Here is a 72089-nt window from a genome sequence, read left to right as displayed (position 1 = left end):
CATGTTTATACACTGTGTCAAAAAAATAAAATGACACCATTGAACACACTTGTCCCCCTGCTAATCTACAACCCATTCATCAACCTTTGTTTTTCCTTTTGTTGGACAGATGTCTGGCTACAGGGCCATGAGTGCGCTAGTTGACATTAAATATGCCGTTACAAAGCCAATGTACCTACCCAGCAGAAACATTCAGCAACTGCTGTTACAGAACAAAATGCTAAATTAACTGAGTTCCTTTATGAATTAATTGTTTTACTTCCAGTTCCACATAATTTGAAGAAGCCATCCTGGAGCTGTTATTAGGTTCACGTGTTCAAGAGTTTATTGAAACTCACTTAGTCTCTTTTGTTAAGATGACTCAATATTTCCCATTTGTGCCCAAAATATCTGGATATTGTTGGAAGGAAATTCTGGAAGGCACATACCCAGTAAAGGGTCAGCAGAGCATTAATGTCCAAAGAGCACTGAGGCCATCCATAAATGATGAGAAAAGGTGGGGGATGTGACGAGGGCGGAGGTTGACAGATTCAAAACATCACAAAGCTGTAAGATACCTGGTACTGATTATGGTCAGAGCCAGCTGTGCCTTCAAGTCTTGAGTTTGTACAGAAATACTAACTCTACTATCATGCATAGCACGTAACCCAGCATCACCAGTGGTGCCGCAGAATACTCTGAACTCAGTCATCAGTCAATGTACCACCAATGTATGGCGTGTGACTAGCATCCATATGCAGGCCTAGCTGGAATATAAGCAATGTGCAGAAGCAATTAAAAATGTTGGTTAATATTGTAAAAATTGTTGAGGGACATTATGCCTGGACTAATAATGCACTAGTGAGACTGCTTCTGGAGTTCTGTGTGCACTTCTATGAAAAAAAGACATAGCAGCACTTGAAGCTGTGCAGAGGAGAGCAAACCAGGTGAATCCCAAGACTTGTCCTAACCTGACTGACTCAAAACCTGTTTAGTCACAAGCCGTGGAGACGGCGTGGGGACCTAATTCTGGTCTTCAAACTCCTTAAAGGCATTGATTAAAAGTTTGACGACTGAGGTTTGGGAGGGCTGGATCTCCCCTTAGGTTTCATAAATGGTGCCCCAGAATATAGCACCTTAGACAGCCTAATTTATTAAGCGGTGGCAGACACTGAGGCAGCAAAAAAAAAAAAAAAAAAACCTGGACATACTTCAGAACTGGGAGAACACTTGGAATATTCAGTTTAATGCATAAAAATGCAAAGTACTATTCATGGGCGAAAGTAACTACAATTCTAAATACAAGATGGGAGACACTGCCCCTCAGGAAGCCACCACTGAGAAGGATTTAAGAGTTTAGGTTGTGTAACTGAAGACCAGCAGCTCAACTTGGCCGGGATCCCCCTGAGATGGAAGGATGGGGGAAGGCAGCTACCTGTAGACACTGCCTCTCCCAAAACGCTAGATGGCAGCTCCACTGGAGTGTAGTGGTGCCCTGGATTCCCACAGGACATACTGGGACTTGGAGTTTGGTTTCTCAGCCCTGCTGGGTACCGTGGGTGCCGCCAGGGGGTGCTGTGAAAGGACCTGGGGAGTCATACTTCACTTATAGGCCGGAAGTAATAGGAAGTCATGAGGATGGAAACCCCAAAGTACTTCCGGGCTGATTAAAGACCTTTAATTCTCTGTCTGACCCAGAAGTGCTGTCAAGTTACGTGGACGGAAGAGCAGAAGTACTATTTAAAAGACTGTCGGGAACCCAGCAAGGGAGCCAGAGTCGGGTGGAGGTGGACAAAGCTTTCTGGGAGGTGTGGAGGAGATACTGTATATATAGAGAGAATCGTGTATAATATTATTATTACTTGCTTGTTATTTGTGGCTGTGGTGCTTAGGGGCACTGAACAAAGCAAACAAAGCATTAAAATATTTCTTAGTGCTTTTTTATGGTGTCCTGAGTGTCTGTCTGTTAGGTTTAAAGGGGCAACAGTGACCTCTAGCATCCACAGTTGGCACAAAATTTTCATTAGCAATGTGCAGAAGCAATGAAAAAGGCAAATAAAATGTTAGATTATAAATTAAAAACTGTCTAATATAAATTGAGAGACATTATTCTCAGACTGTACAAGGCATGTGAGATCGCATCTGTAGTTTTGTGTGCAATTCTGGTCACCACGCTATAAAAATCACATAGCAGCACTTGAAGCTGCACCGTGGAGACCAACCAAGTGCATCCCAAGATTTAAGAACATGTCCTACTCTGATAGACTCAGAGAACTGAATCTGTTTGTCTTGAGCAGAGAAGACTGTGTGGGGACCTAATCCACATTTTCAAACTGCTCAAAGGCATTGATTAAGTAGATCCAGCAGAATTCATTCAGCACAGCACAGCAGTAAATCACGTAGTTGAGGTCACCAGTGGAAATTAAGGGGAAGTGGATTTAGGACTGAAGCCAGAAAGCATTTCTTTATGCAAAGAGTGGGAGTGTGGAAAAAACTGATGAGCCATGGAGTTGAAGCAGAAACCTTTCCAACCTTTAAGGAGGATCTGGACGAGATAATGGGACAGCTTAGATATCAGCTAAACAAACAAGCCTGATGGACTGAATGGTCTCCTCTTGTTTATTATGTTTCTTATGTTCTTACGTAATGACATACCAGGCAAACAGCATGGCATTCAGTCAGATGATACAGATGTAGCTGACCGCTGGTAACTGCAGACTTCTTCCCTCTCCAGTAGCTCAACACAACCCCACAACTCCATGTGACTATTTGCTGGCAGACTGGCTGTGTAATTGCGGTGTTTAGCCTGCAACTTAGGCATTGCTGCATAGTCACTTAATTTCATCTGTTTTGTCTGCGCTTTACTCATGGCTGATAAAAATTAATTGTTCCAGCCGTTATATTAATTGTGGAGTGGCAAAATGAAGACGATCCAGACCTAGGTGGACCTCTCTGTTCCCAGAAAAAAATTTAATGTCAGCAGTGTCCCTGCTGGCACAAGGGCAGCTCACTTTGTGTCAGAAATATTAGAATAAAACAGAATTATGCCACAGTAAAACGCTTGCAAACTGGCTGCATGCACAGTCAATGCTTAAACCGTGCACATTGCTAATGATGATTTGCTTTTATAAAACGCAGACTGATGAGGGTCTTGTTGCTGTTATTTTGAGAGCGTTAAGTTCACATGTTGGCAGTTTATATGGGGATGGAGTCCCAAGTTTATGACCTCAATAATGGAAGGGCGCTACGAAACTTGTGACAAAATGAGATGCGGAGGGGTTTCAGTTTTGTTCCTTAACAGTGTGACGTTAATTATGGACGCCCCCCTTACACAAGGCCCTTGTCTCACTATACCATGTGAATGCAATGTGGTGGAATGCTTCTACATCGTTTGCAACTGCTGGAGAGTTGTGTGACATTCTTCTTTCTGTCTTGGATGAAGAGCAGCTCCTTTCTCTCATAATTCACCCAGTTTAGAGGCATTTTCCAAATAGTTGACTTTTCTAAAGAAACACACAAATTCTGAGCTTGTTTGTGAAAACTGAAAAGCTAGTTTCGTACCTCTATCAACAAAGCCTGTCGGGGATTGGTTAGCAGGCAATGACGTCTTTGATGACAACTCTCCTTTTTCTTAAGGATTTTGTAACATTTTGTGGGCTTCTGCTTGGTTATTTTATAGCTGTGTACAGATCTTCACTGTGAATTATTCAAACTAATGGCCCAGGAAAGAAATGAGGTGAGAGGAATCAACAAGCTTTGTTGGGCCACATTTGGTCCCCCACTTCACTTCTTTAATTCTGTCACAGAGGCTTAGATCACATTTACAGTCTCATTGCAAAGCCAAAGCTACTGAACTGACCTGAACGTTTTTCAGATTTTCCATAAAAAGCTGGCAAACGGCTGCTCTCAAGATGGTTTCAATAACCCGTCTGCAATTCTCTTTCACACAGAATTTTTCTCTCACTAGTGAGACACGTTGGCGTCCTCTCCGATCATTTTCTCTTTCAAAAATGAACTGTTTAGTGTTGAATTAAACTGGGTGTGTTGGTTTGCAAATGCATTGTGCAGAAATGTTAATTACATTCTTTTTTTTTAAACAGTTAAGAAAAGCTTGAGAAAATCGACAAAAATAACCCACACTAAAACAGCCTGACCACATTTTTTTTTCTTTTGGATGGGGTTGCAAAATATCCCAGCTATGATAGCTATAGCAGTCCTGCACTGAATTTAACAAACTCATCAAACATCAGCCAGCTATTGCGCTGAATTACTGGGTGCAAAAAAGTCGACTCTCAACATTTTCATTACTTTATTTACTGTACAATTACAAAGATGGACAAGTTTGTTGGTACCCCTCCACAAAAGAAGAACCCACAATTGTATCTGAAATGACTTGAAACTGTTCAAAGTAATTGGCACACATTATTATCTGCTGAATATTCAATAAAAATCTGACTTTGTTTTAGAGTTTTGATTCAACAGAATATTTCAAATAATAATACAAATTAAAATGGCATGGACAAAAATGAGGGGACACTCCATCTAATATCTTGTTGCACATCCTCACTGCAAACAAGTGATTCCTGAAGCTCGCCATGAGACTTCTGCTTCTGTCCACAGGTCATCTGGCCCACTCGTCCTCGGAAAACTGATCTAGCTGTATCAGGTTTGAAGGGGGTCTTCATCTGACTACAGGTTTCCTTCCATAAATGTTCAGTACTATTCAAAGCAGGGCTCATATAAGACCACTTCAGAAGTTCAGTGTTTCATTCTTAGCCATTCTTGGCTGCTTTTAGCTGTGTCTTTTGTGTCACTACCCTGCTAGAGACAGTGGCATAGCTCTTGTTCGCGCCACTCGGAGCGGGGCGGGGCGAGGTTTCAATTTGCCGCCCTCCAACGTATCTGAATATGTTAACCTATTTAAATAGAAAATTAAAATGACGTATAGAGAAAAATTAAGACACATTTTGAATAGATTTATTTATATATAGAGAAACAGCAATATTTTTTCACATATAATTATTTATAAGCATCAACTAGACAAGAATATAGAACAGACGCACTGATAAGCCGTGTTCTGATTATTAGTTTAATATAATTACGCTGCGAAAACCAGAACCGGTGTGGTGTACAAATGATAGGTGGGGATGAGCAAGAACGCATTCGGATTGATAACGAAACGAAATTATACATTGTGAATTAGTTGTTTAAGTTCCTAGAAATTATTATCGGTGTAATGAATTTGTGAATTTCTCCTTGGGATTAATAAAGTATCTATCTATCTATCTATCTATATAATGTTTCTGTTTATTTTTGTTATTGCCTCATAAATTTCAACTGCCATGTCTGATGCCGTCACAGAAGGACCGTCTGAAAATGATTTTTGAAGCATTTGTGGATGAAAATCAGAGAATTCATTCATGAGCGATATTTTTCCGAACCCTGCTGCTTACACGTGAAGTGTTCTGAGCCTTTTGGCCAATAATGCCGCCCCCAAAAATGTGCCGCCCGGGGCAGACCGCCCCCTCCGTCCGCCCCTGGCTACGCCACTGGCTAGAGAATCCATGACTTGTGACTGAGACAGAGCTTTCTGACACTGGGCAGGACGTTTCACTCCAGTATGTCTTGATAGTCTTGAGATTTCATTGTTCCCTGCACAGACACAAGGCTCTCACACAGCAAAACAGGCATAACTGAGCCTCCTCCATGTTTAACAGTTGGTGTGGGCTTTCTTTTCTACTAAAGCGTCATGTGGTTTGCCAAAAAGTTCTGGTTTTCTCTTATCTGTCCAAAGGACATTCTCCCAGAACCACTGTGGCTTGTCAATATGCATTTTAGAAAATTCCAGTTTGGCTTTTGTGTGTTTTTCATTCAACAGTGAGACCCTCCTGGGTTTTCTTCCATTGAGCCCACTGTCACTCAAAAAATGATGAATGGTGTGATCAAACATTAATGAACCCCTTGGAGTTCAGCTTGTATCTCTTTGGAAGTTACCCTTGGCTACCATCCTCATTATCCTTCTACCCATTCTAGGGATGATTTTCCTCTTGCGGCCGCATCCATGGATGTTGGCTACAGTCCCACAGACCTTAAACTTCTTATTAGTAATTGCAACTGTTGTCACAAGAACATCAAGCTGCTTGGAGATGGTGCGATAGCCTTTGCCTTTAGCGTGCTTGTCTATAATTTTCTTTCTGATCTCTTCAGACAACTTTCTTCTTTGCTTTCTTTTGTCTATGTTCAGTGTTCGACACACAATGACAACCAAGAGTAAAGTGATGATTTTTCCCCTTTTAAACTGGCTGAATGACTGATTGCACAATCTGAGATGTAATATGAATTCAAGAAAACAGCAAGTTTGAAAAATCACTCAAATCAAATTATTTAGGATTCTTTTCTAGGGGTATCAACAAATGTGTCCAGGCCATTTTAGATTATTTTTGATGAATAAGCAATACTTGATCTCTTGTCACACTTTCTTTGCTTTACTCAATAACTTATCAAACACATACAGGTACACAGGGAGCAGTTGCTCTTTTCATGAGGAATGCAGCACTTCTTCAACAAGCTGTAAGGGGACCAACAAATTTAATCTCAATTGTTTTAAAACCAGAAGAAAGAGTAATATCCATTGGCTGCTCAGAAGGTCATAAACATGGAGAGTAAAAAGCTCTGGATATTTCACAATGTGTGATTGACATGTTGGCTAAATGTGCCTCTCATATTATTACAAACACTGCACAGTTAAGTTAATTTAATTTAAACAGAACAACTTATTTTTTATTGCTTCTAACAAACAATGGAACATTTATGTCACATAATCCACATTTGAATTCATCCAGTTGTATGCTCTCAACATCTCAAACACATGTATTTTCATGACAATTGTGTTAAATAAACACTTCCGGAATACGCTTTCATGAACAAAAATGAAACATGTCTTCATTGGTACTTGAATTGAAGACCCACCTCCCTGTCTTTTTCATTGGTCAGTCATCCAGCCCAGTAGCATCTTATTCACTGGCTTACATCACTCTTCAGGTGACACCAGTAAAAGAGATACGTAAATAAAGTGAGTGGCACCATTAACAAGAAGAGAATCCGCCTCAGACTTGTGTGTTTCCAAAGTGCTTCAACAAGCAGAAGGTCACTTCACCTGTGCAGAGTCACACGCAACAACAACAACATTTATTTCTATAGCACGTTTTCATACAAATAATGTAACTTTTTGAGCCCCATAGGGGACAAACCCTAAAGAACAAACCAACAAAAAACTTAATTTTTTTAACAAACAAAGAAATTAAAATGCTGTGAACAAATATGAAGAAACTGAATAAGCTCTTGTGAAATACAGTACATGCCACTGTAATAATAAACAACTTCCAGAATTTAAAAGAGATAAAAAGTCTCATTTTTATTAATTTCTAAAAATGAGAAGGAAGGGCAGTGTGAGGCCATCTGACTAAATGAGAAGTTGCATAAACTCCAAAGTCATAACCTCAGTTTTTTGTTTTTTTTCTTTATATTGATTGGTTGATTGTTGTTGGTTCAGTTCTCCTGCTTCACAATAGGACACCTCTGAGCTGTGTCCCCTATTGGGGTCCTCATCCAAATTATTTCAAGTGGCAGCCTGAATGTTCCTCCAGGATGGCATAATTCAAACAGGAAAGGCTGGTGCACCAGCTATGCTCCAGGGTCCACAGAGACCCCACAAAACAGATGTCATCATTATTTTTTAGTCAGCAGATTAGCCACCAGTGTCGTTATGGGAAATAAAGTTGAGGTCTTGCTCTAGTGTAATTCTTGGGACAGTGTCTGAACAGTCCCTGGTACGTTTGATGGTGGGATTAGAAGTCCATATTATTATTCTAGAATGTGCACCCACATCCTCAAGCAGAGAGGGCAGTGAGGAACTCCTCAGGAGGTACCACTGTGAATAATGGGCATAAGGTAACGCTAATCATCGTTGAGCAATATGAAACGTCTTTTGGCAGGGCTCTACAAGGCTCTGAAATTCCCCAATCTGTATGCTCGGCATATATCCTTCTGCATTATTTTGTAATGCCTGACCACAAGAAGAGAAGTGAAAGCAGTTAAGTATCTCTCCGGTCATGCACTAAATGGCATGGCAGACATGGCTGGTGGAAGTGGGGTACGGTGGAGTTAAGTTGAGGAAGATGGTGCAGGCTGCTCCTGAGAAGGAAATCCTTGCTTGGGTGATAAGTCTCACGTGATCTAGGAGTAGGTTGGAAGTAGGAGTCCATTAAAGAAGTCAACCTGTATGCTTCTGAGCAGGTAGAAAGCAGTAGTGTTGTGACTCCATCCCTGACGTTGATCATTGTGAAAGGATGTTTAACATCTCTAACACTTCCCATTTCACTTTTGGAGGCCAGGCCTTCAGCTCAGACAGCCTTACTGCACATCTGTTTTGGGGCCCCATCATGAATTTCTGAAAGTACATCACTACTCTCCAAAAGAAAAGCATTGTGGATACAGGAGTTTATCCTCGCAGGCATATATTGGTTGGGGGTAACTGTCATTTAAAAACCTTACCTTACACCAAGTAGTGTGGTAGAGATTCAGACTATAGGGTCCTACAAAACTCAATTTAATGTCATTTTGGAGACATCAGGATTGGTAAGGTTTGTTTTACTAAATGGCCTGTTTTTAAAATGTTTCTAATGTTCTTCTAATGCGAGGCAACAAGTGTGCTCTGATTTTTTAGTTGGGGTTTGTACTTTGAGGCCCCCATGGAAAAGTCTGCCCAAAGGAAATGAGTATCATTTTCATGAGTAGCCCCTAAAAGTCGAGCAGTACGAGTTATGATGATGATAAGATATTTTGAGTAGGTCCTTTCATTGAGGGACATACTAAAGATGGTTGGGGTGAAGGAAGGTTTATGTAAAGTGATACACTCTAGTTGATAACTCCTAATGGCACACAGTTATGATGAGTAACAAATGTGAAGATGTCATTGGGGTGGTTAGGGGTCCATGACATGGATACTTCAAGATTTCCCACCTATTTTGTCATGTCACAGTAGATGCGTCTTGACATTGTAAGCCAGTTCACAATGGGGAGTTTTTATGAGGGTAAAGCACTGAAAGGGTGCATCCTGCAAAGATTTCATACTGAAGACTGTTTGCTATAAACACAATTCAGGGGAGTATGGGGAGAATTTGAGTTTGTCCTTATTGAGATGGGTCAATCTGTTGGACTTCCGGATGATGAAAATAGCTACGTGAAGATATTTTTGTTATTGTTTGTGTTGATGAGACACATGCAGGCATTGTGAGGAGGCCAATGTCCAGGGGTACTCTGGGAGATACTTTAGTAGTACTAGGGGGCTCCGCCCCTGCTCGCTTCGCTCGCCCACCCCCAGGTTTGGTTTACCAGATATACAATTTAAAGAGATTGTTAGATTCATGGGAATTGTTACATATGCATTATTTTCACTTTTACTTTTAAACTTTTGTAAAAACAATACTTCTCCTTTATTTTCAGACCCCGGACATCGTTACATCTCTTTCTTGCAGGACGTACAACGATGCTCACGTTGTGAAGGGGGTGCGACTGAACGCACGCTAAGGAGAAGCGGTCGGATCATCTGCTGGCTTGCTGCATGTTTTGCTTGTCGCTTGTCGTTGTTTTAAGAGCTGGGAGCACATGAAGTATGTCTGCCAACAGCAATCCAACAACTGCTACGTTAGATGTCCGTGGACTTGTTTTAAATGATGTCTCACTGCCTTGTCTCGCGTGACATTGTAAAAACAATACTTGTCCTTTATTTTTGGCCCTGGGCGTGGTTAAATCTCTTTCTCGCAGGATGTATAACGCTGCTCGTGTAATCAAGGCGGCGGGGGGGGGTGCAGCTGAACGCATGCTGAGGAGATGCTGTTGGATCATCTGCTGTCTTTCTTCTGCTGTGCGCTGCCCATCGATCATTTCAAAGCCTGTACAGCAGCTATCCTTGTCGCTTGTCATCGTTTTAAGAGCTAAGTTAAGAGCAAGTTAGGCATTTGTATCACGCTAATGTTTTTTTTTTTAGCCTTTCGAATTCCACTGCTTTCATAATCTCTAACCTGCTCTGCATGTGTATAGCGCCAACGTTTTTGAACGTCTTTATGAAATTCTACTTTGTTTTTTACTCTTTGTCTTTTAATTCTGAGCCCGATTGGACGTGCTTTTTTTTCAGTTCCATTTGTTCCGGGCTGATTATTACTTTCCTTATTTTCTGAATTTGCACCTAGATTATTCTTTTTCTTTTTTGCATTTTTTTCACTCCGACGCTTTTGAGTCTCTTTTCTCCACGCTGCTCTTTCTTCTTCGCTTAGTCATCGACGTTTCACCTATAACATATTGTCCTTATACGGTTTATATGCGCTGAGAGCCCTGGATCTGTGTGTGCTCAAAGCCTTTACATGACTGAGTGTATAAACTGTTGGATAAACCGTCCTCGCCATCTGTTATCAGCGTAACATCAACCCCGCGTTGTGCCGCTCAAGTCACCTTCACCCCCGCGCCTTGTAGGAGCAACACCGATGATGACCTCGGTGTATTTCAGCAATGCAGGAGGGGGTTCAAGGCCAGAACACCTCCATCGGCACAGGCAAGCATCGTAACGCAGAACCGGTTTGACCCTCTAAGCGTCCCCAGTTCGCCTTCAGCTCCTGGTGATGTAATAGTGGTAGGTGATCCTATTGTTAGGAACCTCAATATCACTTGCCCTAATAGAAAATCTTTTGTTTCTTGTTTTCCCGGTGCTCCTGTCCGAGATGTGACGAGACGTGCGCCGGCGATCTACAAGAACAGGGCAGTTGGAGCAATTGTTTTACATGCTGGCGTAAACAACATAAGGCACCGACAGTCCAAGATCCTCAAGGCAGACTTCACTGCATTAATTAAAGACACAAAGGAGAGGACCCCATCGGCAAAGATCTTCATCTCGGGTCCACTCCCTCTCGTCAGATGATCAAACGAGTACTACAGTCGTCTGCTTGGTTTAAACAACTGGCTGCAGGGCTTCTGCAAGAATCAAGACTTCAGGTTCATCAACAACTGGGACCTCTTTTGGGAAAAACCACGTTTTTTCAAGCGAGATGGCCTGCATCCGAATAGCTTCGGCGCCCGGGTCCTCTCCGAAAACATATCCAAGGTAATTCGTTTATCTTGACTATCTATCTCTGCTTTTAACCCCTTCCGAAATGCCACTCCTGTGCTTGGTCATGATAATTGTTTAATAAAATCTTCCATAAAAGTGCACAACATAAATACTGTAATAACCAATCTTAATGCACATAGAAAATCTAGGCAATACGGCATAAACACCAATAATTTAATTAAACTTACTACTTTAGATGAACAATGTATTAAAACTATAAAAACATATCATAGATTAAACAAAAAATATACGCAGAGCGGCGCTAATAAAAATAACTTAATTCCTGTTCCATATATCAATAACGCACATAGTATTCATCTCTGCTCCTCCGAAACATTGAATATGGCACTATTAAATATTAGAGCTTTAACTAACAAGACGTTTTTTATCAACGATCTTATTAGTGATAAAAAAATAGATTTTATTGCACTAAGTGAAACGTGGCTTAGCTCAGATGGCGCAGCTGTTTTAATCGAATCTGCGCCTCCGGATTACAGTTTTACTCGTGCTGATCGCCAAGGAAAGAGAGGTGGAGGACTAGCAAACATTTACTCAAGCAGGTTAAAATGTAAAAATATCAGTTTTGGTAAATTCAAGTCTTTTGAGTATCTCACCATTATTATTCAGGGAGATTCTCACGTTCTAGTATTATCCGTGTATAGACCTCCAAAATTCAACGCGTCTTTCTTTGAGGAATTCTCTGACTTGATGTCAATCTTAATTACGAACTATGACACACTCTTAATAGTCGGCGACTTTAATTTTCATGTAGATAATCAATGTGACCAGAAAGTAAAAGAATTTATGAACCTCCTGGACTCTTTTGATTTGAGACAGCTCGTTAATCAGCCTACACATAAAGCAGGTCATACGTTAGACTTAGTAATTACTAAAGGACTAAAAGTTGATATAAAGCAGGTCATTGATATTGGTCTATCAGACCATTTTCTTCTACTCTTTAATATAGAAATAATGATAGAAAACACTCATGAGAAGCATATTGTTAAAAAACGCTTCTTTGACTCATCAGCAGCTTTAAAACTTTCAAACATTCTAACCAATCAGTCCGTTTATAGTGCCAACTATAATAGCGAGGAGAATGTAAATAGTAAGGTGGAAAGATTTAATACTAAAGTGAGGGCTGCTGTTGACTTAGTTGCACCTGAAAAGACAGTTAAAAAATCTTCTAGCATTGTTATACCATGGAAGACCCAAAGAGTGTCTGATTTAAAGAGAACATGCCGTAGAGCTGAGCGTAAATGGAGGAAAACTAAACTAACTATTGACTATGAAATATTAAAAGTTAAAATAACAGAATACAATAACACAGTCCGTCTTGAGAGGCGCTGCTATTTCTCTAAGATTATAAATAACAATGCTAGTAATCCCAGAGTCTTATTTTCGACAATTGATCATCTGTTAAACCCAGGTAACTCAAAGGAATGCCTCCTAAGTACTTCCAGTAAAACCTGTGAGGCTATCGCTGTATTTTTCAATCAAAAAATTAATGATATTAGAAATAACATAGTATATCTCCCCAACACTAAGGATCCTCCTAAACCCCAGTACCCCATAATAAACAAATTAAAGTCTTTCACTAGGATAGATTTACCTGATTTACATAAAATAATTTCTCAAATGAAACCCTCCACCTGTGCCCTTGACCCAATACCAACAAATTTTTTCAAAGAAGTATCGGCGTGCTTAGTGATAATGTTCTTGACATAGTAAATTCGTCATTAGATACGGGGGTCTTCCCAGACTGTCTTAAGACTGCGGTAGTTAAACCCCTACTTAAGAAAAATAATCTCGATCCCTCTGCTCTTGAAAATAATAGACCCATCTCTAACCTGCCTTTCTTAAGTAAAATTCTAGAGAGGGCAGTCATTATACAGTTAAATGAGCACCTCAATAAACATGCTATTCTTGATAAATTTCAGTCAGGTTTTAGAACAAATCACAGCACAGAAACTGCACTTGTTAAAGTAGTAAATGACTTGCGGGTAAATGCAGACAGAGGCCATTTATCTGTTCTCATCCTCTTAGATCTGAGTGCCGCATTTGACACCATTGATCATAATATTCTTAAGAATCGCCTTAGTCAATGGGTGGGCCTCTCTGGCAGTGTCTTAAATTGGTTTGAATCCTACCTGGCAGGGAGAAAATTCTTTGTTAGTTGTGGTAATTATAACTCAAAGACACATGATATTCTATATGGTGTTCCACAAGGCTCTATCCTGGGTCCACTGCTCTTCTCAATCTACATGCTTCCATTAGGTCAGATTATCTCAGGGCACAACGTGAGCTACCACAGCTATGCTGATGACACACAGCTGTATTTATCAATAGTACCTGATGACCCCAAATCTCTTGATTCGCTAACACAATGTCTAACTTGTATCTCAGAATGGATGAATAGTAACTTTCTCAAAATAATTAAAGAAAAAACCGAAATCTTAGTGATTGGCAATAATGGATACAATGAGGCTATTAGAAATAAACTGGATGCATTAGGATTAAAAGTCAAATTGGAGGTAAAAAGTTTAGGGGTAACCGTTGATTGTAATCTGAATTTTAAATCGCATATTAATCAGATCACTAGGACAGCATTTTTTCACCCAAGAAACACAGCAAAAGTTAGACCTCTTATATCATCGAAAGATGCAGAGAAATTAGTTCATGCGTTTGTTTTCAGTCGGCTAGATTACTGTAACGCACTCCTCTCAGGACTACCCAAAAAAGACATCAATCATTTGCAACTAGTGCAGAATGCAGCTGCTAGAATCCTTACCAGGAAAAGAAAATCAGAACACATTTCTCCAGTTTTGATGTCACTACACTGGTTACCTGTGTCATTCAGAATTGACTTTAAAATTCTGCTTATGGTTTATAAAGCTTTAAATAATCTCGCCCCGGCTTATATATCGGAATGTCTGACACTTTATATTCCAAATCGTAACCTCAGATCCTCAACTGAGTGTCTCCTTAGAATTCCAAGAGCAAAACTTAAAAGAAGTGGTGAGGCAGCCTTCTGCTGTTATGCACCTAAAATCTGGAATAGCCTGCCAGTAGGAATTCGCCAGGCTAATACAGTGGAGCACTTTAAAAAACTACTGAAAACACATTACTTTAACATGGCCTTCTCATAACTTCACTGTAATTTAATCCTGATACTCTGTATATCCAATTCATTATAATAACTATTCATTCAAAATCTGTACTAACCCCTACTCTCTCTTCTGTTTCCTTTTCCGGTGTCCTGTTGGTGGTGATCTACCCAAAGCACCATGATGTTCCAACAATGATGGATGGATTAAAAGCCAGAAGTCTGTATGACCATCAGCATCAAGTGACTCCGTGAAAAACCCGAACTACAAAGAGGACTATTTCATTTATGTTAGGTAGAATGCCCAAAGGGGACTGGGCGGTCTCGTGGCCTGGAACCCCTACAGATTTTATTTTTTTCTCCAGCCTTCTGGAGTTTTTTTTTTGTTTTTTCTGTCCACCCTGGCCATCGGACCTTACTCCTTTCTATGTTAATTAATGTTGTCTTATTTTAATATCTTATTTTGTCTTTTATTTTTCTTCTCTTCATTATGTAAAGCACTTTGAGCTACTTTTTGTATGAAAATGTGCTATATAAATAAATGTTGTTGTTGTTGTTGAGTGTTTTGCTGCCCGTGGTCTTATTTGATATTGGTTGTAAGTAGGGCATGTCTTGCAAGAATCTCATGTTCTACTTCCCCGCAAGACGGTCCTGAGTCAATCTTCGCACAAAGTCTCATGTTTAATGTCCTCGCGAGACGCTTCGTGGCCATTCTCTTTCATCTCACGGGTCTTTTAAGTGTCTTCCGTGATCTTAACATGAAGATCATGTCTCATCTCCCTAGTCTTTCTCTCCCAGGATTTTTTTTTATAATAGAGAGATAAGCCTTTGAGCAGGTCCATAATGGGGGAATGTATTCTGGGGGATCATTTCAATTAGATTCAATTTGATATACTTTATTTGTCCCAAGGAGGAAATTAAAACTTTACAGCAGCTCAAGAGAACAAAAAGTATATTATATATATATATATATATATATATATATATATATATATATATATATATATATATATATATATATATAGTGAAAGGGTGCTCCCGGACACAGGCAGGCAGACACGTTGCAGTCCATCACCACACGTTTATTTACACTATTCACTACTATATACAACAGTCTTAAGTGCACCACACAACAAACCCCCACCGACTCCCAAAGTCCAGGCTTCCAGCAGCCACTTTCTTCTCCCTCTTCTAACACACAGGGCCTCTCCTTGCCGCCTCCTCTGACCTCGTCCACCTCCTCACCTGACTCCAGCCTTGATTGTAGGGCGGCGGCTCCTTATATAGGCGGCTGATTGAGGGCCGCACCCGGCCACCTGCCACAATATATATATACATACATGCATACATGTATATATACAGTGGACCCTTGACTTACGAACTCAATTCGTTCGTGAGGGCTGGTTGTAACTCAAGTTGATTGTAAGTCAAGACTATTTTTCCCATAAGAAATAATGGAAATGCCCTTAATGTGTTCTGAACCTCCCACAGCAACACTTACTTAAGTTTTTTTAATAAAAAAAGGGTTGTATAATGTGGACAATTTACCAAAAACACCAATAATTTTTCTAATGTACTAATGAAAAAGTTATAAAAAGTGCCTAGCCTACCAGAAACAACAATTTCATACTGTATTCACCATTTAAGTTGACATCTTTGGCTTGCAGGAAGGAAGGAGGAGAATGAAATGGAAGGTGGTTATTGTTTGGAAGAAGCCTCCTTATACAAATCTTTTCTTTGTAAAATTGTTGGGATGGTGGATTTCGACATGCTGTACATATCAGCGAGATTGGTCACACGAACGCCACTCTCATATTTCCACACAATTTCCTTCATCGTTTCGATTGTGATCGCTTTCTTTACCTTCGTTACCTTCTCTTCCTTCCTTAGCAATTATCGAAATAAATTATATAAATCACTGCACTGACCGAAATTACGTCCACAAACACATGTATCTGGGCTCCAACTGATGCTTACAAATGCTCTCGGCCGTTTGTTTACAATCGCACAAGCGGATACACGTGACCGCATTCGGGTCATAACGCAAGACTGGTCGTAATTCAAAACAAAAATTTTGGTCATAAACCAAGTTGTTCGCATGTCAGGCCGGTCCTATATCAAGGGTCGACTGTATATATATTGTCTTGCACGAGCGTTTAGGAGAAAGTCAACAAGCCCAGAGGTGAGTGAAATCCCGCAAGGAAAAGGGTTTGTAGGGGCTTCTAATGTCTCTCTCTCTCTCTATCTCCAGATCCAAGGAAGACAAATAATAAATCAGCTCGCTTACCTTGTAATGGCCAACCCCTTACCCAGCTGGCAGCCACACTACCAGGACCTGTGGCCTGGATGAATTTCTGAGAAAACCTATCAATACCAAGCCATACCTCTAACAAATAATAATTTTTCCCTCCCCAATTGACGGTTAAAGACTAGCAAATGAAAGCAAATAACTCAAATAAGTGTGGAATATATTAAATACAATACAATGACAAAAATACAAGAATATAAATCCGCGATGTAAAATATATCTACTTATATAAATATATATTTATATCCCTCCACCAAAGCAGCTAAGTGAAACAACACCTGTACAATAACAAAACTTCCCTTGCCCCTGCAAACGTATAACAAACACAACATACAAATAATAGCGATGTATGAGTACTGAATGACAATGAACGTGAAATTGAGTCCGGGTAAAATCACTATCCAGAATACAGATGACTGATCAAAATGGACAGAAAACAGAACAACCTCACCGTGTTTCTCGGCAGATGGTGGAGTATAATGTCCAACCCCAGGGTCTCTTGGCGATGATGGTGTTGATGTGATTTCGGCAGAGTGAGAATCAAACTGGAACCAGGCGCAATGAAAAAAATAGCAGAATGATGTTGATTGATTGTCGGTACTTGGAATCTCCGTCTCTCTCCCTCTCTCCTCTTCTTTCTCTCCTGCTGGTTTAAATAATGATGAGCCGGATGTAACTGTTAAAATCCGGGTCCTGATGTGTCCAGGGGGTTGCTGCTTCCCTGCAACACCCTTCCCCGTTTCTTATTACGGGGATGACATTTAAACAAACACACATTAGTTTAATTCTTTTAGGGCTGATGTCGACTTTTGTCGAAATTCTGCGGTAGAGGATGGTAATCAGCTGTAAACGGCAACAAAACTTGCCATTACATTTTAGTTTGAGTCTCTTTTCCAGAAGGAAAGTTAACTTTGTTAATGTGACCTCGATTCCCTGCAGGTGTGTGAGTAGTAAAGAGCCAGTAGCCTTTAAAATGGCATCAGCGTGTGATGAGAGACCAAAGTGAATGCTCAACGTGAACTACTCAGTGGACGACATGTTTTTGCTTATTAACGTTGAATCGGAGTCCGACTTGTCGGACTCTCAATTTTGCTGCAAGTGATCTGGAGAACGAGATCGAAAATGAAAGTGTGGTACTGGCATCAGCTGATCGTAGTGCTGAGCATGTTTGTGTAGTTGATGTGCCTACAGCTATGTTCACTTACGATGTTTTATGATGACAATAGGTACAAACCAGATTGTGACGCACTACACCTGCCACCACTGCCCACCAGCCACACAAAGTCAGCTAGGCACAGCTGCCTCGGTGCCAAAGATGACAAATATTTTTTATTTTTTTTGGAAAAAATATTCAGCTCTCAAATAGTTAAATGGGGTGCTGAGACAAGACGCGACTGGGTGCAACACAATAAACAACAATACCTATGTGGCCCCGCTACAACCTTCTCTGTATCCAGGCTCGCAAAATGGCTATTGCACATCTGGGTCCACAACGAAGACGTCAATCTCCATTCCCTGCCGAAGACGTCACTTCAGGCTCCTACCTTTTGGTGTCACTTCCGTTCCCCGTTGGTGACACCATTTCCGCTTCAATCAACAACGCCAACTTTTGTTTCCCTATAAATACCCGTGATGTACCCTCTTTAAGTTGTCAAATGTTTTTTTGATCAATTTAGACGAACGTCTAACTTTCTTTTCTTGTCTGTATAACATTATATGGAGCTACCACCCCAAACCTTTTCAAATAGTCTGTCTACTTATTACAATATATATATACTGTATATTGTCGCAGGTGGCTGGGGGGGGGCGACCCAGCTGGGATGCCCCAAAAGACCGGAAGAGGGCTTACGCCTTCCCCAGACCACGTGGGGGTGACCGCCCTGGCAGCTATGGGGACCACGGGTACAGAGCTTGAAAGCTCAACCCTGTAGGGGCCCGTGGTCACCGCCAGGGGGTGCCCCAATGCCTTGGGAGCCCTGGACCTCAGCACTTCCGCCACACCTGGAAGTGTTGGGGGGAGGAGGATCGGGGACACCTGGAGTGTTCCTGGGTGCGCAGCCGGCACTTCCGCCACACTGGGGAGTGCCGGTGGAAGACTGTCGGGAGGCACCTGGAGCACATCCGGGTGATGATAAAAGGGGCATCCTCCCTTCATTCAAGACTTGAGTCAGGTGGAAGAAGGATAAGGTCTGGGAGGAGGCAAGGAGGCGGCCTGAAGAGAGAGAAGGCATTGCTGTTGGCCAGGACTTTTGGGGACTTTGGGCTTGTGAGCTCTTTATTGTAAATATGGACGCTGTAAATAAATGGGTGTGGAGTGATTTAAACATGTCTGCCTGTCTGTGTCCGGGTCATGTTCCACAATACAGTATATATTTATTTTTATTTGCAGCTGGAGATCCACAAAGGGAGAAAATGAATCACATATCATAAAGTAGTTTTTATTCCTGAGCTTTCAGCCCCTACCAGGGGTCTTCATCAGAGGATAATGCTTAGACTTACAAGAATCAATATAGCAAAGGTTACATGGGGGGGAGGGGCGGCGAGGTGTGGGGGGGCTAAGTCAGTGTGAAGGGGGGGGGGTTATTGGTTGTAAAGATTTTATTTATTATGAATATGTTCTTCTTAAGTTTTCATATACTGGGTTTATGTCCAAATGTCTGTTGATGGCATTCTCATTTGATAGCCAAGATTCGGCCAGCTCTCTGGCACTCTACAGTTGACTTCCACTACACCTGGGAGTGATTCCAGGTACTACTGATGAGCCACCTGGAGCACTCCCACGAGCTGAGTAAAAGGAGCCACCTCACTGCATTCGAGGAGCCAGAGTTGGGAGGAAGTGGACGAAACTTGCCAGGGGAGGAGTAGACATGACAGAGAAAAGAAAGAAAGAAAGAAAGAAAGAAAGAAAGAAAGAAAGAAAGAAAGAAAGAAAGAAAGAAAGAAAGAAAGAAAGAAAGAAAATGTCTGTGCTTTTGTCTTGTGGACATTGTGTTCTTGTGGGGAGCATAGAAAACACTTCCCCACCTATAAATAAAGGTGTGCTGTGTGGCAATTAGTGTCCTGCCTGTCTGTGTTGGGGTTAGGGCAGCTGTACGCACCCCGGTGGTCCACAATGTCCAACTTAACTAACTACATGACTACATTTTGAAAACATAAATCACCCAGGGTGCAGTATTTAGGAGGCACATTCTAGTCTACACTCTTAAAAATGCTGGCTCTTTAATGGCATTTTATGGTTCTTTACTGAGTTGTGTAATTCCAAGTAGAACTATTGCTTGACAAAGCATTCTGGGAAGGGTTCTTTGCATATGAAGTTGGTTCTTTGTGCTTTGAAAAGCTTCCTTATATGCAAAAAAATGAAATCCTTAAAGTGTGGTAGACTTCCTACAGAGTAAGTATATCTGGACCTGGCATGTGTTATTGTATGCAGCGAGAGTCCTTTGAAAATCATGAGCCATTGGTACTGTACATCACAAATCTGTTACCATCTAGTTATGGTTATTTAATGCATGAAGCCTTTTATAGATCTAAATAAATAAAGGGTCTTTCTGAAACCTTCATGTGGATGGGTCTTGGCATCAGTCTGAAGAACCAACCTGGCACTTTGACTTTTAAGAGTACAGGAGGAGCTTTCTAAATGGGTTTAAGGTGAATTTGAAGTTGAGCTGAAGTTTATTCTTATTTGTACGTGCAGCAGTATATAGAAATTCTTCTTTCTTTTGTCCCTCATATTATTGACATTAATGTGTAATTGCAACAACAGACAACAAAACTGAACTGTGATCCCAAAAAGTCTTAATTAATTGCAATTAAATTTAAATTAAATTAAATTAAATTAAATTAATTAAATTGCAATAAAGCAATTTATCCTCCAGGATTAATAAAGTATATCATCATCATTATCATCACAATACGTACAACATCATACGTTGTATGCAACACATACACAAGAATCGCTCATGCAGTTGTCAGTATGAGTGGCTGTAAAGAAGCCTCATGACCTGCAGATAAATCTAATGGTCCTGTACTGTTTGGCAAAAGATAAAAAGAGAAAGGTAAAGAGCTCAGGAACAACACTGTTTGAATTTCTAAGACAACGTGTTTCTGTATGTCCTGACATCCCAAAGCTACAGTATGTGCCAAAAGTATTTTTATGTTTATGATAACAAATATTCATCCTTACTGGAGCAGTTAGTAGTGAGGGTTAATGGTACTGACAAGTCAAGAAGGTTCAATCCATTTAGAAGGCTTTGAACCTGTGCACACTTTCTGTGAGGAAGAAAAGAGATTACGCTCTTAACTGGGGGTGGAGGGAATTCCCAAATCTCTTAATGGGGGTCATACACTGCACGGAGGTGACAGAGCTTACAGCTGTACTTTCCCAGGCCAGCCATTTTCTTGTGAGTCATTGAGGTAGAGGGGGAGTGGTGGGCAGCAGGAGCTGCGTATGCTGAGGCAGATCTGACTGCAGTTGAGAGACGGAGCTTCATCCACTTGATTCCTGCATCCTGCTGCACTGTGTGAGCCTCCTGATGCCACTTTTATGCTTCAGCTGCATGCAGTTCTCGTGCTGGATAGAGAGATACAAGAAAGGTTTTCAAGGTGAGACTTCATGTGTCCATTGATCAGATAAGCAGATGAGGGTGTCCATCAGGGCAGAGGTGCTGCTGCTGCTGCTAGGGCTGCGTTTGTGTTTGCTCTGATTAAATGTGAATCTGCTGTGCCAAGCCAGTCTCTCCCTATCAGCTCTACAGTAAACAGTCAGGAAAATAAAAGATGTGAGAACTGGCACTGTAAGTTTCATCAGTTCTTTTGTAATATGGTTGTGATGCAGGATTCTTTAAAGAGACAGCTCTCGGTGGGGCCTATTTTTATATTCAAACATCTTATGATGCAACAATAAATGAAATGTTGAGACAGAATTAGAAGAGAGCGTATTCAGAAAGGGTGTGCCAACCAAGGCCCATAAACTACATGGGCAACATGGACAAAAGCAATGAAAGGCACTATAAATGCTAGAATATATCAAAGTAATGGAGAACAGTTGAGGGTAACATTTAGTGTTTTCTTTTTGTTCTTATCTAATATTGCTAGTATGTGTGTGCTCCTCCATGGAACATGGTCACAGTCTTGTGCTGAATTTTCACCTCAAGCCAGGGCTTTTATTATTATTATTATTTTTTTTTTTTTTTATTATTATTTATTTATTTATTTTTTTTAATTGTTGTCTCTGAAGTTCCTCTGCCACATATCTCCAGCATATGAGATTCAAATCCTGTGCCCCAGGACTGATTCTCAAGGGACACAAACTTCACCCTCACCACATATGAAAAAAGTTCTGTGACTGTTGGGGATTAAGCCAATTTTGCCCCCCCCCCCCCCCATCTGCATGCTGCACCCTGAATTTGTACTTCTTTTTGTTTGATCACAAGCTTCTCATGCTGCTTATCTTATGCATTCTCTGATCAAATGCTTGTATTGCTTCCTCATAAAATTAAAGCATATTTGTGAAACACAAACTCTCCTGTTTAAGCTCATGTCGACTATTTAGTCACCTTACCTATTTTTTCACATTACCCAACTGTTGCATTTTTTTTAATAATTGCTTCCATTAATTTACCCATCAGGTAAGGTCAGGTTGGTGAGCATACACTGGCACACACCCACCACACGAGGAATCAGTGAGGTTCATGGCTGGTGAGGCAGATTTACAAATATTTGAACCCCAAAGAGTAGCTTATTCACTATTCGGTTGGCAGCCAGCCTGCACATTGACTACTGGTTATGTTTCATATCTCATCAGCATTCTTTACACACACACAGGTAAGGTTCATATCTGGCTAAGAAAGAATGTTACATTTATAGCGGCGACAGAGAGCAGAGAGAGCGCATTTGCTCCTCATCCTCCATTTCTTCTAAATTTGCCGTTGCAATTCCACAATTCCTACTCATTCAATACAAATGAAAATATAGAATGGTGTACAAAAAAGAACCGTATTTTAATCTTGACATTAATTAAAATATTTAGTTGTTTTTAAAAGCTTTTAATTCTGATGCTTTAATCAATTTTAATGCAGAGTGTTCAAAAAAAGAATAACAAGAAAAACAAAAGAATATTTTATTCAAGGTCAATTTTTAGTTTTTCAATATTGGATTGTTTTTTTCTTAGTCTGCTCCCATTTTTTTTATAAAACTGAAAACCGTTTATGGTCTTACCTTTATTTGTAAGTGAAGTCCATGCGTCTGTCCTTCTCCATGAAAATCTCTGTCACTTTCTTGTAAAAGTCCTCCTTATTTTCATTAAGTTTTAAAATTCTTAATCTTCCATTTTGGCAGTCAGTCGGGACAAAAATAAAAATAAACGGACCACTGCAGTGCACTTGACTTTCTGATATCGCTAACTTATTGAAGTCTGATAACACCACACCGACATGAATGTGAACAACAGTGTGGCAGGCAAAGAAGCCTCTGAAGGAAATAAGAAGCACTAAACAGTGGCAAAATAAAACGAAGGGTCCTCTATCTGGTCTCTTGTTTCATTTGACCTCAAAGCACTCCGTTAGAAATTGGAAAGTAGCCTTGTTTAGGTAGGTTTGTTTACTGCCTTGTGCCCTGTGGTGGGCTGGCGCCCTGCCTGGGGTTTGTTTACTGCCTTGTGCCCTGTGTTGGCTGGGATTGGCTCCAGCAGACCCAGTGACCCTGTAGTTAGGATATAGCAGGTTGGATAATGGATGTTCCTGATGTGTGATATGAGTGTGCCAGTGGGGTGTCTTTGGTGGAGGTGGTGATGAGAGGCCAAAAAAAAAATGTATGTGTAGTAAGTGCATTTAAACTGATGTACATTAATTATAAAAATGTCACCGGCAGCACAATTGTGAAATACTTTTACAGTAATATTATTTATATCTTTTTGTCAGGATATGATTCATCCATATAATTTCACAAAATAAAATATAGTGCTAAAATCACAACAAAATAAAAGTCATGTCAGATTTTTAACGAATGGCACTCATGCTTGACAGCTTCCAGGCTTTGGGAATTTCCCAAGGATTCAATTATTTCTGGAAAACAGTGCATTACGGTGAAATATATATCCATCAGTTTTCTTGGGCAAACTTAAGTAAATGTTACCTAATCTCAGTGACTTAATTAATTATATATATAATTTAATCCTTGTTAATTCTTTTTTTGTCTATAAATAATGTTTCATTTTGTTAACATAGTCTGTACTTACTGTGAAATGAAGAACAGAAACAGATGAGGGCTTTGCACCACAAGTGACCCCGTTTAATGCTTGATGGTGAAAACCCCTGAAAGAGTTTAAATAAATGTGCATAAGTGTCAGTAGCAATGTCTAAAATCAAAATCATGCAACACCCCTGATGCTCACATGCTTGACAGTCTCTCTCACCGCACTTCATAGTCCTGTGAACTGTTAAGGCCAACAGTAGGGACCTTCTTTCTTGACTTTCCCGAGGCATATGATCCACTTATTGAATGCTCAAGCTAGTCCATTCGTTGATGTCACCCAGCCATCTTCTTCTGATACTTCCTCTTTCCTCACTCCTTCCAACCCTACCAAGCATCACGGCCTTTATCAACCTGTTGTTTCCCATTCTTCGTATATGCCCAAACAAATGACATTTCCTTGCCTTAATCTTAACTTTATTTCTAATCCTTTCTCCGTTCACACTGCGTCTGTTTTTGACTGCTACACTATTGAAAGGACCTCTTAAGATAATCTCTCTATTATATAAAAAAATATTGGGACGAGACAAGACTTTTTCAAAGAGATAATTTCAAATCCTGCGAGATGAGACTTTGTGCCAAGCGATGAATTGAAAACCTAACAGGTCCAATAAAAGACAAACAGTAGACGGAGGAAAAGACAAAGGGTAGAAGAAGAAAAGACAAAGAGTAGAAGACAAAGTAGAACGTCGTAAAGAGTTTCAAAAACGTTGGTGCAATACGCATGCACAGCAGGTTAGAGATTATGAAAGTACTAAAAATCGAAAGTCTCAAAAAACTGATAGTAAAGATTGCATTAGCGCTAACAAACGGAAATTATTACTCAGTGAAATAAAGGAACAGCAAAAAGAGATCGAATATATGGACATAGGTGATATGACAGAGCTACTACAAGTTTAACTTCAAAGAAACCACAATTCGGTCAGGTTTATATTTATGATCACGAAGAAGCAATGCAACATAGAATCAAAGGAGTTAAATGACCGGACGTATTAGAAATTCTACAGCCAATAATGGATACAAATCCATATGTCCAAAGATACCACACTTTACACGAAATTTATCTGAAAAACACAGACAAAGATGTTTTCTTGGATTTCTGTATGAATCCGAAAGATCACGCTCACATATATAATAAACCAAAATGTGACGAATTATCAGTGATAATAGTTTCAAAAGAAAGAGATATCAAAGACAGAGTTGGTATTCGTATTTATCCAAAAGCAAAGCACGATTCGTCGCAAGCGGCAGATCCAGGAAATGACTAGCACATACAGCACCACATGGGGATTGGCGAGCAAAGTGAGCAGGGGGCAGAGCCCCCTAGTCTTTTAAATTTTCAACTCAGTTCTACTGTTATCATTCATCTGCCATTTCTAATTTCTGGCTTCATGGTTGCTCTCATGTGCTCATAAATCCTTGTTAATCCTTCTTACTAAGAAAAGGTTGTAAGACCAGAAAAACAGTTGATTGAGGACAAGAAGAAAGAACAGTCCAATGCAGATAAAGGAGCAGAGCTAAATTGAAGAACCAATCAAAAATAGTAAAAATAGCAAGTGGTCCCATTTCAGATACATTAGAACTGCTTGGGTGACCTTTAAATGGTGGTGACAATGATGTCACTGCCACAAGGTCCCACAGCATCATGGGATACATCATTATGGAAAAGAGCAACGTGAATCCCAAAATAGTGGCAGCTTAGTCAAAATAAAAACCTCCATCAGAATGGACATGAAATATATTTCCTCTTTTCAACCGATGCTTTCATTACAAACCTATTGGCAGGAATCAATTCTCTGCATATCAAAACCCCAGAAATGACACCAAGATAATTTTTAACTCCATGGGAATGTATAAACAATGTAATAAAAACTAATAATTGTTAATTTTATAATAAAGTCATTTTCTCATCTTAACCTCTTTCTCAACACTGCTGTCATTTGCTGTAGGTTTCTCTTTAACTTGAAGATGCCTCGAAATCTGAGGAGGTGCTCATCCAGCATCTGTATGTCTTATGGCTTTGAACCGATCCTGTTGCTCTTCAACCATCTCCATTCCCAAAATTTCATGGCAGTTGTTTCTTTTCGCCCGTGCTGAATCTGCACTAAATTTGCTTTGCTGACATCTAACACTGTGAGGTGCATTGTACTGGATGATGACCACAAGATCTTGACAGTTCAATGACCTCTGCTCTCCAAGTTTTGCCCTGATTATTACAGAATATCAAGCTTAGACATCCTTCTGCTCTTCTTGGTGTCTTCTTGTGATCTTGTAACACATTGGCTGAAAACCCAGACACTGACAACACCTATGAACGCCTGTTTCTGTGGTCCTTTTGTGGCGGTGAAGTGATGGTCTCCCACTTCATTTTTGGGTCATCTCCTAGAGTCTTCTTCTTGTAAATCTTATCCCACTTTAATGTGGGGTCGCTATGTTTGACCGGCCTCCTCCAGTCTCGTCTGTTGCTCACTACCTCTCCTGATATTCTTTTCTCTCTTTGATCTCCCTTCACACAATCCATCTACTTTCTCTTTGGTTATCCTCTTCTCCTCCATCCTGACACCTCCATATCCAAAATTCTTCTCTCCGCATTGTTTACCTCTTTTTTTCTAGTGGCATGCCTTTCTTTCCTTTTCTGATTTCCTTATTTCTCACTTTAACAAGTTACGTTACTCCACACATCCATCTCAACATCTTCATTTCTCTAGTATTCAGTTTCCTTTCATGCACCGTTTTGACTGCCCAGATTTCAGATTCATACAACAATGCTGGTCTTGCCTCAGTTTTATACACTTTACCCTCCACTCTTTCATGGATTCTTCAGTCATATAACACTCATGATGCGGTTTTCCAATTTTTCCACCCTGATTGCATTTTACAGTTTATTTCTAAATCTCCAGAACTTACTATTTGAATGTTCCACCCTTTTAATTCATTCTCCCTGGTCACTTGCTATAATATCCCCTGTAAACTTGATTTTTTTTATTTTGTTGTAAATTTGTTTAGCAGACCCTATTATGTGCACTGGATGGCCTATGGCACCCTCCCAGTATGACGTGTTTGTATCCTAAATGAAGCAGTCTCATAGTTAGACCCTGTCTCGCGTAAACTGTCACCTTTTTCCATATAACATGCATCCATTCACACTGCCTCTCCTTCCCTTACTTCCCAGACTGTGTTTGTGTGGCTCATAGTTACCTTACCTGATCCCGTCATCAAACGCTCATGCGTGACTGCAATGCCGAGTGATATTGATACTGCAAACCCACCACCATTCTCCCAGAAAAATGCTGAAAAGAGAATTCTGAAAGAGTTTCAATTTCTCTCTAATTCAATAAATCTGCTGAAATAAAATTCAAAGCTTTTCAGAATCAGAATTGGCAGGAGAGGTTTATTGTAACAAAACCCCAGATTTTTAAGTCTTTCCTTTCTCTTATTTTTCATGAATCAACACAAAGATAAGACCCCTGTGGAACCCCCGCCAAGCTTGGGAACCAATCTGGAGAATGTGACAAACACCACAGACACAGAAGACACATCTGGTGAGTCCCCGGCTTCTAGTTAAACAAATCAGAATGAGAATGAGAAGTGAGAATGGAGAGAAGTGCATGCAGTAGGGGTGTCGGGAGCCGAGCTGGGATCTGGCAGCATTCTGCTTTCAGTCTGCTGGTGGTGTGTGTGGATGACAGAATCACTTGTGAGCTGAATCATAGAATGAGTTGCTTGTGCTGTCTTCTCTTCTACTCAAGGGTGCACGGTCATCAGACAGCCTCTTTGTGCTTGTAGAGGTAACACACAAAATAAAGAATCTATAATGAGAAACAAAAGAATAGCATAAATGAAGGCAAAATGGAAACAATTTAAACATTCCTGTGGGAATTCAGAAGTGAACAGTAAAGGCTGCACCAATCTTCAGAACAAAGCCAAACTGTGACACACCAGACAGGGTGAAGGGCCATGCAGAGCCTGCCCATCTTGAACACACCGCACTGTGACTTGTGTGACTATTCGCTGACATCCTGCACCATTCTGAGGAATGCTTAAGACAATCACGGGGCAAAATGTCACATTCTCAAAAGACACGACCCCCACCCCGCCACCCCCCCCACACCCCCCCCCCCCCCGCATTTCCTGACTGACCAAAGGAGATAAATGTTTGCCATGAGCCTCAAGCAAAGGGTCAGAGCTGGCAGGCAGGCGCTGAGGTCACAGTGACAGGCAGAAAAGAAAGAACGCTGCGTCCTCAATGGTTTTGTCACTTGAAGGGGTGCTACTGTTGGTTGATAGATAGATAGATAGATAGATAGATAGATAGATAGATAGATAGATAGATAGATAGATAGATAGATAGATAGATAGATAGATAGATAGATAGATAGATAGATAGATAGATAGATAGAAACAGTATATAACATCACCCAACAGACAGAAAAAACCTATTTACAGACAAATAAAAATAATCTTATGCAATATATCAAATGAAGAAAACATTCCCAAAAAAGCTATCCTAACACGCTCTAATGAAGCATATGTGGGGAAAAATTATAACATCAAGTGTAACTCATCATCTTCACATTCACATTGAACACTGTTCACACACCAAACATCCCTAAACCTTTCTGAATTCTTTGTACATTTACAAAAATTAAAATCCACTAAGATTCTACTCTTGCATAACTTTTTGAAGAACCCAAAGGTATCCTGAAGCCCAGCCCCACTGATCTTATTTTTCTGGGTTTTCCATATTGTCAGTTTTGCTTGACCTATGATGATGTTCACCATGATAGATAGATAGATAGATAGATAGATAGATAGATAGATAGATAGATAGATAGATAGATAGATAGATAGATAGATAGATAGATAGATAGATAGATAGATAGATAGATAGATAGATAGATAGATAGATAGATAGATAGATAGATAGATAGATAGATAGCATTTTGACAAAAATGTTGAATCCTATATCGGTATGGATTATGACTTTGCAAGGAATTGATTTCTTTCTCTTTTTAGTTATTATACTGATTATGATAGAACTTTTGATTCAGTGCATACATTTTTGGTATTTTAAGTATAGTATGAAATTTAAGAACATTTGCCCATTTAGTATATAGTCCCTTTCACATCTATCTATAAATATAACAGCAGGTCATGTCACTTACAGAAATTCTCAGATGACGCTGCACTTATGGGGGGTACTGATGAGTGGGATTAGACAGTGGAGAGGAGTCAGTTTGAGAACTTTGAGAATTGTCTGCAACGTAACATCAGCAACACCAAGAAACATGTTGTTGACTTTGAACGTACCTAAGGACCTCCGTGACCAGTAACTATTCAGGGAGTGGACACAGAGGTGGTAAATTGTTACAGGTACCTAGGGGTCCACAGCAATGACAGGTTGGACTGGTCAAGTAGCACAGAGTGACTATAAAAGAAAGGGCAGAGCAGACTTTGTTTTCTTAGGAGCTGTGCTCCTTTAATGTGTGTAGTGACATCCTTTACATCTTCTACAACTCTGTGATGGCCAGTGTGATTTTTTATGTTGTGGTGTACAGGGCTGGTAACATCACTTCAAGATAGACCCACCAAATTAACAAAACAATTAAAAGGGCAGGCTCAGTTATGGGGCACACTCTCAACCTGATGTACCGTATGTAGGAGTACAGGAGAGAATGAAGACAAAAATGGTGGTCAGCATTGACCAGAAGTGTCTGAAGAAACACAACTGGGAATTATTTATACCAACAGCAATATGCCTGCATAATGCCTCACTGCAACTGGCTGCTCTTTTCATCTTTGGTCAAGTGAGATGTTGTCTTTCTTTTCAGTAATGGTGTGTATCTGAGGCAAGTTGTTGTCTGTTATATTATTAGTATTTACTTTTTGGACTTCTCTAAAAAAAGCTAAATTTACCCATTGGCACAAATAAATTGAAATCGATCTATCTGTCTAGCTGTCATACTAGTGCCTTTTCTCACTATCTATCTACATACAGTGTCTTCAGAAAATATTCAGACCCCTTCACTTTTTCACATTTTGCTATGTTGCAGCCTTATGTTAACATCATTTAAATCCATTTTTCCTTCATCGGACACTCAGTATACCACAATGACAAAGCAAAAAATGGATTTATGATTTTTTGCATATATATTAAAATTAAAAACCTGAACTATCACGTCAACATTCATGTTTAGATCCTTTGCTATGACATTTGAAATCTGGTTCAGCTGCATCCCATTCTACTGATCATTGTTGAGATGTTTCTACACCTTATTTGGAGTCCACCTGTGGTCAACTCAGTTGGTTGAACATGATTTGGAAAGTCACACACCTCTCTACAGACAGTCCCCCAGGAGACAATGCGTATCAAAGCAAAAACCAAACCTTGAGGTTTAAGGAATTGCCTGCAGAGCTCAGAGATAGGATTGTGTGAAGTCACAAATCTGGGGAAGGCTTCAAAAAAAAAATTCTGCAGCACCAAAAGATCCTTCGAATACACTGGCTTCCATCATTGTTTATTGGGAGATGTTTGAAACAACCATGACTGAGGAACCAGGAGAGAAGGGCCTTGGTAAGAGAAGTGACCAAGAACCCAATAGTCATTCTCACTGAGCTCCAGAAAACCTGTGTAGATTGCAGAAGGACAGCCATCAATTCAATAATCCACTACTCTGAGCTTGATGGCTGAATGGACAGAAGACACGTGCTTGGAGTTTGTACAGTGACACATACAAACCTTCAGACTATGAGAAACAAGATTCTCTGGTCTAAAGAAACACCCAGATTGAACTGTTTGGCCTCAATTCTAAGTGGAGGAAACCAAGCATCTCTCTCATTCCAGCAGTGAAGAATGATGGTGACAGCATCATTTTTGGGTTTGATTTTCAGCAGAAGGGACTGGGAGACTAGTTAGAGCTGAGGAAAAGCAGAAAGGAGTCAAGTACAGAGATATCCTTAATGTAAACCTGCTCCAGAGTGCTGTGGACGTCAGACTGGACCGAAGATTCACTTTCCAACAGAACAATAACCCTAAGCACAAAGCAAAGACAACATAGGAGTGGCTTAGAGACAACACTGAGAATGTCCTTCAGCTGCCCAGCCAAAGCCTGGACTTGAACCCAATTAAACATCTTTGGAAAGACCTGACCTCTCATGACCTTTAATGACCTCTTGGGCGCAGCTATCATCAGTGTGTCTGTCTGTGGAGAGAGCGTCAACCTTGTCGAGAGGTTCTCTTACGTCGGCAGTGACATTCATGTCTCTGGTGACTCTTCCTATGAAGTCAGTAGACAGATTGGGAGAGCATGGGGGGTCATGAGGTCACTGAAAAGGAGTTTGTGGAGAACCCAATATCTCTGTAAAAGGACAAAGGTCCAAGTCTTTAGAGTCCTGGTTCTTCTTGTCTTGCTATATAGTTACGAGGCATGGACGCTATCCAGTGACCTGAGACGAAGACTGGACTCCTTTGGTACTGTGTCTCTTCAGGGACTCCTTGGGTACCACTGGTTTGACTTTGTGTCGAGTGAGCGGTTGCTCATGGAGTCCCGAATGAGGCACCTTACCTGCATTGTGAGGGAACGTCAGTTATGGCACTACGGCCAAGTTGTGCAATTCCCTGAGCGTGATCCAGCTCACGGGACCCTCATTGCCGACAACCCAAGCGGCTAGACCAGGCCAAGGGGATGCCCATGTAACACCTGGCTGTGGCAAATGGATGGTCATTTCCAGATGGTTGGGCTGGACTGCATGTCTGCCTTGAGGGTTGCCAACTGGGATCCCAAGCTGTTTCGTTGTATGGTGGATGCGGCAATGTACTGTACCAGTGCATGCTCCCCAACCTGACCTGACCTGGAAAGACCTGGAAATAGCTGTCCACCAATGTTCTCCATCCATCCTGTCAGAGCTTGAGAGGATCTGCAGAGAAGAATGGCAGAAAATCCCCCTATCCAAGTGTGCAAAGCTCATCACATCATACCCAAGACGACTGCAGGCTGGAATGACTGCCAAAGGTGCTTCAGTTGAGTTCTGAGTGAAGGTTATGAATACTTGTGCCAATTAGATACTTCAGTTTTTAATTTTTAATAAATCTGCCAAACTCCTGTTTTCTCTTTGTCATTCTTGGATTTTGAGTGTCCCTCATTTTTTGAGGGAAAAAATGAATTTCAATGATTTTAGCACAAGGGTACAGCATAATAAAATGTGTAAGAAGTGAAGGGGTCTGCATACTTTCTGAAGGCGCTGTATCTACACCCTTAAAACTAAAGGTGCCAGAGTAGTTCTCCGGAGCAATGCTATAAGGGAAACATTTTTGGTTCCCAAACGACCCATCCACATGAACATTACTGAAAGTACAATTATTTATTTAGATTTGTAACAGGCTCCAGTAGATAACCATGAATAGATGGCGACAGACTTGAGAAATACCAATGGGCTACTGATTTTAAAAGGACTCTGGCTGCATACAATAACACAGACTAAGTCCAGGTTTTCTTAATCTTTTAATGTCCTTCTGCCATACATTGAAGATTTCAACTTTTTTTAATATTAGGTAGTTTTTCAAACACACACAACCAACTTAATATGCAAAGAAGCCTTCTCAGAATGAAATGGTGTTTTGTCAAAGCAATAGTTCTACAAGGAACCACACAACCCAGCAAAGAACCATAAATGTCATTAAAGAGCCAGGATTTTTAAGACTGTACTCAAATGCCCTTCTTATCTATATATCTTATTAATGTCCTGTACCTATCTACCTATATCATACTGTGTCTTTTTCATCTGCCTATCTGTGACCCGGCGGCAGACGGCCGTCTCTGTTTGTCTTCCACTCCACTATGTCGGTCTCCGTGTCTTTTTCGTCCGCCTGCCACACTCCGGCTTGCCTCGGCTTGAACGACTTTTGCACTGATCGATCCAAATCCCCTGGGCTACCCGGAGTGGATTGCGCAGTTCTGTGCCATTTCTTTGACTTCGTGGGTTTTCCAAACTCAGCGGTGGGATTTTCAGGAGGAGGCGGGGCGACTGGCAGACTGGATTATAAAACAGCGGGCTTCCCAGACTCGACTGTGTCTGTTGCTTTCTGGAGTTATCTGGGCGTCGTGTGCACTCGGACTGTTACATCCAGCTTGGTTCCTAACTAAACGAGGTAAGTGATTTGCTGTCTATATAGCGTCAGGGCGACCACCGACCGGGATTACTTTCTTTTCACAGACCGTGTTTGCTCGCGAATTTCTGTTTACTGGTTTACGTTTACGCCTTTGCTCATCAAAACATTGAGTCTGGCGGGTCTCCAAAAGCATATGCTATAGATTTTAAAGACGGCGCTTTAATTATGTATGTGATAAAAGCATTCCAAATATGATGCGAGTGTATGGAAATATTACAACTATCACAAAAGCACAGGTCGTAAAGATGTAGCTCTGTATAAGACAAAAGGGGACAAATGATGGGACATGTAATTGCATATTGCTATATATTGCAGCTTTACAAAATCACGGCATTTCCCGGATGCTGTCTGCTCCTTAACTTAATCTTTACGGATGGCACTGTTTCTTTTTACACGAAGAAATTTAAAAACCGACTCGACAGAGAATCCAGTGCACGTCTTAATACGACATTCTATCCGAACGTGAAACAGTCAGCCAGATGTTTAAGTTTCCGTCTCGGGTGTTTATGCTTCCCCAGTGCGTCCGACTGCCTTCTTAATGAAGTTTACTTAAACTTTCCCAGGCTACTAATCCTGTTTTGTATTTTTTTACTTCATTTCAAAGTCGATGGTACCCGAAGTCTCTTCAAAGACAAGACAGGAACCAACCCCGGACGGGATACTGTTCATATGAGGGCACACTTATTTAGAGTGGCAGAGCCACTTACCCTGCACCACTGTCGAAAGTGACACGGTACAGAACACCCTCTAGGAGATCGTGCAGGGGACACACAGACAGACACCCAGGCAAGGTCTGAGCCCAAGACTTTGTGGCGATGTTCCACACTTTTAAAAATAAATGTGCCAGAGTGGTTCTACAGAGCGATGTCATGGGGAAACCATTTTTGATTACCAAAAAGAACCATCCACATGAAGGTTCTAAGACCCTTCATTTATTTAGATCTATTAGCAAACCTGAATATATGCTAGCAGATTTGTGTTTCCGGATTTTAAATGAACTCTCACTGCATAGTTCCAAGTTTCTTGTTCTGCCAGTATATGCAGCCTACTATCAAGACACTATATAAAAGCGGTCGGGAATGTCCTTCCGTCCCGTGAGTGCAAAGCTTAGCGGTATTCCGCTTATCACAGACTTACTTGCGGCTTGCGGTACGAAGCGAAGCGAAGCGAGTTCTGGTGCTCCCATCGTTCCCTTGCTTTTGTGCGCGATGCGCTGGAAAAATAGACAAAATTATGTCTCTGGAAATAATTAATGTTGATAGAGTACAAATGCCTCACCGCGTAGTAAATATCAGGGGAGATGGTGCTTGCTTATTCTCATCTATAGCTTATTTAGTGCATGAAACTCCGTCTTTAGCGGTACAGATTCTGGCTGACATTGTACGACATGTTTTAAGTAATTGGTCAAGGTTTCAGCCATTTACAATGATTCCGTCAGGAATCTCTTATACAAATGAGCTTCAGTATCTCACTGAAATGTCAAAGTCTCAAACTTATGGTACCATTTCTAAGCTAATGGCAGCGGGAGAGTTGTTCCCACTGTATATTATTATGGAGTCCTACACTCCAAGTTTGGACAGGCACTCGAGGAGATAAAAAAAACTTAGGTTTTCGGGAGATGTTATGAATGGGCACTTTGATGTTCTCATTCCCATCACTTACATGCCTGATGTACACATAGAGCGCACACAAATTGAGGATAAAAGTCGGTCGCCTTAAAAGGCGGGTGAGCCTAGTATATAAATAATTTCTGTTTTGTCCATATAATAATAACCCTTAACTGAATGAAACGGGCCTTGACAGGCAAGGATTCTTCAAGGGACCACAGTCCACTACAGAACCTGTCTTTTTAAAAGTGCGCCGTGCCATAGCAATCGATTCTATTTTGGAAGATTTTTTTTTCAAAATAATAATTAGATTGTTTTAAAAGGGTTTCATGTCAATTGAGCAAAACACGTGCAACCCTTAGAAATAAGGAATTGAAAGTAAACAATATATGATATCTATTTATAGTGTGTACAACATTTATTTCCACAGCACATTTTCAAAAGCTCAGAGAGCTTTACAAAATGTCAAATAGAGAAAACAAAATATAAGGATAAACAAAAACAATGGATTATAAATAAGTACGAATGCAAATTAATAAATAAAATACCAATAATAATAAGGATAAATAAATATACAATTATATAATATAGACGCGACAGATAAAGCAGAGTCCTTAATTGTTGATCGTTATATTTCCCTATATATGTCTGTACTGGGGCGGCACGGTGGCGCAGTGGGTAGCGCTGCTGCCTCGCAGTTGGGAGATCTGGGGACCTGGGTTCGCTTCCCGGGTCCTCCCTGCGTGGAGTTTGCATGTTCTCCCCGTGTCTGCGTGGGTTTCCTCCGGGCGCTCCGGTTTCCTCCCACAGTCCAAAGACATGCAGGTTAGGTGGGTTGGCGATTCTAAATTGGCCCTAGTGTGTGCTTGGTGAGTGGTGTGTTTGTGTGTGTCCTGCGGTGGGTTGGCACTCTGCCCGGGATTGGTTCCTGCCTTGTGCCCTGTGTTGGCTGGGATTGGCTCCAGCAGACCCCCGTGACCCTGTAGTTAGGAATATAGCGGGTTGGAAAATGGATGGATGGATGGATGTCTGTACTGATTAACGATAAGCCCGGTGCTGCGGTCAGACTGCCAGAGAGGACAGGGGAAAAAAAAAAAACTCTAGCCAGCGAGATGTTCAAAATTCTGAAAATGGAGCTAAAGTCGAGTATATCAATGTGTGTGTGTGCTCTTGTGTGTGTATATATATATTAGCTGGAAAGAAAAGTGGCTCACTGGCAGACTTGCAGTGCAGTGCCGCCTCCTCTCAGTCCTTGATCTTTTCCACGGCGTGTTTTTTGTGTAAAATGACTTTTTGATCCTAATGTTGGCACAGTGAGAAAGTGGCCTCCAAGTGGTTTGGTGGTAATTTGTAACTTAGGAGCGCTTCGTGCGGAATTAGATGTTGCATATTTTTTCTCTTCATTTTCCCTGGGGATGCCGTGCAGCCAGTTATGACTAACATGTGTGCGCAGTCCAGGAAGCGTCGTCGATAGACTGAATCGTCACATTTGAATGATTCACAACCGGGAATTCATATTTTTAATTAGGGAAGACGCTCAAACCGGCAGAGTGTGTGACGCTGTGGTCGGCGCCGGAATTAATGCCGTTTGGCGCTTATGTATCGAGCCGGGATGGGTGGACGCGTGCGGCTTCGCTGCTGTGAGCTGGCAATTCACCCGCCCCGTGCTGCTGGATTCAAATAATAAGAACGTGGGTTTACTAGAGAATGAGCTAGTCGACACATCAAAGGGAATGCCCGGCCAGTGTCATTGTGTAATCCCACTGCCTTTCATCCGCCAGAAGGGCCGCACACGGTAGATGCTTTGAGAATTTTCGGTCTAGTTGCGCTGAGTTCTTGAGTTATTATCTTAATAATAAATGTAAGAACTTTTCAAACAGACCGTCTGGTAACTGGTCAATCAGCTTGCCGCCCATGGATAAGTGATACCTCCAGAGATTCATTACTAACGGGTATAATTATTGCCTTAACATTAGGGCCATGTTACACTATGGTTAACATTAGGGTTGTAGGAGGGTTTGTCTGATTCAAAGGGCGTTTTGTGACTGACGTTGTGAGCATTACCTGACGTATGTCATAGGTATTGCAGGCTGTTGCTAGACCCTTCTGCGCTGTTTTGCTGCCGATCCTGCGGGAAGAAACGTTGCCTGCGCCAGGTTCAAACACTCATGGGTGTTACAATGTCTTTTCTTCTGCTATGTATTACAGTTTCTTCTCACACCTCCAAGGTTTGTGTTGAACGCACTGGCGGCTACAAATATCCTCAGAATAAAGCGGGGTGCAAACCATGTCAACCATCTCGATGACCCAAGCGCTGATCGAGATGGATTTGCGTCCCGTCCAAAGATGGTTCCTGTCCTGCGCCCAATGCTTCCTCCAGACGGGGTCTACCCACCCGCATCTTTGACGTGCCGAAATCCTACTTAGAAAGTCTAGCTGTTCTTCAGAGAGCAGTGGTGGAGGAGATGCACTTACAGTTCCAGGGATCTGAGTTCCAGTCCCAGCTGAGTCATCTGTTAGTTGGAATCAATTTTCCCGGATATCTGGGATTTTTGCTTTTAGCTCAGATCTTTGCGATGCGCGTTTCCTGAAAAGATCATTTTAGGTGAACTTTAAATGATGGGAATAAAGATGGGAGTTGTGAGTGTCTAGGATTGACAATCTCCTTCCTCCGGATGCCGCTGGGAGTGCCTTCGCTCAGAATTATTAAGTGGATACAGGGATGAAAGAAAAAAATGAAAAGAGCACTATTGGGGACTTAATAAACTGCGGATGATGGTGGTGAAGGATGACGACAAAATAAACGGACTGAATTTTAAGGCAGCAGATTCCTGTTGTGCAGGACCAAATAAATTGTTAAGTCGGAGTTAACCGCCATAGTTACTAACACGCAAAGACAACAGCGCCCAAATGAAGTAACTGCTCACCTGGTAATGCCTACAAGATTTGTACGCCTTTTCAATACCCCGTAAGCTAAATGTAGAGTGTAATAGATGTCCACATTTGAAATGCTGCGTAGCTCTCCAGAGCCATTTGTCAAACCACTAGGTAACCACCGACCACCAGGTCCAATCCTAGAAAGGGCTTTGTCAGTAAAAATCGGTGAGAAGCTGGGGGGTCAGAAAGGCAGTCTACGATTCAGTAGCGCGCAGGACGCAGACGAGATCGCGAGCCGCAGATTTTCACGCAGACTGACAGTCCTGCAGTGCACGGCGCGCTCGATGGGACGCACGTTCCGATTGGCCTCGCCTGGAGTTTACCGCGATATCGTTCAACGTAGACGATGGCCGCCTATAAATGTGCAGGTGCTCGTTGTCCAAAAATGTTTAATCCGAGACCTTGATGTTGGCACACCTGGATGTGCGCAAGATGCACCTGTATTCACTACATGTGAATACGCAGGTATGTGGAATACTTTCAAGACCCCTAAAATATGTTGAATATGTCAACAGACTGCGCGTACACTTAACAGTTTTAAAATTAAATTACTAGTGTCGTTTTATGAACGCCAAAGGGGATATGAAAGCAGGATATGAAAATGACAAAGCATGTTATTGACAGCTGCGAGCGTAAAGATTTTAACAGTTTTACCTTATGTTCTACCGAAAATTAGCATGTCTTAACCAATACATTATTGTTTACACCCAAGTTCTGTAAAATCGACGTTTTTTCGTTTACGGATACATTACGGTTATACTTAAAAGTGGCTGTTAATCTTACAGTGTAAAACTGTTAAATAGTGAAAGCAAACAACAGTAAAATGTTAGATGGTAAAGCCCTGTTTCAGTAACACCGAAGTACTGAAGAGAAACGTACAGACAGATATATATTTTTACATTGTTAACCCTTAAAAATATTACTTTTCTGTGAAAAAATGGTAAGCATGGCACCAAAAAATGAGATAGTCCCGTCAGAAAGGAAATCTTATTGTACCTTCCATTTTATTCCTTCAAGCAGTTTAAAGAAAAAGTGCACTTTGTTGTGAGTGGTTTGCTCTAATACACTGTCACATGGTTACCAAGAATAGGTATTCCTTAACTTTAAAACAGCTACCTTACATAGTTTAACTCAAAATGATCAGAAGTATTTGATTTATGTAGCTGTTTCTTCAATATAACTTTTAATCAATGTGCAAACGATATAAAATAAGTTTGTGTGGTTGTCATATAGAGTACAATGCAATTTTGCAGAACTTAAACATTTTCTAAATTTGTATACAGTTATGATATTTGCATAAGGAAACGCCTACTTTTACCATATTGTTTTGCATAGTAGGAAAAATAACTTAAACAGAGTTAGCAGACTTATTTTTCCCCCAGTGCGTGCTGAAGGTTTTTTGAGGTTATGGACGCTGATTTAATGGTGGGTTGTATTTGATAAGCTGGCACACCTGTAGGACACCATACAGCACAAACGCAAACTTTACTTTTCCAGTCGTTGTTATCCTACTGATGCAAACTGTGTGCTGGCATTTGATCCTGACAACATTTTTAAATGGTTTAATGATCGGCATGTTTGTTAGAGCGCCTGAAGTTCAGGTAATGGTTAAACGTTCTCTTCTATTGTAATGTGCTATAAAGAAAAAAAAGTTATACTGTATACCTAAAAATATTGTCACCTTCTTTTTTATGGTAAAATTCTGGTAACCACAGTTGCCAGTTTTTTTACTGTAAATTAAATTTTTAATTTTTTTACAGTGTATGTTTTGTTATATACTCTTAAAAATGGCAAGGTTCATCGTAGAGCCCTGTTACGCCTCTAAATAAAGAAGGTTCTTTCTGGAACCTTCCTGTGGATGCTTCTTTTGGGTAACAAAAATGGTTCCCCTATGCCATCGCCCTGAAGTACCCCTTTGGTACATAATGAAAATTCTGTCACATACTTTCACATTTATGGATAAATCCCTTCTTCTTTCTATAATTTTTCACTTTTCAAGTACAAACAAACACTTTACCCACTAAAATGTAACAAAAAATGTTTTTTCTGTTTAGTGGTATTTGTAAAATATTATTACTTTTTCTGCTCATCAACCAACATTTAAAAGCTTTATAACAATTCCAAGCTAATGAGGCTGCATTACAATAAATATTTGTAACATGTTGTATGTAATGTGATCATATCGCATTAAGAATCCACATTTTCTTATTTGTTTTTTTCATGCACTCTAACAATAAACAATTTGCCATATCTTCATGGATGAGTCTGTGAGTAACAGGCCAATATTATGTTTTGCTTCTTTATATTTATTATTTAGTTAAATGTAATGGCTGCTGAGCCAATCCAAACAGCTTGTCTTTAATGCAGACATCTTATTTTGCTATTAATAATCAGATATGTGCTTTTTAAATTATTGTTTTGTTTTGCCAACCATTTGATTTAATGATTTCTGTGTCTTGTTGGGTGTCGATCGTCTTCATCCTTTTTTTTATTTCTCCTTTTAAATAGTGATGTAGGTCAATTGAATATTGTCGATGTTATTTAAATTGTTTGCTGCATTCATTTTATTGATATTAACAGTAAGGGTCTTTGAGTCTGTATGTTTTTTTCAGTTGAAAGGTTGTAGAGTGAGCACTCAGTTTTTCACTGTTTAAATTCAGGTCATTTTTTTTCAGTGAATGCTGTGCCAAACATCTGGAAATTCTTATTAAAATGAACCAAATGCTTCCAGTTACCTTTTTGTAAAATGAGAATTCTTCACCACTTTTTAAAAATCATCGCATGGTCTTTGCTAATTACATTGATTAATTAATAAACTCATCAACTGGGAGACAAAGCCAGCAGAAGACCAGATGTCTCTTTTCAAAGGCACTTTTCAAATATTCCCCCATGCCTAGCTCCATTAAATGTTTTTACAGTTAGTACAGAGAGAGCGAGCCTATTGTCTCCACAGTCTCACCATTTGTGTCGATGTGAACTCTGGCCAGGCCCGTCCAGAGTTTGTTCATACCCTGCGCTCCTTTTACACTCACGGAGCGAATTATTAGGAACAGCTGTACCCCTGCTTATCCATGCAGTTATCTAATTGTGGCAGCAGCACAGCACATAAAATCCTGCAGATACAGTTCAAGAACTAAAGTTTATGGTCACATCAAACACCAGAATGGGAGAAAAATGTAATCTCAGTGGTTTTAACCATGGCATAACCTGCCAGGTTGGAGTATTTCTGTACCTGCTGATCTCATGGAATTTTCATGCACAACAGTCTCTAAAGTTTATTCAGAACAAAAAACATCCAGTTCTTTGGTTGGAAAAGCCTTGTGGATGAGAGAGGCAGAGGAGAATGGCCAGACTGGTCCAAGCTGACAGAAAGGCTGCCGCAACTCAGGCAACCAAACTTGTTTAACTGCGGTGAGCAGAAAAGCATCGCAGAATGCACAACATGTTGATCCTTGAGTTGGGTGGGCTACAACAACAGAAGAAACGTCTAGTTCCACTCCTGTCAGACAAGAACAGAAAGCTAAGATTGCAGTGGGCACAGGGCCACCAAAACTTCACCAAAGCTGAAGACAACATAGCCTGATGAAGCTTCATTTCTGCTGAGGCACAGATATGGTCATAATTTGGCACCAATAGCATGAATCCAGGCACCCAACCTGCCTTGTGCCAATGGTCTAAGTTGCTGGTGGTGGCCTAATGGTAGGGGGAATGTTTTCATGGCCCATTTTGGGCCTATTATTACCATTGCTTGAAGCCCATGGCTTATTTGAGTATTGTTGCTGACCATATGCATCCACGCATGGCCACAGTTTACCCATCTTCTGATTGCTTCTTCCAGCATGATAACAAAACAAACATCATCTCAAAGTGTTTTCATGAACGTGACAATGAGCTAAGTGTTCTTCAGTGGCCTTCCCGGTCACCGGATGAGAATCCAACAGAACACTTTTAGGATATCGTAAGACAGGAGAGTCACAGCATGAATGTGCAGCTGACAAATGTGCAGAAATTGGGTGATGCAATCAGATCACCATAGACCAGAATCTCACAGGAATGTTTCCAACATCTTGTGGAATCCACATCCTGAAGAACTGAGGCGGTTTTGAGAGCAAAAGGAGGCCCCACACAGTATTAGTGTAGTGTTCAGAAGAATGTGTTTATTGAGCACATAATTCAATAATGATGGTTTAAAATGGAGGGACAGATTGATGACTGAATGCTTTTTAAATGACAGTTCGATTTTTTATTGAATATGTTATGAAAGCACATTAATTGCCAGCACTATTTCCTCAAATTTTACCCAAATTTCATAACATGACATTCTCTTACTTTACCACAATTAGTCATCTCCTACTTTTTTTTTTTTACTTACAAATCGTCTGTTTTGTAATTGTATTGCATAACATTTCTGTATTTGTATGATGTGAACTTATGAGTCCCAGTTAAACTCCGTTGTGTTTTGCTCTTTAATGTGTTAATCACACGAACGACTTACTAAGGCGCACTTCTACTTGCAGGTGAAGCAGCAATGGCCTCAAGCCCCGAATCTCCCAACAAGGACTCTGATCATGGAAAGGATGCAGATGAAAGAAATCCTGGATCCCCTGAAAAGAAAAATAAAAGCATAAAATTGCTTCCTTTTTTACGCCGAAAAAAGGGTTCCAAAACCAAAAGTAATGATAGATCATCTCCTCCGCCTGGTAAGTTTATTGCTGCTGTTCACCTTAGTGCAGGAAGTGTAAACAAACACACCATAGTTTATTTTAAAAGCACATTGACATCCAGGATTCACAGAAATGGAGTCCTGTTCTTCAGAGCAAGATGATAGCCAGGCTGGAGTCAACTGCCAGCCCACCACAGGGCACACTGACACACTCGTACAAAGCAGATCAGAGGTACCCCAGTAGACATGAACGTGAATTTGGAGTAACCGCCGTTTAAAGTGCTCATGCCATACAGGCAGAGACTGGGCACAGAATTAAAGCCGGGCTCTGATTGGTGGTCCGTGGCACAGTGCTCATTTTATATAACTAATCAGGCCCCACAAAACCACAGGCTCTAATCACTTCACTCTGAGGACGGCTGGGGGTGCCTGCCTGATCACAAAGACACGTGTGAGTGAGCGCATCAGGCAGAGGCCTCATTAATTCTTCAGAGGGCACCGCGCATTCACAACCTGTGCTACATTATGAGCTTTGATATAAGAGGAGTCTGCCCGGGGCAGAAGGAGAGAGAAGAAGGATAGAATAGAAGCAGAGCCATGAGAATAGCATTGTGAAGAGAGGCAGGACGAGCCAGGCAGTGTGGGTGTGAGGCAGTGCGTTCGTAGACCCACGAAGGAGCAAAGGATTGATGCTCTAGGGACAGATCATCCCCACTGAATAGTTGTAGTGGAGTGAGTGCGATCAAGGTGGCATCCTCTGTAGGGATCCGAGGTACGCCAGAGTGAGCAAGTGAGCGAGAAGGAAGACCAGAGGACAACCGGCCCCCGAGTGGCCTGGGCAATGCTGCTCGTGGCAGCCAAGAGTTGGTGAGGGCGGCAGCTGCTTTAGTCTCCGCCAACTGAGCAAGCAATGGGTGAGTTGAGTAGACAAAGAGGGAGTTTTGCTGGGCTGGTCTGAGTGGAAGGAGCATTGACCCGAACACTGTTGGTTTTTATTCTCATTTTAAGTCTTGCTTTTAAACTCGCAGATTTTCACTGTTTTATTGGCTTATTTATTTTTGAATTTTTTAGCACTGCACTATTTATTTGGACACTTCAATTGTTTTAACAAAAGTGCCAAGGCACTTTTGCACCTACCCCTTGCTTTGTGTATTTTGTCCTCATCTGCTAGGCTCATCCTTCGAGTACATTACAGACGGTGGCGGGTTCAAGAGGCTCCCGGAAGGAATGGGAAGCGTGGAGCCGACTCACACCATCACAGGCTCCCTCTATGCTTGTGCACACAGTAAAAAGCTGTAGCTTAGTTCTGCTCAAAAACAAATTTACCAGAAGACAAAGTATTTTTTATTTAAATGGCCGCATCCTTCAGCCTTTGTGATTTATTTTTTAGATGATCTGTTTCAGTTGTCCCAAACTGAATTATTGTTCTTGTACATTTGTCCAACACATTTACGGAAGGCAGCTTATAAAATCAGGACAGCTTTTTGCACAATGAAGCCCAGGTAGGTGAATTCACCTGCTCAGGCTCACACAGTGTGGTAGAGACGAGAATTGAATTGGCATCTGTCTGGCTTGAGGTTCAGAGCCTTAACCACCATACATCACACACACCGGTAGCTTTACAGATGAAGGAGTCAGTGTGGTCCGATGCGCAGGTTGGCCTGCCTTGCTCTGCTGCAGGTTTTTGGACTACTGTTCGTAAGCAGCTAAAGGGAGGCTTGTACATGGCATCCGCTTGCTTGGTCTTTCAGCTCTGAATCTCCACCTCAGACCCTTAGTGAGATGAATCATTTCCAGCTTACCAGACCCTACATTTTGTTCCACCCTTTCATTTATGAACCTGCTAAATCAGTCAGAGTCACAGAAACCCAGAGCCCATTCTGAAAGAACTGGGTATACCATAATAAGCCTTCATTCTTTTACATTTATTTCTTTAGTTTTCATTTCAATCTAAAGAAAAAAAGTTACTTAGAAATCTAAAGTGCATACAGCAAAAGGAAGCTTTGAAGGCAACAAGTGGCCTGGAAATCATCAGTCTTGAGAATGTGAGACTTCTGTAAACATGAAGTTGCATTTATTTATTCAAAGTGGGCTTATTCATTCATTTCCCATGACCCCATTGAGCAGCAGTACCCAGAATGCAGACAGACAAGGCAAGAGACCACCCAGATTCCACACAGACTCTGGCATGATTGAAAATTTGAAGCACAAGTGTGTGGTACAGTGCGCCAGGGGTCCATGGTGGCATGGGATTTTTTTTTCCTTTTTTAAATGTGGCTCAGGCTTTTTGGGTGTGGAAATCCACCAAAGCCATGGAGCTTTCGGTGGTGAAGTTGGATGATTGCTTATTTATGTGCATTGCAATCTCCAGCCATTCCTCATTCCTACACCCAAAAAATATAAAAGGAATCTGAGTAGATATACAGGAGGAGGAGAGAAAAAAGAAAAGAGGGAGAGAAAGACCATTGGCAGAAATCAAGGAGTAAAATCAGGAGACCAAGCCAATACAGTGGAAAGGAGTAGAGGCAGTCAGTCAGTCTTATCCTATTGAGCATCTGTAGGACCAGGAGTGCCCAATGGCTTTGAGGGCCATCTCATGTACATCCAAGGATAGTGGTAGGACAACTGAGGTGGGCTTTGAGTACCGGCTGAGGTGGCTGTGATGAAAACTGATGAAGGAAGACCGTGCTTGCTGGCATCTCTGGAGGGTGAGCAGGGGAGATAGGAGAGAGAGAGAAACAAAGAGGCTGACCTTAACTCTGCGATTTTAACATATTCTTTTGGATATATTTATTTATTGTTTTTGAATTCCCACAAAGACACTTGTTTTTATGGATTATTTATTTACTAAAGAATCTGCATTGCACTTTTATTGGACCCTCCCCACTTTTTTGGAATAAACGCACTAAGCACTTTCCACTATTTCTTGTTTGTGTCCATGACCATCAATGTCCTGGGAGATAGCTGATGGCAAGGCTATGGGCACCACAATAGTGATCCACCGCTTTTATTCAAAGTCAGTCATTTTCTAACCCGCTTAGACCTAAACAGTGTCACGGTTGGTACTTGAGTCTAACCCAGTAAGCACAGCGCACAAGGCAGGAACAAACCCTGGATGGGCTGCCAGTCCATCACAGGGCAAACACAAACACACACACAACAACCACAGTATCGGCAATCCACCTAATGTGCATGTCTTTGGACTGAGGGAGGAAACTGGAGAACCCAAAGGAAATCCACGCAGACACGGGGAGAACATGCAAACTCCATGCAGGGAGGACCTGGGATGCAAACCTTGGCCTCCTTACTGCATGGCAGTAGTGTTACCACTGTTCCACCATGCTGCCCTTTATTCAAAGTGACTTATTAGTTTATTACTTAGTTTTTGATTACCTATGTAGCCGCCAAAGTATAAGGCGAGTTCAAGCACGGGTAAAACACATGCTGAAAGAAATCTCTCGGTCCAAAAGTGCATTTTAAAAATATTTAGTGAAAATTAAAGGCAAATAATCCACATAAGAATAAAGAAAAAAGTTGTTACACACGTAGAATAAAAGGCAAAAAAAGGAAAAATGTATCTTCTCTAAACCTAGCTTTTCTTGAGATACTTTAGTTATTTCTGTACTTAAAAGTTCTTTACTTCTTCTTCTATACTTAAAGATTCTTAACTTCTTCTTTTGTAAGCTTTAAGCATACGAAGCAGTACTTAAATAAGCGCTTTGTCTTACATGTTACTTCACACACTCAAAAGGCACGCAGGCGCATTTTAAAGCCATGTGCCCTTTACACCGTACATATGGCAAGGCTGATCACTAACTGAGAACAATGTTTAGTCAGTGCAGTTAGAAATAGCTAGAATATACCAATTCAATTCTACTTATGGGGCTTATAGGAACCTCCCATAGATTATGCATTGTCATTTAGTAAAACATTTATGAATTTTATGTAACTAGGAAATGGCTCTTACAACCTATATTGTCCAAAACTGGAAATGTCATTTAATCCAGGCAGCAACATACAGAAATACATACTTAAATACAAGGCATGCAATAAAATACAGAATTAGTGACATATTTATATATACAGAATTCTAGAATAATTGCTTATTTCAGCAAAACTGGATTTGACCTCTTTAAAAGTGCTTCTGCTTCTATTTGTTTTTAAATTTTGGCAGCAAGCATCACCTCTCAGAAAGTAACATTTGAAAACAATTATTTAAGCAGTGTGTCCAGTTGTTTACAATATTATTTTCTTTTCTTTTTTCTCTTCTGTTATACAATTCTTGAAGCCTTGGTTATGATTGCCCACAGAGAGCAGACCACTATTGGGTTACTTTCCTTAATTTATTTTATTAGTCACCAACAGTCCCCCAAAGCAGACCAGGAATGACAAAGTCAGCACACTCTCAATATGACATGTGTATTAGTTCTGTAGGATTCTAGCTGAAATGTTGAGCTTCCTCTGCCTTCTTAATAAATAGCTACACTATTATACTGTAGATATATTGCATGTTTTCATTGAAGTTCAAGCTGGTATCCAATATGGTTCCCAGGTACTAGAAACTACTAACTCTCCCGACGCGTTCTCCATTGAGGACCAGTGCTTGTGCCAGTTCAGCATTCTTCCAAAAATCAATGAAGAATTATTTTGCGTTCCTCACATTTAGTTGGACATTCTACTCCTGGCACCACATCTGCATCCTCTTGACCTCTTCCTCAAAATGTGCCACATTGTTAGAGGTGCCAATCAATGCTCTATCATATGCAAATTTGACAGCTAAATAATGGCAGTTAGATCCTCTCTAGCTATTAGTATAGAAAGGGAGGAGTATAAGGACGACCACTGTGCCTTGTGGAGCTTCCATCTGTGCATAATGGACTGTAGAAATGTACTAATCAACCTTAACAAACTGCTCCCTGTTTATGAGAAAGTCCATAACTTACAAGGTGACAGAATGTAATCACTATGAATATCCTATGAATGCCAGGTGAGGTGAAGAGACTTGCACAGTGAGTCAGTGGTCATGACTGAACTGTTCAATGTTGTTAGTCGGGGGCACCTAGTTGTTTTGGAAGCTTCTGATAAATGATTGATGATTTTGACCAGTTTGTAACTCCCTTAACACATCATTTGTCAATGTTGTTCTTCTGTATGCCTGCAGTTCAGACCTTTGAAGAATGCCTGGAACAACGCAGATTATCCCAAGCCAGCCGACTGCTGATTGAACTAGAGCAGACCTGTTACCATGACGATGGCGAAGAGACACAGAAAAAAAGAGATGAAATAAACCAGCAATATGAACAGCTCATGGCTATCATCTGCAAAGCAGCAAGGGATGCCATTACATGCTCCAGTGAGGACCTTGTGCTCCTTCAGTCGGCTGTGAATGCTATTGAGCAGGAAGAGAAGCAGGATCAAAGATACCTGGAAGAAAGCAAGAGAAACCCAAAAATTCAGGGAGCCAGGCCCAGGGAATGGAGGAAGAAGCATGATAAGGTCCTGAAGGAGACTGTGGAGAGCAGGATGGATGACATTGAAGATATGTCCAGTTGTGAGAAGTTCTCCTCTTCTGTCAAGAAAAACATCTTCAAGATGGGAATGAGAGTCAAGGAGGACCTGATTTCAGTTGTGAAGAACATCAAGGACTGCTACCCAGAGGAATATGATATATGTAATTTTTATGCCCAGCTGTATCATACAGCATTTTCATCACACATTCAGAGGCTGGTGGACTTTGAACTGGACCCAGAAGATTGCAGCTATCTGCTCTGCTGGCTAAATGATTACTACCCCAAGTAAGGGACCTTGTTTATTTTGCTATTCAATGGGCTGACCCCTGGTGATTTATACATGTCTAATGTTTTGAAAAAAAAATTTTTTTCAGTGATGTATTAAAACACAAGGATCTGGAAGGACACATTAACAGCAACTTGCTGGGACGCCTGGTTCAAGAGACGACACTCTATTACTTGGAAAGTACGTTCCTCACAAACAGACAGGTGAGAAAATGTCTGTGCAGGCCTTTAATTGAAACACACTACTTACAGTCTACCTTAGCTCAACACTGCCATCATTCAGAGTCATCTGTGTTTAATTCTTTTATTAATCTTGTTAAAATTCTACTTTTAGGGAGACCTTAAGAAGTGGCTGTCCAATGCTCTTGAGATCTGCCAATCACCATGGTTATCCGGAGAATATCCAAAGGAAATTAATGGAGTTTACAACAGTGACTTGGCCATCCATGTGATTCAGGTATCTAAGATAACCCTTTTCATAAAAAAATACAGGAACGCGCTGTATATGAGGGCGTGGGCGACTCGGTGGCCAGCACTATTGCCTAACAGGTACAATGTCCTGGTTTTGAATCCAGTGCCTAGTCATTGTCTATATGGACCTCACACATTCGGAGTGAGATGTTCTCTGGGTCCTCTGATTTTCCACCCATATCCCCAAAGACATGTTAATTGTAAACTCTAACATGGCAGTGTATTGCTGTGTGTGAGTAGACCCTACAATGGAGTGGTGCCCAAACATAGGATACACTCCGGACTTGAGATTTGAGAATTTTATATTTGTTACGATATGAAAATAAATAGAACTAGGTCAGAGAGGGGATAATAATGTTTGGTGAAATGGCAAAAGACAAATAAAGTGTCATGAGTGAGGCTAACGAGAGGTGAACTGATTAACTGTAGGAGGATAAAATGATAGAAGCAGGACCAGCGAAATGTACAGTAAAAAGATATATAGATTGGGAAAGAGCTAATGACATATGCATTGTTGTTGGAGGGCCTAATGATTGGTTAATTAACAATGGAAGGCTTACTTATACACTATACAGTATGGATACTAAATCAAATAAATAGGTAGATTACTGGAGATAGACAGATTAGAAAGAAGACAAGGATATACAGTACAGGTGTCAAATAAAGAACAGTTTTCACATGAAACCAGTCATCCATTGATTTTTTAGACCCATTTATCTGGAGCAGGGATGCAGGGAAGGTGAAGCCCATTCTAGCAAACATAAGATACAAAGTAGGATCAAGCTATGGACAGGACACCAGTTGGACACAAGGTGAACACACAGAAACATTAGGGGCCAAATAAGCATCACCAACCTGCCTGACCTGTACATGTTTGGAGTGTGGGTGGAAATCAACATGGCCATGGAAAGAACATGCAAACTCCACAAAGACTTGAGCCATAGTCTCTTTGTTATCAGGCTACCACTGTGTCACCATGCTGCCCTCTGGTGAAACCATTAGCATTTTATCGAGCAATAATATTTTAATTTTGAGATGGGCAGCAGACTATTACGAGTGGTTAGATTTCGATTCTGTCCCTCATCAATCTGGACATTTCACATTCAATTAAACTGCAAGGGAAGACCTTTCTTCACACCCATCAATCTTAGCTCCATCTAATGGATGTACCAAAGGCTTCTCAAAGATTTGAAGAAGACCCTACTTTTATATTGCTATACTCACATTTTATAGACAGAGTCATGCCCTCTCACTACATTTCACACCTCCTCAATATTGTCTTTAGCAATTGGCTCATCTATCTGGTGTGAAAGAGCACAAGACCATTCATGGATTTCACTGTCCAAAAGTGACTGGAATCCTGTATGCCCAGATTTCTTAAACTGTGGGTTGTGGGTTGCTGCCATTGGGTTGTGAGTCACTGTTGTATTTAATGGTAATGGGTGGCTGATGTTTTGTGAGGCAGATCATGGTGGGTTGCTGTGGGTTGATTAAGTAATCTGCCAATCATCCCTCTTTACCCCCCTCCTCTGGCGATCAACCACGACTCTCCACTCCACTCTTACAATCATCCAGGCATTCAACCAGACTTTAAAAACACCAAATTAGGTTGTAATAAAAAAAGGTTAAACGTTTAAGATGCCCTGCTATGTGCTCAGAATAAATGGATAGGTGAGAGCCTAAAGACATAAATGGGAGGAGGACTCATAATGGAACTTCTTAGACTTGAACACATGTACAAATAATATGCAATTTCTTCAATAAAGACAGTGTGGCACACCTCATCGGGTGTCAATATCAAGTGTTTTGCCGTTGGTAGACTTTTCATTAGTGGCGATGGAAGTGCAATCAGTCTTCATTGAGTTTGTCTGCCAGACATGACGAGTGGCTTATCATTTTCATGTGACTTTGGGCGCATTGAGCGAAGGGACACTGGAGACTGATAGAATGCTGTCTTGCCAACTGGAATTAATTAGAAAACATGAAAATCACGACTAAATTAATAATGCGAATCAGCAGTCTACACTCAAGAAAGAGGATACAAAGGTTGAGAGATTTTGCATGATGTAATGCAATATTCATCTTTTAATGTATTGAATTTACTGAAACTTAAGTATTAAGGTCTCCAAAATGAAAAATTAATGTGTGTCTCATTCGTCCCTTTGAAGTCATTTTATCTTTTCTTATCCCAGTGTAAACACAGGGAAGCAGACCATAAACGTAAAGTCATAGTGTAGTGGTGTTACTGCCACTCCCAATTAATGACAAAGTGAGTCATTGTGACAATGCGGGTTCTGCTCCCACTTCCCTTTTGGGAGCCCTTGATACCGACACCATCGGTAATGGAACCAGATGAGCTGGTCAATGGGGACACCAATGAAGCAAGGGGAAAGGTGCAAAAGTGGAGAAGTGCATTTATTACAAAAACAATCAAAACAGTGTCCAAATAAAAGTGCAGTTCTTCAAAGAGGTCAAATAAATAATCCATAAAAAGGTAAACTCTAGGCGTTTAAAATGAGGCTAAAACAAGACTAAAATCTTGCCACAGATTAGGATCATACCAGCCAAGCACAACTTCTTCCCAGTCTCTCCAGCTCACCCAAGGCATGCTCAGCGGGTGAGATTTCAGCCAACACGGTCCTCACACTATCAACCCCCATTTTGGCTGCCTCCGTCGGCGTCTGCTAGACCGCTCTGGATCAGTTGTCCTCCCGTCTTCTTTCCCACACTCATAGTCATCCCTCAGATCCCTAGGGCGAACTCCTTCCTGATTGTACCCACTCCTCCATTCAGTGGGGACTATCCGTCCCTTGAACGCAGATTCTTTGCTCCTTCCAGGACCCCTGACTGCGCTGACCTCTATTTTCCAGTGGCTGGCTGGCTGGTCCTCTTTCTTTCGCCCCCTATGCTCCGCTCCCGCTCCCGCTCCCTTTCCTTCCATTTCCTTTTTCCTTTCGGTTCCCCCTCCTCTTTGTGCTGGCATGTTCTTATACTGCTCCATGGGCACTGCGCCTTAATCATGTACCGCAGGAAGCCAATTAAACAATTGAGAGCGATTGTACCATCACATGCAGGTGCGACTCACCCCAATTACTCCATCAATTCCCCACGGATGCACAATCTTGCCCATGGAGACTGACAGGGAGAATGGATTATTTAAAAGCAGCCAATCTTTCATAGCTGTGGACCCACTACACCACAGTCATTCACACACAGCTTGGGCTATGCGGGGATGCCCCCTAAACACAGCTCCCTGGTTTGGTCCACCATAATTGGTTTTATCCATTTTGCATACACAGCTGAGAGAATTCATTAGGAATCTGTGTTATAGCAGGATCAGCAGAGGTCTCAATGAGAGAGAATAATCATCAAAGCATCATCTTGTCAAATTAGTAAGGAGTGAGTATTGGCAAATACCCTGATGAGAGGTGGGCTCACATAGACGCATACTCACAAGGCTCAACATATTGCCTCTTCTATTTTGGAGTGGCTTATTATCCCACATATTTCATGAAAATGGACATCCTAAAAAAGGATTTCCTGGAAACTCCAGGCAAAGAATGTTACAAACTGCAGTTTCCCAAGTGTGCCTTGCTCAATGAGTAGATTGTAAGAGCGCATTATTTCTAAAGTGACTCATTCTTTTAAGATGTGCAAAGAGCAGTTCTGTTAAGCAGTTTGGGTGAATGGATAACTGAATGTTGCTCCCTCCTCAGAGCTGATCACCATGATTTCACATTAGTAGAAAAACTAATAGGAGACCTGGATGGAGATGGACTGTGTATCTGTTTGCATAGCTGGATTTCTTTTGTACACTTTTGGAGATCTACGTTGACATGCAGGATTAAAATGTTCCCTTCAAATAAAGACTGCTAAAGCAGAAGAGTGACTGTGGTTTCACCAAGTATCAATGTTTTGCCTGTGACTGATTCTTCTTATCCTAAAGCTTACCTACTGAAGTGCTTAACAGCATCACCAACTCCTGACTTTTTCTTTTTCTTAAAATTGTTAACAGTGTATGGATACGGCTGCACAGACAGCCAGGCAAATCTCTGAAGACATTTTGAAAAAGGTGATGCCTATAATTCTGGAGGAACTGGAAGTGTTCTTAGTCAGGTAGGTCAAATCAAGGAGCTCCCCTGGCATAGAGAGTCCATTCCCAGAGGTGTGTTTCCAGTCGAGGCCATCTCATTCAATTACAAGCTGTTGAGTTTATTATGGGGCAGTCCAGGGTCCCTCAGTGGTCTCATATCAAGATTTTAGGTCAGCTGATATCCCTTAATTTCTTCCATATGGAGGGGATCATGGAAACTCCCTGATGAGCCAACATACTTTCTCCAACAGCTAGTGCCCTTGGCTTGCCTTTCTGGCTGCCAGGTTAGGTTTCAGTTCCCTGAATTGGAAAAATAAGAAACAGAAACACAATGAGAAGAATAATAGATTCAGCCTAGAGGTCCACTGGTCAACACTTCTGCCTTACAGTTCCAGTGACCTCAGTTCCAACGTGGATCACTATATGAGGTTCCAAGTTATAAAAGAAAACTTAATGGGGAAACGTTTGTATGTACTGCAACTCTGACTCATATGTATGCAACATTTTGGAGAAATTGGGAAATGACGTCTCCCTTGATCAAGTAGGAAGATGCATTAAACCAGCTAAGTGACAACTCACACACATAATAATTCATATCACCAAGCCTCTATTATAATGTGCATTGACGTGACAAACATATTATACCTCAAAAGTGTGTCATTCCAAAAATGCACAAGTCATCTGTGATACCAAGATGTGGCTGATAAACGTTGTGCCTCCTAGCCTGGTCAGCCTATTTCAAGGCAGAGTAGCTTTAGCAGACATGATGGTGCTGGACATGGAAGCTGGCCTGTTAGTTAGGTAACTGGCTGAACCTTCAGTGTTTCATATGGCCTGTACGATTCATTGTAACAGCAATGATATCATTATATGTGCCAGGTAACAGTGAGTACCCACTCAAACGCTAGTGCCGATGCCTTTCCTAGACTCACCAGAACACAGCAGAGAGGTGCTATAATGCTACATATGACCTTGCACTCTCACTTGTGGAATGCAGCCAGATACTGTTGAATGCAGGGGGTGGAGTTTCAAGGAATTAGGTGGGAGAGGCTGCTCTACTAGCCAATGACATTCTGCAGCAACATGATTGCATATGTATGAGGTTGATTAACATGCACCATGTATGAGTGTTTCAGGGTGGCCCTTATACACAATTTTATGAGGTGATTATGATTTAAAGAGGCAAACTGCATAAAAATGTGCATAAAGCAGGTTTTATAAATCTTAAGGTTTTTTTTTTCACCATACGCATGTTCCTGTTTTTTTTTTTTTTTTTTTGGCGCATGCATATTTTTACACTCAAATCCATGCAAAGATTTATAAATGAGGCCCCAGGTCAGCCCCATACAGTCTGTCACACCCCACTATTTATTATTGTAGCACACTATATGATGGGCACAGAAGCAAAATGTCAGCATCTGAATTGCTGACATCTTCTGAAGGCCCTTCAAATCTAATAGAAATCTAGTCTACCACTGTGTAGGCTATATGCTTAGAACTCTTATTTGTATTACTTTGTAATTTGCAGGTACCAAACTTTCATGATGGTGTTCATAAACAGAAAGGAAAAGCGAGAAAACCGGACTGCTGTTGTTCTGGCTAATATGCCCTGCTACCAGTCTTTCAGGTGAGCCAACAGCTTTTTGACTTCATGAAAAATGCATTGGACATCGGTTCAGTTTGAGAAAATGCCAAGAGCCATAAGGCATTCATGAGATGGAGCAAGGCAGAGTTCATTTCCAGCCTGCTTCCATAAACAGAGTATACTGAAGAGCAGAAAATCCTTAAATGGGGAATGCATGGCTGAATTGAAATGTCTACTGCTCTTCAGTAGCCACCATGCTCTGACAAAATATTGTAACAACCCTGGGTTGTAAGAGATGTTGGAATGGAATCAGCACCTTATGGAAAGCTGGTGGTGAGTGGCCCTAAAAAGTACCTTTGGCTTCTTCAGCAGCCACTCCACCAAGCCGCTCAGCTCCCAGCTGATTCAGCCCTTTTGCCCACTCATACACGCCGTCCTTCTCCGCCACTCTCCACATAATTTGACTCAGGGGCAACTCATCTGCCAGACAATTTCCCATCTCAGTGAGTCGACCAAAAGCCAGGGTCCTTATGCCTATATACTTTACTAGTGTGGACACGAATTCCAAGTGACCTCCCACCTCACACCCCATCCATACTCTCCGGAGCTGCTTATGTTGCTGGCTTCTCCAGGTATCTCCTGACAGGTCCTCAGCCACCAAGGGAGCATGTCCCTCTCAGGTCCAGATCCAGAGACACTACACTATGAAGAATATACTTCTTCTTCATTTTATTGGAAAACAAGAGCTTCTGTTTCTTTGTACATCTCGGCTCACAGAAGGTGCCAAAGGTGTGGTTCAGGTGCCAAAGGTGTGGTTCACTGGTCTGCAACCAGAAGATATATAGGACATGACATTTTCACAGCTCTGGTTCCCTCCATTTCTGTCTTTCAGGAATTACATTAATCAACAGCAATTTTTTGAAGAGGACAGCAAAAAAAAATGTTTGGAAGTCCTGAGCAGGCTGGAAAACATTGGTTGCGAGTATTTGCTGAAGATTTTCTATGAGGCCTTAAAGGTATCATCACATCTTCAATTGTATTGTGCATATTGATTATTAAACTGATGTTTTCATCTAAAGTAACTAATAAATCACGACAACAGTTGATGCCATATTTGTACTACTCTACTACTTATTCTACTATTTCAGCACATGATGCCATATGTATACTACTGGAACAGTGGCATGTTTAGTGACACACTCAGGGTCACAAAGTGTGGCAGTTAGGACTACATAATGCTTTCCAGTCCTGTGTCCTTCTCTTAGGCTACATTAGCTTCCCCAAACTCCTCACACTTTCCCAGTTGCTATGCCCAACGCAGTATCAGCCAAGGTTCCCTTTTGCATCAAAGCGGTGCTGGTGACCTAGTGATTCAGATCACATGACTGCCTGATTAAGTCTTGTGATAGTCACAAGTGGTTCTTCTGAGACAAGTAATGTCAAGGGTTGTCTTTTGAATGTTCTAGGAGAATAAAATATGGCACATTATTACTGATTTTCACAGTTCTTGTAGCAGCAGAAACCCTCTGTGCTTTTTTCCCCAAGAGATGTAGTAGAATAAAACCATCAAGATGGACTGAGCTGCCCTGTAGAGTACATTTCTGAGAGTTTGCTTACACTTTGTATCTGACCAAACAGATACAACATAAAGGAAGTCTGAAAGGAAATACAATTAAAACAAATATTTCAAACTCTTCCTTTTCTTTCTTTAGCCAAATTACAAAGGCCTTGTAACCCCAAAATGGATGGATGACAGCAGTCTTGTGAACTTGCTCAAAAATGCAGACAAGCAGATGAAAGAATTTAAGAAAATGGAAACCACTTGCTTTCTGGTAAGAAGCTTTTAACTGTCATACACCCTAAACAATTATTGATGAGGTTACCAGACACCCAAGGGAGAGGCTGCTCCCCATCATTGTCCTTTATCTGACCAGTGATGTCTAAGAATTTTCTACATCATAAGCTGCCTGTCTCAGCACATGAGACTCTTTTGCTTAGCAACATTAAATATGCAAGAGTCTAATGATGGAAGGAGAGGACAAAATAAAAAGGGAGGGAATCCCTCAGGCTGTGCTCTAGCATCAGGTCCAGATCTGCCGGTCATGCAAAGGGTGCATGTACGAAGAAGGGCGAACATAGTGGCCGCCCTCAACAAAATACAGGCTCGGCGCGAGGCTCGTCTTTTCCCGTCAAATGTCGGTAACTTGCTTCCAAGAAAAACGGGCAAGTCACAACACATGAATTGTGGCAACTCAAGTACGCAGAACATCAATCACAAGTTTTTGTAGTGTTAATCGGAAATTTACTGATGAATTAATTAAACTTGCCGCCGATTCGTTAAATGCGTAATTCAAGTTTTCTTCTACCTACGAAGAAATTTTCTTTAATTTTTTTTGACATTAAGGAAATTGCGAAATTTTTAAATTTTAAATACACTGGTTTAGAAAACGAGTGAAGGTATTATAGGGTGAGGGGGTGGCTGAAATTAAATGGCACGATGGCGGCTTCGCCTCTAGAACCAGGCCTGTCTAGCATTGTGCTTTTTCTAAGGCTGTTCACTTTTCAATTCTTGCTTAATGTATTTATGTTTACATTTACATTTATATTTATTTACTTGGCAGACGCTTTTATCCAAAGCGACTTACAACAAAGGTAAAGATAATCGAGTAACATTAGGTTAGGGCCTGTTTATTCAGCAAGTGTGATAGGACAGGTAACAAAAGGTGATTGCTACAAGTGAAAAGATGTAATTACTGATACATTTCCAAACATATCGATTAAGTAATTAAACTTAATGTAACAAAAAAATCAACTAACAGCATGAGAGATCATTGAAAAGTTTTTTTTCAATCAATTAGATATTCACAGAACAGATGCGTTTTCAATCGCTTCTTAAATACATTGAGGGAGTCAGCAGTTCAGATGGAGGTGGGCAGCTTGTTCCACCAACTGAGAACTACACAGGAAAAGAGTCTTGGATTGAGACTTGATGCCATGTAGAGGTCGCCTCACCAGACGCTGTTCACTGGTAGACCTGAGTGGGGGAGAAGAGTATAGCACCTCACCAGTGTCTCCATCTACTCAGGTGCTGACCCATTGACTACTCTGTAGGCCAGTATCAGGGATTTGAACTTAATGCGTGCGGCTGCAGGGAGCCAATGTAGTGACCTGAAGAGAGGAGTGATGTGTGCCTGTCTCAGCTGGTTACATACATTCTGCACCATCTGCAGTTGCTTGAATTTTTCACATATTGTTTGTGTTTTCAATACATTTGCCTGTTTCTTACAAAAAAACATGTTGTCAGTTTCTGATCTTACTTTTATTACAGGACTAAATAAGTCCGTCAGTTTTATTTACTTGGCCACAAATTCTGTTATCATATTTGCTCCCATTACTAAAGTTATCCTTATGACACAAATGAACTCACCATCCATATATACATTTAGCAGGGCAAGTTTTGTTTGAGTTTCACCAAATATTCTTCATGTTTTCATCTTATTCACAATACACATGTCAGATGAGCTCAAGTTACGTATTCAAAAGAGAAATGGACACTAAATTTGAGTCAGTGTTGAGTTATTCTTGGATGAATGCCATACATATTTAGACTATTATGCACTGTATTTAAATGTTGAATATATATTTACTGTTATTTATGTGTGCCATTCAGGAGAAAATGTTGGGTGGTTTACATTACAATTACTGCTAATAAAGGGTCATCACTGAACAAAAATAGATAAAATTGGGTCCTAAAAACAAGAAGGTTGAGAACCATTGTCTAAAACTAAACCCACAGTCAAAAATAACAAACAGCCAATGCAATACATGACACCCTAAGAGGGACGGGGCAGTGAACTGACCACTGCCACCTCGGCAAATTACACAGGTCAGCTCCAAATGTTTTAAAGGTGGGCTTATCCTCACTGCAGCTCCAGTTTTATTTCATTGTTGTCAGGTTCTTGCTGGCAGTCCATTGTAGTTTTGCTTGTGTGAGGGGTGGCTAGTGTCCTTAGCCCGGCTGGAATGCCCTCCAGGTGAAAGGACAGGGGGAGACACCTTACACAGGGCTTTGTCTCCTCCAGGACACTAGATGGCAGCAAACCTAAACGTGCATCAGCAACAGAGTATAAATGTAAAAATATATATTTCAACTTTGAAGATACTAGCCCACCTTACATTTTGCAAAATGTATGTTCAACTCCAGGCTGAGCTGGCCATGTGAAAGGGGAAATAGCAGCATTAAAAAAGCACCTTCATGGCCAAGGTGCAGGCTGGGAATGGGGGGGTGGGGATTTTCTCACAGTGCAGGGGACTAAGCAAGCATTGGAGAAGTTTCAGAATGATGGTCCTCCAAACTTATCTTCCTGTAAAATCTTACAGGGTATTTTTTTTCAAATTACGTTCTTCACAGCAGATAATTTTTTGTTAATAACCTTGCTTAAAAATTAAACCACAGATGAAGGTTTTTTCCATTTTTTTTTTGTAAGATTGCATAAGAGCTTGTGTTGCTAAAGAAATCTACAAAATGATGTCAGCCACAAACTTGATGTGGAAAGCGCTGCATATCTAACCGCAGGGTGGATTTCACGTACATCATGTTGCCTCCACCTCCAGTCAGAAGTTGCTTTCCAAAAGTAACCTCCTCCCCACAAATCCCAGCAACACCAGTGCGCGTTCACTCAATATATAGAACACACAAAATGCTGCTACTGGTGCCAAAGAGTGGAAGGCACACTACCGCAGAGTGACATTTACCTTCTTGGATAGTATTGGGTGGTCTCATGTTTTCCACTCTCAAAGTATTGCAACAGCAGTACAGCGTCAAGTACAACACCTCAACAAAGGTCTCTTTTTATGAAACATGTTACAAAGATTAGGAGGTCTTAGAGCAGACCCCCAATGCAAGCTCTCACTGACCACTGTTGAGCTTATAAAACTGTGAGGAGTTCAGTGTTAACATGTCCAGCTTAGGGCCACATGTAGGGAAATATTCTGTAATAAAGAATAGTCAAGATCCCCATTAGTAATGAATCCAAAGATGGATGTCCTTTATGACAACAAGCATGAGGAAGCCTGCCATGTGAGCAGCTTACTTCATCATGACAAGACTGAGGAATATAAGCAAATGACTGAGTATCTTAAGTAAGTTAGATTTATTTTCATAACACAGTCAAGGAACACATTAGTTTGCACCAATCAGCATGCACATAAATGGTATAACCTTTACCGCTCCTATTTCTTAATATCATCTAAAGGTTCCAAAATGAAATAGAAGTCTTTGGTGAACATGTATATCTAAGAGGAACTTCTCATATATAAATTCCTATTGAGTTCATTTACATGCACACACAAAACCAGGATAAGGCGAGCAAGTTAAGACAGAAACCTGGGATCTTAAAAACCTCAGTTTATATGTGTAAGTAAGCTTTTGGAGTTCTTCTTTGGCAAAACACTACAATGTCTTTAAATTGCACAAAAAAATAAAAATAAAAATGAAAGGTTATCATCAGCTGCTGTGAATCTGTAAATAAGTATGAAGCCTGTGATAATCTTTCATGTGTCATGAAGTAAATTACATCAATCTCCAATCTACATCCTCGACATGAGCCATTGATGGTTCATGGTGTGAACACTAGCCACTGTGTCATTCAATCGCACTATATCAAGGTATCTGTAGCAAAGAGCTGGATGAAAACTAAACTGGCACTTTATTAATATGTTTTTGTTACCAGTTTGCACACAACACACTCTTTTCTGCTTTACTGTGTGTCTGAGCCCTCCAAAGGAGCGCCATACTGATATGTGTTCTTCTTGCCTTACACCCAGTGATGCTAAGATAATAATAACACAGGTGTTTTTACTTCACTAGTATTGTGTTGCGTTACACATTAATATAAAAAGTAATCAGACTATGTAAGTCACGTAATTTTAATTGTATTACCCCCCCCCCCCCCCAACTCTGCTCCTGACATTGTGCTGCACTGTACATTCATCTCATCAACATAAATTTAGCGGTTTCTAAAATATTGAGACATATTTTTTCAACCAGAAGAAGGAATAATGCGATTGCTTGAGGATTTGACTCAAGAAATTTATTTTGTGGACACTTCTACCTGTGGCTGCTAAAAGTGTGTGCAAAGCTAAGACATGTGCAGGCAAACAGAGTGCAGCAGATGTGCACAGACTACAAAACCCTTCAGTGTAATCCTGGTTAAGGGTTTACATGGCCAAATAACCTGCAGAAAAGTTTTTAAATGTTAACCCAGTTTCTCCGAGACAATAACTCAGTTTCTCTAACCAGAATACTGTAATGGGTTACATGGCATGATAGACACCAGGTTTCTGTGAATAACCAGGTTATTTTAGTGCATGTGAACACACTGAGAGAGAACAGAATAGGAAGTATTAATTGTCATTATCTCATTGTACACTTGATAATGTATTGGGTATAAGTGGTACAGAAGGTCTCAGTTAAACAGGCAGGCACAATTAAAAGCACTTTACAAATTCATACAGAAAATTTTCCCTAATAGCCACTGTTCTATCTTTTTCTTACTCACAAAGGAGGTGGTGGTTCTCAAGGGCTTTTATGCCAAAAACATGCGCAGCAGAACTTTTAGGTAACAAAAATAAACTTTTATTTCTCTCAGACCTCCAAGATGCTTACTCTTCCATTTTCTTATTTCTTCACCGCGATAAGCACCCAGGATGCATTGTACGTAAAAAAAAAAAAAAACAGAGTTCCCATCCCACTTTTCAGACCAATCACAAAATGAACATTTGCATTCTGGGGTTCTGTGCTCAGGCACCACAGCCACCATTCACAGTTTAAACATGTAGTTTGAGTTTAGCTCAGGTTTGTTAAAGTATTTCATTAATTAGTCTGGTTTTCCCTCTCTTAAGACTTCAGATGTTGCAGGCAGTCACTTATATCACAATTCTTCCTGACATGATGTTGTTAAAATTGGACCTGAACTCAGTAATCTGTTTCCACAATCACGTGTCCAGATGTCTCATTGTTTCCCTCTGTTTTAGGATCTGGTTAATCGACTGCATTTCAGTGTAATTGCTGAGTATATCAGGAGAATCATGAAGAAGAAAATTAAACTTAGGAACCAAAAAACTCAGGAGCAGGTGGCGAACCAGATATGTGCAGAATCCGAACAAATCCATCAGCTTTTCACAGACTACGTAAGTATCTGTGCCCGACTGCCAATGATGGTCTTACTCACATTTGACTGACAAGTGAGTGGCCTCTGGCTTGCAGTGGTGGATGGGTTTGTGATGTGTTCACAATGATGTACACATCAAATTAAGGGGTGATTCATTAGGACTCATACAATGTGAGAGGGGGAAAGGTGGACTGGAGAATGCTATCTGGGTACCCACTGGCAATGCATTCTAAACATGGCCACAAACTTGTACTCTCTTTGAGATTTCTGGGCTTTCCCAGCTTTGGTCAGAAAGCACAAATGGCTATCTGGGGTGATGATGTCACCTCCGTAACGCATTAACACATTACAATGGAGTGTCATTCAGAGCGTATGCCTGTCATGAGGCCACTGCTGTCATTAGAGGCTCCAGACATACTTCTTTATTAGAATTTACAAAACAGAAGAATCTCTCATCAGTTTGTGTCTTGAAACTAAACTGTAGGCCTTGTGTTCCACAGGGGTCAACAGAAAACTGGTTGCAGCCCATTCTTCCAAAAGTGGCTGAAGTCCTCCGACTGCAGGAAGCAAGCAGCATTCAACTGGAAATCGCTACAATGGTCAGAGACTACCCAGATATCAGGTGAGCACCATATCACGAAGCAGTGGGTCAAATCTAGCCTGTCCAAATGCATGGGAGCTCTGTCTTTACCATGAGGAGCTGATCTTTTCAGACCAGGCCATTACTTGACACTCTGAGTGCAGTGATTCTCAAGAGTTCAGAAAGATGTGCTTCAATAGCAACCTTGTGGAGGTTTAACCTCTATCATGCTGATAATTTCTAGCCAGGATCAGTTTAACATACAGTATTTAACTGGAAAATGCAGCTACACCTCCATCTTACGCCTCCTGTTTTCACCTTATAACGTGATCCTGTTGTGTTGGACATTTTAATAATAACTCTGTCTCTTGTTAGTTTAATTGATGTCTTTCTACACATCTTTTGGGGATTTACTGGGACATAGGGACATTAGTTTTTGTAAGTAAATCTTAATTTTTAGTTGTGCTGTTGGGCGGCACGGTGGTGCAGTGGGTAGCACTGCTGCCTCACAGTAAGGAGACCTGGGTTCACTTCCTGGGTCCCCCCTGCGTGGAGTTTGCATGTTCTCCCCATGTCTGCATGGGTTTCCTCTGGGTGCTCTGGTTTCCTCCCACAGTCCAAAGACATGCAGGTTAGGTGCATTGGCGATTCTAAATTGTCCCTAGTGTGTGCTTGGTATGTGTATGTGTCCTGCGGTGGGCTGGCGCCCTGCCTGGGGTTTGTTTCCTGCCTTGTGCCCTGTGTTGGCTGGGATTGGCTCCTGCACACCCCCGTGACCCTGTAGTTAGGATATAGCGGGTTGGATAATGGATGGATGGATAGTTGTGCTGTTATCACCTCCATATTGTGTAGATATCTTTGAAGGTCATAATCCTTGTTCAGTTACTCATTGGGGTTAAATGTTGCTTGGATTGGCCACTTTCTTATCCAAACTGATGGATTCCACAACAAACTAAATGCTTTGGTCCTTTGATTCTTGTCTGTAATTTTTCGGCCACAGTTTTTGTTACTGACTACATCTCTTCTCCCAGTTACTATTTGCTAGTTTGTTAGTTGTAAAAATATGATGGATTGAACAGTGTAGTTTCCTACTGCTTGAGAAATGAATGAATAATTTATGCTGCCAGCCATTTGAGTGTGTATTGCTGTGCTTTTTGGGAATTCTTTCTCACCATCTCTTCCCCTTTACAGAGAGCACCATGTTTCTGCTTTACTGGAGATCAAGCCAAATCTGTCACCTGAAGAAGTGAGGAACATCAAGAAGGTTCTGAGAGTCAGTGGGCAGAACAACTGGGAATCAAACAGGGAGTCCAGGCCTTTCTTTTCTAAAGTGCACGTGAATTCAAACCTAATAGCGAGGCTTACGAGTGTCATCTAAATGAACTGACTTGTGTTTATCTATATGTACATAAATCCTTCAAGTTTATTGCATATATGATTTGCATCAAGCTTGTTAGAGACTCTGCAAAAAAAGTTCTGAATGTCTTGGCAGCTTTAGCCAACTCAATAAAGAACGGGTTCAATCCAAGTTTGTGCACTAATAGAGGGGGCACTGGCAAGCCAAAGATGCCCACTGGAGCAGGCCCAAACAAGATGGACAAAAAAGCATCTGAGGAGAAACGCCTCGGACTGTTGCTTTGAACAAGTGGGACGTCCCGTAGGAGCGCGCAGGAGGCCCACAGGGGAACATGATGTTAGCTGCCAATGTGAAATCAAGCCTGCTTCTATTTGTAGGAGTTGTTTCTGCAATGTGATCTGCTGATGCTTTTCAGCTCTGTGTAGCTAGGGAGGCTCCAAGCATGGCCCCTCGGTTACTAAGCAGCCTTTGCACACAAGCACGGTGTCACTGTTCTGTTCCATTATTGTGAACCATTTGTAAAACTGTGCCTTTTTATTTTCGAAAGTCGATTTATTTTCTGTTATGGTCTCTTTACATGCTGTCATTGGGCATGCCATTGCACTTTATCTGCGTACATTTGTCCATAAGAGGTGTGATGGTGATGCTAGCTGGAATGAAAGCTTGAACCATGGGTCACTTTTTTGTCCTGCCATGACTCATACACTCTGTACTCAAAGCTGTTACATGTGTACTTGAAACATTTCTTTATGTAAAATCATAAACTATACATACAGTATATCAAATAAAAAATCTATTACTGAAATTTCTTTTTCACTTACTTTCTGTCTCACCACAGTTTACTTTAGGGACTGCAAAAATGCATTTATTATTCATTCAATCTTACGTAACTACTCCTTAACAAAGGCTTCCTTTGGTCTTCATGACATTTACAAAGCCTCAATAAGGCTGATATTCATCTGTGCAATGTGGTCTACTAAAAAATCAGTGGCTTAAGTGAGACAAATGTCTCTTGATATTGGACACTTACAGTAAGTGGAAGGACTTGTGAATCTTTTACATTCATAAATCATTATACCAGAATATCAAATGCCGTACTGCACAGAGATGAACAAACTATCTACTGATGTCTTGTAACCATAAGACCAAAAGAAGCCAATGTTAAGGTTTAGTTATGTTAAAGTAATTGAGTAACGGATATGTTTTTGCAGTAGATAAAGTGTTACCAAAAGTTCAGACCTCCTACTTTAAGGGCCAAATGATAGCCCCCCAAATTTCTGTGATTCGGGTGTAGTTAGTAAAGTTATGAAATTTGCAGATGACACTAAAATCGGTTGAAATGGCAGACACTGAGGTAGACTTGGACAAACACTTGGAAAATGCAGTTTAATGTAGAAAAGTGCAAAGTTTTAACAAGTGGACAAAAGGAATGTCAGTTCGAAATACATGATGGGAGACACTGACCTACAGGAGGTGACCTTTGAGAAGGAGTTAGGGATTTATGTTGACACAACATTTTCAGAGTCTAAGCAATGTGCAGAAGCATTTCTAAAGGTAAATGAAATGTAAAATTGTATCGTATAAACCAAGGGATGTTATGCTTAGACCATATAATAAACTAATGACAGCAGATCTTGAGTATTTGCAGTTTCAGTCACCACACTACAATGTGCAGAAGCAATGAAAAAGGTGAATAAAATGTTAGGTTGTATATTAAAAACTGTTGAATATAAATCAAGTGATGTTATTTTCATGCTGTACAATTCACTAGTGAGTCCGCATCTGGAGAACTGTGGGCAGTTCTAGTCACCACACTACAAAAAACACATAGCAGCACCTGAAGCTGTGCAGTGGAGAGCAACCAAGTGCATCCCAGGACTTAAGGACATGTCCTACTCTGACACACCCTGAGAAAGCAGAGGGGACAGTATGGGGGCCTAATCCTGGTCTTCAAAATTCTTAAAGGCATTGATAAAGTAGATCCAGCAGAATTCTTTCAGCTTAATGGTGAATCACATACTCAAGAACATCAGTAGAAATTAAGGGGATGTGCATTTAGGGCTAAAGCCAAGAAGCATTTCTTTACGCAAAGAGTTGTGGGAATCTGGAACAAACTACCAAGACGTGTAGATGAAGAAACTTTGACAAGCTTTAAGAAGGATCTGGATGAGATAGTAGAACAGCTTAGCTATCAGCTAAACAAACAAGCTTGATAGACCTGAATGGTCTCCTCACATTTGTCAAGTTTTCTTATGTTACCAAATAACTGTATGAAGGATCATCTGTGACTTTGCTTTGCACTGATTCTTAATGCAGGAATTCTCAGTGTGAAGATTCAGGGGTGAACCCAACATGCATCACCATCCACCAATAACCCCGTTCAGAAATGTGATGAACATTTACTCCTGGGCTGCATTTCTCGGAGCAGGTGGCAAATTAGACAAGATGAATGACACAGACCACCTCTTTATTCTTTGGAGCAGGAGATGCTGTCCCAAAGCACATAAGAGCATTAGAGAAGCATCAGAAGACCCCCGTTCATGAAGAGGATGGCAGAAGCTTTGAATGGATGATAGGGTTTTCCACATTCTTCCCAGGCCTGGCATGCTGCATCGGCTAGCAGTCAAGTGTCCATCCCAACTTTCTGTTCATGTTTTCTGTAAGTGCAAATTTTAGGCCTTGATCCTTGGAGGACATTTACATTCAGCAGACAAAGGGTGGTACAGGGCACTGTGGTTAAAGTGATGCCTCCAAACTACAGAGACATGTACTTAGTTACTGGCCCAGTTATTGTTCATGCTGAGTTTACATATCAGTGTGGATTTTTCCCAAATTTTCTCATCCTTTCAAAAGTAAGTAACTGGAAATTAAAAATTATTACAGTGAAAATGTGTGCTATTCAGGGTCAGTTCCTGCCTGATGATGCCTGACCCAGTTATAGAAAAAAGTGGGTTGAGAAAGGAGACATTATTTGTCTGACACCTTAGTCTAATGTGACTTATAAATCACAGTGATGTCATACTCTACTGTATGTCAGCTGCTGGAAAATTGGCAGGATAAGTGACTCAGTTAGGGTAATACATTGGGTCAGTGGAGACAAGGCAATCTTTTGCCAGCAGCCATACCACTTGCACTTCAGAATAGTTAATGCACATGTTTGGGCCCAACCAGTACTTAGGAAAAGAAAGAGGTGTTGGTGAGGCCAGTAGTTGGCACTTCCCCTTTGGCCTGCATGGTACCATCCTTCGGGTGAGATGTAAAACCAAGATCCTGACTCTCTGTGGTCACAATAATGGGCATATTTCATAAAGAGAAGTATGTCCTCCAATGTCCAAGCTAAATTGTCCACCAATCATTCCCTGTCTCTAATTGGTTATCTCTCCCACCCTTTCAACACCTAACAGCTAAAGTGCGGCAAGCTTACTGGTTCAAAAATGGTTGCCATCACATCATCCATGTGGATGCTGCACATTGATGGTGGTTGAAGTGGCTCCCCACTGACTATGTAAAGTGCTGTGAGTAGTAAGAAAAGTGAGATATAAATGTAATGTATTCTTCTTCTTCTTCTTCTTCTTCTCGTGGCAATCATCAGCTTGTCACAGTGGGATATGATGAAATACCTGTAAGTAACACGATGGGAATCACAGATGTAGTTATTGGGATGGCTTAGGGGGCCTGGCCCACCATTATGGATGTTACAGATACACAATGTTTCTAAAAAAAATCTCAAATAAAAGGCATTTTTTCCTCCAAATAATTTTTAAATCCATATATCAAGTAAATATCTTAATAATCAATGAATACAACAATTAAATCCATCCTGCCCTAAGCAACTCTATTTTGCATGTCCTATCCTTAAAACAACAGAGGAACATTCTGTGTGACTTCAATTACAGATTAGTTTGTTTTAAATCTGGCCTTAGAAAGGTTATGTCAGTTTGTATATTGTTTTATATACAGAAGTTTCTTTTTTATATGTATGATAGCTGACTTCTGATGACTTGTGAATCTCTGCTAGAATGGCTATTGGGCTCTTTGTCACTTCCCTGACCAAGACTCTCTTTACCTGATTACTCAGTTTGACTAACATCTAACTGTAGGAATAGTCCTGGGGCCTCATGTATAAACGGTGCGTATGCACAGAAATGTTGCGTAAGAACGTTTCCACGTTCAAATTGCGATGTATAAAACCTAAACTTGGCGTAAAGCCACGCACATTTCCATGGTAGCTCATACCCTGTCGTACACAAGTTCTCCGCTTGGTTTTGCAGACTGGCGGCACCCAGCGTCAAAGCAGTGCTACTGTTCCTGTGTGGTTTCCCTTTCTTTTTCAGATTCACATTCCTGACGCGGCTTTATAAATACACTGAAATTAACCACATATTGTTTATTAGTTTAAGGTATCTGATTGTAATTAACCTGTAACAATATAATGGTCCACAGAATGGTCAAACTATTCTAAATACAATATCTGCTTTAGCGTTGTTACTCTCACTGCACCTTTTTCTTCTTCTTTCAGCTGCTCCCGTTAGGGGTTGCCACATCTAGATCATCTTTTTCCATATTCCTCTCACTGCACCACTTGGAGTATTTATATCACTCTATCTAAGTGTGAATCACAGCTGTACAGCAGCTGATCGTAAAGAGACTTGTCAATATACAGCATCGAGCACACGCTGCCTCAGCCATTCGCTATTTGAACTGCTCTCATCCGACCAACGCTTCAGAGCCTTTCCTGTTCGGACCTCGCAGTTCACAAACAGTTTCATCCCAAGAACTAGATACACACTCAATCAGTCCATCAAGTGCTCCTTGTAGAACTGTTTGTACTTGCAAGTTTACAATGAGGTAATTGTACTTATGATACAGTTATAATATTGCACAACCTGAGCCACTTTATAAAGCGCGTATTTACATACAGTATGATGACGATATCATTCTAATGATGAAATGCAGCAAAATATATTTATTATATTATACAGATAAAACTTTAACTTTAACTACATGGTGCCGCAGCGCTAGCGAGCTTGAGCTTTGTTCACAGTTTGTTCCTGCCTCGCGCTGTATTCATGCTGTGGCTGGCGTGACACTGGAAGGACAGATGGATAGAATAATTAAACATTGAGAATATATTTCAATGTTCCTTAAAAGTTTTGAAGAATCAGCGTTCTAAGCTTACAGATGGCTTAACATCTATTACAGATCTGATTGTGTGGTGATTGGGTATTTGGAAGAAGAATAGTAAGAACAGGAATTGGGGGTTAGTATGTTTGAAAAAGACAGTGCTTCTGTAATAAAGTATTTCATCGAAGGTCGCGCATGGCGCAGCAAGCATCTTGAGTAAGACATGAACAATCATTGCGCCACCATGTTCCCATGTTTAATAACATGCTTTAACTCCTATCATCATGAAAATTATATCACGTATACTTCTCAGTATTTTAATTATTCAGAGAGCTGTAATATTGCGGATGTAATGGATTCTGTGTCCTGTTGGAGGAAGACAAAGCCCGGAAGCACATAGTGATTCACGCACACTGAGCACATAAAAGATCAAATACAAAACAAAGCATTTAACGTGCTACTTTAGTTATGATGGAATTTGAGAAACTAGTAAGTTAAACGATTTTAAGATGAAGTTTATGATGTTCTACTTTAATGACAAAATAAACTACATGATTAAAGTGGAAATTTCGAGATTAAAGTTGACATTTCGTGCTTTTTTCACACTGTGGGCCTTTTTTATTTCTCTGTATCCTAATAAGCTTTCATATGGCACTCAGATGGTGGGCTACGACTCGTCTTTTCACGGCGACTTTGATATCTGACAACTTCTTTATTATTTCGGGCACTGTGTGACTTTGTGAACTTGAGCTTTTGAGTTTCTCCGGCATGCTATGTCACTCGATCAACTTCCTTTTGTTGATTATACCACTGTTTAAACCAACAAATAGTACGTTTTTCTTTGCCTCCACTTGGTATTCGCTGAAACTCTTCTATTTTTCCTCGTACTTTTGCCATTGCCTTTTCACAGAACACTGAGCTTAAGGGCTATTTATATCGATTTGCATATTCAAAGAGGCGTAATTCTGGGAGGAGTTGGGGCAGGACAGCAGGCACGTGCACGTGCGTTAATTTCCACCCTGACTGGCATTTATGTAGCAGAAGAACATGGAAGTTGGCGAACGCACAGATTTATGCATCTGGATTTTTTTGTGCGTAAGTACATTTCTGCTCTTGTGCTTACGTCATGTTATAGTGCGAATTCTACGCACGGCGTTATGCACTGTGATTCCAAAATTCTTCCATTATGCAATTATTAAGGCCACTGTGCTCCAAAGAACACTCAAAGCTTTAGAAATGGTTTTATCCTCTTGCCCTGATCTACGCCTTACCACAGTTTTGATTGCGAAGATCAAACAGAGAGTTCTTTGCACTTCATGAGTTAGTTTTTGTCTTGACCTGCAGTGTGAATTGTTGACCTTCTACACTCCTCCAGAGTGTGTCTTTCCAAATGATGTCCAATCAATTCAGTTTGGCACAGGTGCAATCCAATCAAGTTCTAGACACATCACAAGGAGGATTTAAGCAAAACGGATGCATCTGACAACAATTTGAAGTACATCTGCATAGGATCTGAATACTTCTAGCAACGAGAGATTTCAGTTTTTGACTTTTAATAAATTTGCAAACCTTTCTGAAAACATGTTTTCACTTTGTCATTTTTGGATATTGACTGTGGATTGATGGGCAAAAATGTCAAATTTATCCATTTAAAACTAAATCTACAACACAATAAAATGCATGGAAAGTGAAGGAGTCTGAATACTTTCTTAATCCATTGTAAATATCATTAATATACTTGTATTTTGTCATAATTTCAAAAATTTAAATGTGTTAGTGTGAGATTTAGTTCATATTGTAAATTTATATTACAAACAACATAAGATATTTGACTTGGGTTGTGATGTAGATATATAGCAGTACGGTTACAACTCTAAAAAATGCAATTACTTTTTATGGTTCGTCAGTTTCCCCCCACAACCCCCATCCTGAATGTCAAACTCTGCCACTTAACAGCTAATCTGCTTGATGAGAAACCAAAGGTTCAGTGAACTAAGCGTATCATTTAACACTTTGACACTCACAGTGTGCCTCATTAATCTTCTGATTAACACAAATTCTAAAAAAGAAGACTCTAGGCACCTTTGTTTGGGGGCTTTGAATAAGATGGACTCTGCTGTAAACACATTACTCCACTCTTTTGATTTCCCATCTGAGGACAGCCCAAATGAGCCATGCTTTTATTTGGGGAGTGAGTTGCCCCTGTAACATCTTTGACATCATTTACTCATTCTTTGACTTTTCAAAAGCAGAACTGCTAAAGAGGATCTGAATATAAAGAGGCAATCCCCTTGGGAAACTCCAGGCCTAAAGTGTGTTGCATCACTGGAATCAGCTTTTCCATTTGAATGTATACAAACTGAATTTATCTTTCTTATGCTCAAATCATTTAATAAAATATATCTGCACTATAAAATCCAAAAAGATGTCACAAGGGCAAATGTTGAAAATACTAGGCACTGTGAAAGATGTCTAACCATCTCTTTGTCTGTGTCTCTTTGGATTCACCCTGATCACAAGGTTGTCCAAATATTGGACCATCCAATTTATCTCCATTTAAAACCATTTATCAAAGATACACCCTAAACAGATGGCCTTGGAGTTGAATTTTAGAGGAGTCAAAGGAGTCAGCAGTTCTGGTGGATTTGGGGGTGCCATTCCAAATCCAGGGTGCCACATATCTGAGGGCTATGATGCCCAAGGTGTCATGAATCAGGAGCACTCTTATAAGCAAATGAAGTGTGCCCCAATAAACAGACTAGGCCCTCCCTAGCCTGCCTTGGAACAGCCTCATCTTCTGGTTGGCTTCAGCCTACATGGGCCTATAAGGGATTTTTGACTACAAATGTTCAGGATATCTTTAATTCCCCACAAATGTACCAAAATACACATAAATTCTCTTCTTCAGAAAATGGAGAAAAGTCTTTATAAATAAAGATATTTATTTTAAAGTACAAAAATAAGTACAAAAGGGTGAAAGGCAAAAAACAAGGCAGGAAGAGTTGGACTAAAATGTTTCTAAATATGAAACAAGAACAGGGTTAACTGAGGGAAACAGTGTAGTAACATAATATTAACAGAAACTCTCTGATGTGCTGACTGGAGAAAGTCAATTAAAAGAGAAAACACCAGGAGCAAAAATATTTGTAGAATTCCCATGCGCCAGCCCAGTGTGGGTAACATGAAGACAGTCTGAGCTTCAGTTCCAGTGGCTGCCTTTGGCCCATGCTGTTTCAAAATTCACATAACTGCTAAGCTCAAAAAATACTTGATAGTCCCAAAATAACTGAAAATAAGCTTTGCAAGAGGGAAAGCCATAAGAGAGCCATTGCATCTGCAATCTTTATAAAAATACAGAATTTATTTACAAAAAATTCAAAAGGCAAAAATGAATTGCCAACAAGGTGATCCTAGTCATACAATTCCCAAAACATTACCTAGAAATCAGAATCCAAAAAACAGAAGAAAAAGGTAAATACAAAGTTACAAAACAACAAGGAAAAACTCACCAACCACCAAGCACATTGTATGTATGTGGAGGGACTGCAATTCCCATGAGGCTTTGTAGGACTAAGAACAGTGACTCAACAGAGATTGACAGGTGGCCACGCCTCTTAGAGAACCAGCCAAAAAACACAAGAGTCATGGTAGAACAAATATTCACACTTAGAAACCAAACAATAAACAAAACAAATAAAAAATATAATACACATAAATCTAAATAATAACATTAA

The 72089-nt window shown here is 40.7% G+C and overlaps 1 protein-coding gene across 2 annotated transcripts; it reads left to right on the top strand.

Annotated features, from left to right (window-relative positions):
- Positions 1-21009: 21009 nt before the first annotated feature.
- On the top strand, positions 21010-64036 carry LOC114666350 (tumor necrosis factor alpha-induced protein 2-like). Of its 2 annotated transcripts, XM_051919704.1 has the most exons (14): positions 21010-21156; positions 23778-23854; positions 27261-27344; positions 42033-42215; positions 47340-47973; positions 48063-48177; positions 48308-48430; positions 52460-52560; positions 54066-54164; positions 55015-55138; positions 55835-55954; positions 61158-61313; positions 61795-61916; positions 63066-64036. In XM_051919704.1, exons 2-14 carry the CDS (start codon positions 23845-23847, stop codon positions 63250-63252), a joined length of 2058 nt encoding a protein of 685 aa, XP_051775664.1. In that variant the 5' UTR covers positions 21010-21156; positions 23778-23844; the 3' UTR covers positions 63253-64036. The 2 variants fall into 2 exon arrangements, with proteins under 2 accessions (XP_051775664.1, XP_028677006.1); XM_028821173.2 differs by lacking the exon at positions 23778-23854.
- Positions 64037-72089: the final 8053 nt, after the last annotated feature.

This window comes from Erpetoichthys calabaricus, chromosome 16, assembly GCF_900747795.2.
Source record: "Erpetoichthys calabaricus chromosome 16, fErpCal1.3, whole genome shotgun sequence".
Classification (NCBI taxonomy): domain Eukaryota; kingdom Metazoa; phylum Chordata; class Cladistia; order Polypteriformes; family Polypteridae; genus Erpetoichthys; species Erpetoichthys calabaricus.
Note: the sequence above shows the minus strand (reverse complement) of the source record. Positions and strands in the feature narration are given on the sequence as shown.

Coding starts and splice junctions, on each gene's coding strand:
- LOC114666350 (XM_028821173.2), top strand. CDS start 21,087: ATGCCACTTTTATGCTTCAGCTGCATGCAGTTCTCGTGCTGGATAGAG. Junction 55,955..61,157: donor TGGAAACCACTTGCTTTCTG/GTAAGAAGCTTT, acceptor CCTCTGTTTTAG/GATCTGGTTAATCGACTGCA. Junction 61,314..61,794: donor ATCAGCTTTTCACAGACTAC/GTAAGTATCTGT, acceptor TGTGTTCCACAG/GGGTCAACAGAAAACTGGTT.